This window comes from Piliocolobus tephrosceles, chromosome 3 (assembly GCF_002776525.5).
Source record: "Piliocolobus tephrosceles isolate RC106 chromosome 3, ASM277652v3, whole genome shotgun sequence".
Taxonomy (NCBI): Eukaryota; Metazoa; Chordata; class Mammalia; order Primates; family Cercopithecidae; genus Piliocolobus; species Piliocolobus tephrosceles.
In genome coordinates, this window is record NC_045436.1 from 107,481,024 (window position 1) to 107,553,112 (window position 72,089).

The window sequence follows — 72,089 nt, forward strand, 5'->3', positions numbered from 1 at the left end:
TGTTTTCATTTTGGTGTGATTTTTAACTCCAAGTAATACTGCAGCAAGGTTCAGAACGTTACCTCATCTGCTGTTTCTCTGCCCCTTAGTCACAATACTCCAGGCATCCTGGCTTTCTTGTTTCCAGTCTCAGTTTTTGAACTTGCTGTTTGCCTGAGAACTCTTTTACAACATGTCCGCATGACTCTGTCCCTCACTTCCTAAAAGTTTCTGCTCAAAGTTTAGCTTATGATTGAAGCCTTTTCTGACCATCTTTTGTTAAATGCTCCACTTATCTCAAACGCAAGGCCTGACACCGATCTCTTTTATTCTGCATTACTTTTTTCTGTAGCATTTATCACCCCCAGCGTGCTGTTTATCTGCTTGGTTACTTGCTTATTGCCTCCCTCACTGGACTATGAGCTCCATGAGAGCAAGAACTTTGTTGTGATCATTGCTCTCTCCCTAGTTCCTAGCACAGTGTTCCTCACAAAGGAGTCACTCAATAGTCTTAAAAATGAACTATAATGGCCGGGTGTGGTGGCTCATGCCTGTAATCCCAGCACTTTGGGAGGCCAAGGTGGGTGGATCACCTGAGATCAGGAGTTCGAGACTAGCCTGGCCAACAGGGTGAAACCCTGTCTCTATGAAAAATACAAAAATTAGTCAGGGGTGGTGGCACATGCCTGTAATCCCATCTACTCGGGAGGCTGAGGCAGGAGAATCACTTGAACCCAGGAAATGGAGGTTGCAGTGAGCCAAGGTTGCACCATTGCACTCCAGCCTGGGTGACAGAGTGAGACTCCATCTCAAACAAACAAACAAAAAAAGAATTACGCTGATAAATGGCTGATGAAGTCAAGGTCAAGTTCTAGACCTCTGTTAGTAGCATATTTCTACCAAAGGAGCTACTTTCCATGGAGTAGCTCTATCAAAAGCCCAAAATTAGTAATCCTTCTAGCCAAGTGTTTGCACAGGCCATTTTTCTTTGGATTTTGGGCTGATTTTTCTTAGGAAAGAGGAATTTGCAAGTGTTGGTCCTTACTAACAGACTATGTTGGACTGGGTCTCTGAATCCTTGTTCTTCAAAGTGTGGTCTATGGGAGCCATCTTATTGCCATTGCCTGGGAGCTTGTTAGAAATGCAGGATATCAAGGCCCACCCAACCTACTTAATCTGAAATTGCACTTTAATGTAGGCGATTCCTATGCATAACGTTTGAGAAGGACAGTGCTAAATCACCTGACTTTGACCTAGAAATCAGAAAAGATCTTCTTTTTCATTTAACTGTTTTGGAAATCATCATTAGTAAACGGGCTAACTTAAATACTTGATATTCTTATTTTTCTTTTCTTTTTAAGTTGAAAGCAAAATGGATTTTGAGTTCGTCACTTAATCTCTCCTTAAATTCCTTTTCTCTTTGAGGAGCAGTGATCTAAAGTATTTGTGTGTGTATATATGTGTGCAGTATGCCTTCCAGACCCAAGCCAGGGCAGATCTGTGGATATCTTCAGTCCCTCTTCCCCCTCTCCATTTCCTAACTAGAGTTTTCCAGGATGCTGTATAGCCACAGATGGAGAAATTGACTTTCTCAGGAAAATGGTGGTAGCATTCTATTTGAAGAGAGTCGTCCAATGCCCTCATTCCCAGAAAGAATCCCAACTGATGTATTAGTTGGATTGGAAAAAAGAATTAGTTATTTAAGCCCTTACTCTTGTGTCAGATACTATCATATGTGCTTATAAATTTATCTAACAATAACTTGGTAAGATGAAAGTGATGCTATTTTCATCCTCATTTAAAAGTCGTGGAAACCAACTCTTGAAAGGGATCAGACATTTGTCAAGTTCACACAGTTACTAAGTAAAGAAGCTGGGATTGCAACCCAGGTGGTCTGGTCCTAGGGCACGAGGCTTCACTATTTTTTGAGGGAAGATCTTGCAATTTTACTACTACCTGTTAGAGAGAAATATGGATTAAATGTTGGTAGAAGGCAATTGCAGGCACTTCAATGGGACTCATTTGAAAGGCAAAAGTATAAAATACTGAATTTTGATCTGAATCATCAAGCATTATTTATTCCCTTTGAGGCTCATAGTTTAACCTTTTGTTATGCAAAGCTGCCAGTGTGATTTTTCCAATGCAGAAACTGTCCAGAATGATTAACAAGTTGTATTTATTATTCACTGTAACTACATTAACAAGTAGAATAACTTGAGATTGTTAAAATTGCTCTCAAACCACCTTCAGGCAATCATTAGCATGCATGCAAGAGGAGGCTGCCCAAAATAGTAATTCCAGTGACTTGATGAGGGGAAGGGGAGGGGAGTGGGAGAAGGAACCAACGTGTGTTTAACACTTTTTATGTGTGAGGCCTGTGCTGGTGTCTTACATACATTATCTTATTTAATCTTCACAACACATGAATTAGGTAGTATTATTTCCTCTGCTTTACAAAAGAGGAAAGAACGAGGTTTGGAGCTAACTACTAACCGATGGAGGCAGGATTCCATACGGATTACCTAACCTCAAAGCTCATCTGTTTCCCAACTTAGCGTTTTGAAGAAAAACAAGGAAATATTTTAACAGAAACAGATCAACATATTTATTTTTAAAATAAACATTTCCCCACCCTAGTTAAAATAATGCTGTTCTCTTTCTCTCCCAGCGCAGGTTAGTTAACAATGGCAATAGAAGTAAATTTAAAAAAAGAAAAAAAAGATTAGTGGTTTCCAGAGATACCATTGACTGTCTAAAAAATACAAGAGTAGTGAAAAATGGATATATCTGTATTCAGATACATTATCTATTACATGTCCAGGTCTAACAAATTACCCGTTTGTTCACTTTATTTGAAGGAGGGGTCGGCTTTGCGTGGAAATATAAATATATACATGGCTTCAGCTACTTCCCCGGCATCGTACTCCATGGCTTGTGTGCGTTGATCTGTGTTGTAAACGCAGGCGGCAGGAAGTCTACCCGAAGTCTTCATTCTAGTGATTTCCTTTGCTGGATGCAGTTGCCATAATGCTGGTGAATTCTCCAAATTAAAAATCCACACTGATTTTACCTGTCCTTGTTCTGATTTCCTACAAAGACAAAACAGATTTTGATTCAAATAGCCTAACTGTCCCTATAAGGCAGAATTTCTCGACGTATTTCCAGGCGTGTTGAAAGTCTGCAAAGGAGAGGAGAATCTCTTTTCACTTCAAAATGCATACTGTTTTTCACATTCCAAAAGGAAGGCAGCTGGGGCTCTCAGTCACCGTGGAAGCAGGCTGGCTTTCTGCATTTTTGCAAAGTGGCTTTTATAGCCTTTAATGAGGCTGCAGCCCCAGAAATGGCTAGAGAATCAGCATATTGAATGTCTTTCCCCTATTCCCAGTTCAAGTGGCTTCTTCAGTTTAAAATTAAGGACTTCCTGGAAGTCCTCAAGATGACTCATTCTTATGCTGCATCTTCATGTGGCCTTCCTTATACAGGGATCTTACATTCTAGTAATTTGGGGCATCAATTTTGAATGTGGAGTTATCAAAGCGTACAGACTGATCATTTTAATTTGAATAACCCTTGCGGTGTCTGGTAAAGGATGAAAAGGGAGGGCAATCATGTCTCCTGTGCCTTTTCCCTATCCTGGGCTTCTTAAAATCCGTCCAGTTATTCTCTAGTGACAGTACTTTTCAGCTTCCTGAGGCAGCCAGCAAAACTCTGATGTAAAAGGATTTGTCATTTTGATTCTAGTCGAAATGAAGCATTTTGTACAGTACATGAAAAAATATAGAAGTCTTTTCAGTGGATGAACAGCCTATTATCCATAGCAAAACTACAGTGTTTTATGTCTGTCTGAGAATTACTGATTACAGCAACAGCCCAGGCAGGAAGCAACGAAGCTGCTGCTGAATTGTTGTGGCCTGAAAATAGATGGGAGCTTTATTGTTTATTTTTTTTAGAACACTTTCAATTGGTGCCATGGTCTCCATTTTCTAAAGTATAAATAAGATCTTTGGTTAGAAATCCTGAGGGTAAAAGGCAGCTACATAAATGCAGGAGAAATTCTATGACTGCCTGATCAATTTTGGAGTTGGAAGGGAATGATGGATAACTGATTCATTCCACTAATGACAAAGCTTGCCTCTTTTGAAACCTGTTTACCTTCATCGGATGGTCTATCAGCATTTCCCAGCTGTGTCTGTGACAACCAATTTGAAGGGAAGATCAGTACCATTTATGACTAATATGTCTTGATTTGGGGGAAGAAAACAAAAAAGTCTTTTATGGAGACTTACTACAGCTTCAGTATTCAAACATCATGACCACTAAGGTTCAGGCTTGTCTTTTTGTTACTTGGTACAAAAATGCTAAGTACGGGAGAGGAAGGCAAGAAAAAAGATTTTATCACGGAAAGCGTTGTTTGCTATTCTGAGAAATTTGTAGTAATCATAATTACATGGAGCGCTTCATATTCTTGCACTCAGAGACTGCTTCATGGGCTCACGACCTGTGTGGTCACACAGAGCTGGTTCTCAGAAGGTTGCGCTTGGTTTAATGCTCTGCTGTTGTCTTCTTAAAATAGTTGATCATTTTTGAACAAGAGATGCTCCATGTTTATTTTGCACTAAGCTCCGCAAATTATGTAGACAGTCTCGCTCGTAGTTTAGAATTAAAAGATGGATGATGTGAGGACTCTGACCAAATGTTTCAATCTCTAGTTGATTACCAGTTGAGATTGCTTTCCTTTTTCTTTCTTGTTCTGTTTTTCTCCTTTTGTTCTTTCCATACAGAGAGAAAATTTGTATAATGTATAGTTGAGATAGTTTGAGCTGAGTTCATTCCTCATTTACTTGCTGTGTGACCTTGAGCAAGTGACTTTATTTCCCTAAGCCTTCGTTTAATTACTAATAAAGTGGGAATGATAATAGCATCTAACACACAGAGTGGCTGTGAGGAGTAAATTAGATAATGCTTATAAAACATCTAGCATAGTACCTGACCATGGTAAGCACTCAGTAAATAAGAGCTGTAAATTTTCTTTTACTCCAATATTTCGAGACGTCCACATATCTATAACATTTTAATATAAAATTTTTCAAACATACAGAAAAATCGAATAATTTTATAGTGAACACTCATATCCATTTCCTAGGTTCTGCCATGAGCATTATACTATACTTGCTTTATTGTGTACTTAGGCATCTACTCACCTCCCTGTCCACACACCAATCCATCGTATTTTTTGATACATTTCAAGGTAAATTGCAGACACAAGTACATTTCCCCTCAACATTTAAGCATGAAAATCTTTAGAGTTCAGTATTTGTTACTTTTTTTTTGAGATGGAGTTTTGCTCCTGTTGCCCAGGCTGGAGTGCAATGGTGAGATCTTGGCTCACCACAACCTCTGCCTCCTGGGTTCAAGCGATACTCCTGCCTCAGCCTCCCGAGTAGCTGGGATTACAGGTACGTGCCACCATGCCTGGCTAATTTTGTATTTTTAGTAGAGACGGAGTTTCTCTATGTTGGTCGGGCTGGTCTTGAACTCCCGACCTCAGGTTATCGGCCCGCCTTGGCCTTCCAAAGTGCTGGGATTACAGGTGTGAGCCACTGTGCCCAGCAATATTTGTTACATTTTTTTCTTTCCTGGTAATGCAGTGAAATCCCCAAATCTTAAGTGTATTTTTGCTGAGCTTGGACAAATGCTTGTACTCATTTAACTCAAATTCCTATTAAGTTATAGTCTTAGCCTGGAGTGCTATAACAAAGTATCATAGACTAGGAGGCTTATAAAGGACAGAAATGTATTTCTCACAGTTGTGGAGACTGGTAATCTGAGATCAGGGTGCGAGCATGGTCAGATTCTGGTGAGGGCCCACTTCCTGGTTGCAGACTGCAGATTTCTGTTGCATCTTCAAATGATACAAAGAGAGAAAACTAGCTACCCTTCTTCTTATAAGGTCACTAATCCTATTCATGAGTGCTTCACCCTCATGACCTAATTACCTTCCAAATTACCACCTCCAAATACCATCTGTTAATGAAACCACTGAAAGGATTTTTTTTTTTTTTTTTTTAAAGAGTCTTTATTCCAGCAAGCAGTTTACAAACTGGGGAGAGGCAGCCTTTAGTACAAAACAACGACAGGTGAGAACAAAGAGAAGAGTTGTTCTTTATAGAAAAAGTTCCCGCCCAGTTTCTCACTCCGGTTGGCTATGCAAATGAGGGCTGCAAACTTGTTTAGTTCTCACTGGTTGGTGTTAAGATTGAATGCAGGTAACAGTTTCTGGTTGGTTGATAGTAAGATTGAAGGCAGGTAACAGTCTATTGGTTAAGTTCAGGTGGCCAAATGAGACTTTCCAAGGGGGAATGTCACAGGATCCTTAGGGTGTTTACTTTCCCAGTGGGAAACCTCTGTGGCTGGTGGTGCCTTTGCCAGAGTTTTTTTTTTTTTTTTTTTTTTTTTAGACAGGGTTTCACTCTGTTGCCCCAGCTGGAGTGCAGTGGTGCAATCTTGGCTCACTGCAACCTCTACTTCCCAGGTTCAAGCAAGTCTCATGCCTCAGCCTCCCAAGTAACTGGGATTACAGGTGCGCACCACCACACCCGGCTAATTTTTGTATTTTTAGTAGAGATGAGTTTCACCATATTGGCCAGGCTCGTCTTGGAACTCCTGAACTCAAGTGATCCACTTGCTTTGGCCTCCCAAAGTGCTGGGATCACAGGCATGACCCACCACACCTAGCCTGCCTCTGCCTGAGTTTTGCTTGGGCCTGCTGGGCTCATTCCACCCACTTAGCCCAATAGGCTGCACTTGGCTTGCACTGCTGTTCCAGATCCTATGCCTGCCAAGGGTGAGCCAGGCATGTAGTAGCAAGGGGTATATAACTGAGTGAGCATGGGGTCCAGCCACTATGCACAGCCAGGTGCACCAGCTAGATCTGGGATGGCAGCTCCAGGTGCCAGCACAGATGCTGGCTCTGTGCAATGCTGCAGTTGGACCAGATGTATTGCAAGTAGTTTCTGCTGCAGGCACCAACATCTGGACAAGGAGACTGTGGTGGCATCTGAAAGCTTGGAGACACCAGGAACTGCAGAGCCCCAAAGAGGGTGTTACGGAATGTCACAGCTCTGGTCTGGGGAGCTCCAAGGTCTGGGTTCCCAGAAGGGCCACAGCTCTTCTCTTCTTGTTGTTGCCTGCAACACGGCTAGTGGGGAGTGTTTTTCAGCCCTGTTCATGTTACAGCTCTTTCAGTCCTGCCATTTGGCAGGTCCTGAGTTCATGTCCCATGTCCAAGAAGAATGAGATATGTGGCTAACTGGAGGGTGAGAGAGGAGCTTCACTGAGCAACAGAACAGCTCTCAGGAGACCCAAAGTGGATAGCTTTTTTCTGCTGATAGGTTGTCCTGACAATTGTTCAGTTCTCAGCAGAGAGGAGACCCATGGTGGGTAGCTCCTTTCCATGGGCAGGTTGTCCTGAAGAGTTGAGGAGACCCAAAGTGGGTAGCTCCTTCCTGTAGCTGGTAGTCCCTACATCTGTCCAAGCCTGGCTGAGTCCAGGGTTTTTACGGGCTCACAAGGAGGAGATGCATGCTGATTAATCCATGGTCCTGGAAAAAGCACCGTACGTTTTCACTCCAGGCCATGGACTCCACTCAAAACTGGCAGCCTGGCCCCCAGGCTTCAGGCCATGCTTGGCTAGAAGGTGGAGTTTCATCAGGGACCCGTCCCTTTCTGCCCAGGAACCTGTATGCCTCCTCGCGTCAACTTGCTGCCTCCTCGTGTTAACATGCTGCCCATAGGGCTCTGGCTGTTTGTGCTGAGGGGTGCCTGCAGGCCTATACTGAGCTGCCCTTAGCATCCCTCATCTGGCTTCCCTCCCATGCTCATCGGTGCCCAAAGTCTGGAGGGGGCTAAGGTGGCAGGGAGCTGGCATGTCAGTGCTGCCCTGAGTGTATGGACATCTGGCTGGGTGTGACAGTGCTTGGTCCTGGCCATAACCTTGCTCCACACCAGAATGGGCACTGGGAGCAGGGAGAGGGCAGGGAGTGGGAGCAGGCACCTCTGAGCCTGCAGGATCTAGAGGCTTCCTGGGCCCCATGAGAGAGCAATTCAAAATGGGAATGCCAGGTCTGGAGCTGTGGCTGGGCAGCTGCAGCTGTGCCCAGGAGCACGGGGCTCCCACCCCACCAACTCAGTAGATGGTGGGGCTCCCACCTGTTCCTGGCCCCTGTCAGCTCCAGGGAGCGAACAGCCCTGGCTGTACCTCCCCAGCTGCAGCTGGCATCACTGCAGCAGCTGCTCCAGATGGGCCATCACCACCATCTATTGGTTTGGGTGGCATAAACAGGAACACACAGCTATGAAGGTCCCTAAGTTACACAAGTATGTGGTTTGCTCAGGAATGCAGAGTGTGTGTGTGACATCTAGTTAGCGGTTGGCCACTTGCTTCCATTTTGAATTTAGGACCAGTTAGCCACTCATCTTGAAGGATTGGCCGTTTCAGGATTCATACATCCCATTCGGGATTAGATTTCAACATATGAATGCTGAGGAGATAAAAACACACATTTCCTAACAATTACAGAACTTTATCATTACCCCTAGATACCCTCATGTTCCTTCTCAGTCAATCCCACCTCCACTCCTCACCCACAGAGGCAGCTACTCTTCTTTTTTGTTGGTTTGTTTTGTTTTTGTTTTTTAGGTTAGTTTTGCTTGCTCTATGACTTCATATAAATGTAATAAAATACTATATACTCTTTGTGCAGCTTGTTTTACTCAGCATGTTTTTGAGATTCATCCTTATTAGTGAGTGTTCAGCAGTACATTTGATTTTATGGCTGAAAACTACTTCATGCATAACTGTCCCACGGTATGTTTTACCATTCTCCTGTTGATGGACACCTGGGTTTTTTTCAGATTTGGGCTATTATGAATAAAGCTGCTATGAACATTCTTGCAAAATTCTTTCTGCAGAAATCCTGGATCAGAGAATAAGTAGTTTTATAGGAAATAATCATAAATTGTCCCAAAGTGGCTGTATCCAGTGATGTGTTGGTAAATGCTTATCAATAGACTACCTCCAAAAGAAGAAGACCAAGATGGTAGAGGAGGGGGAGGAGGAGGAGGAGGAGGCAGTGGTGTCAATGATGATCACCACCACCAATACCAGATGCTAAATTGCCAATTCCATCATGTAACTCCCACCATAGCCAATTTCAAGCTTCCAATGTGGAGTCATTGAGGGCTGAGATGGGAAGAGATGTATGTAATTTTATCTTGAGAGCCAGATGGATTCTGCACACCACTGCTTGTACTATTTTTATATTCCCATTGACAATATGTGAGAGTTCCAGTTGCTCTACGTTCTTGCCAACGCTTGGTTCTGTCAGTTCTTTTCATTTTAGCTATCTTGGTAGATGTTAGTGAATTTTAAATTTGGATTTCTATGGTTACTATGTTGAGCACTTTTTCATGCGCTTATTGGTCATTCATAGCTCTTCTATAGTGAAAAGATCTGTTGCAATCTTGCCTGTTTTTTATTGGGAAGGTTAGTTTAAGAAACATTTGTCTATCTCCAAGTATTGAAGATATTCTCCTACCTTTTCTTCTAAAAGCCTCGTTATTTAACTTTTATGATTAGTGTATAATCCATTTCAAATTAATATTTGTATTTGGTGTGAAGTAGAGGTCAAAGTTCATTTTCTGGCATATGAATGACCAGTTTTTATAACAACATTTGTTGTGACTTTTCTGCCCCCGTTAGCTTATCTTTGTCAAAAACTAAAGTCGTGGTTCTATTTTTTTTCTCTCTATTCTGTTGTATTAATTTGTTTGTTGATTATTATACTAGCAATACATTATCTTAGTTACTATAGCTTAATAGTTATTTTTGAAGTCAGGTTATGTAAGCCCTCGAGCTTAGTTCTTTTCCAAGAATGCTTTGAATATTCTAGGCCCTTTGCTTGCATTTTCCCATATTTTCTACTAATTTTGGTCTGAGAATGTAGCAGGTCATTTTGTTAATATAATGACCTGTCTACTTTTGAAAGTTAAAAGTTCTTTTTAGCATTTAGCATATTATGAATACTAAGAAATTTTCCAACATTGTGGCAAAATTTTATCATTATTATTTTATTTTATACGAAGACTAAGTGGATCAGAGGGATTAAATGGTAAATGCCATATGATTATTTGGTGAAGCGGAAGTCAGGTTTTCTGCTTTTAGGGACAGTGAATTCCATTAGACCACGCTGCCTGAGGCTATCAGTGTCAGTTCTTAATACAAGCAGGGTGCTAGATTTTCTAGTGGCCTGACACCAGGTGAAAGTCTCAGATTATTTCTGAAGTATAAATATGTGCCAATAATTACCAGCTGTTGTCAGTGACCTTTGTTGCTTTATCTAACTCATATCATAGATTGGGAAGAATGCTAGGGGGCTATCCAAACAACATTCCCATTCTAAACATGCTGTTTGGATTCCATGTTGGAATCCCTTCTGGGGAATGTTAGAGCCTAAGGAAGCCAGTTAATAACTATCTCTCTTCCTTTTAAATTGTAATCCACTTGAGGTATACATAGGAAAGTTAGATAAGAATCAAACATTGACTGTAATACAGGCAAATTTGATTCAGAATCTTATGTTCAAAGTGGGTTTCTGGTTTCTTATATCCTGGATTGAGCCCACTCACTTAGCTGTAGACTATACAGCTAAATAATGACAAGTCTTTCTACCCCTGTAAGAACAGGACCTGTTCTGGGGAGCATTCCCACAAAGAGGAGACAGAAATGGGGGAGAATGGATGTGATCCATGTGCAGGCAGCTCTGAAAAGGAAGGAAGGAGCCTTGAGAGAAACTTGCCTAAACATGACATGGAATTTCTCCCTCTCCCATAGGGTGGAGCATCTAAGGGTAAGAAGAGAAGGCAGAGCAAAAGGTTTCCTCCTAAAATAAGAGAGGTGGGCCCAAGGCAGAAGTGTTGGAGGAAGAATCTCTGTTTGTCTCTTTCAGTCATGGGGAACTGAGTACTCCTTGTCAGGGCAACCTACTTATTTTTAAACATCTCCTTTTGTGATAAAGTTATTCCTTATTTTAAGTTGAAGCTGTTTCTTTGATATTCTACCTTTGGTCCTAGTTCTATTTTCCTGACACTCATGGGATGAATCTACAAATTATTTTGGCAGAGTTGAAGTACTTGAGTATGTTGTTGTATCTTTATTCTCTGGCCTACATTTAGCAGTTTTTAACTTTCTTACATCTGAAATGTACACCTTGCATTTTTATCTGCCCAGTGTCCATTCCCCCATTTTTGAACTCCTGAGCTCAAGTAATCTGCTTGCCTCAGCCTCCCAAAGTGCTGGGATTACAGGTGTGAGCCACAATGCCCACCCCATTCCCCCATTCTCTTTTATTTTAACAGCATCCAATTTTTCTTTAGGGACTCTCTTCTTTCATTCCTGAACTGTTTAACTGACTGGTGCTGTGGTTTTAATGTTTGTATTCACTCCAACATTCACATTGAAGCTTAATCCTCAATGCAACAGTATTATGAGGTGAGGCCTTTAGGAGGTGGTTAGGCCATTGAGGGCTCCAACTCATGGATGGGATTAGCACTTGATAAAAGGATTGGAGAGACCTAGGTGAACCTCTTTTTTGTCTTTCCACCACTTCAGCTATGTGAGGATAAAGTGTTCAAGGCACCATCTTGGAAGTAAGGACTGGTCCCTCACCAGACACAAAACCTACAGTGCCTTGGACCTTAGACTTCCCAGCCTCCATACTGTGAGAGATTAATTTGTGTTGTTTATAAAATACCCAGTCTCAGGTATTTTTTATTATAGCAGCACAAAAAGACTAAGACAGATAGGACTAAACACTGCCTTTCTCATCTCCCTTTTCTCTGCCTCCAGGAGTAGGTACTTGATTTCATGGCCAGTCAGTAGATTTGAAACACCAGGGTCAGGAACTCACGTGAACTTTGACTTCCAGGAAATAGTTGCATTCTTAGAGTATTTATCTTCTGCCATACTGCAACATCAAAGCCTTATGGAAACTCCAAATATTTTATTGATACCAAGTTTGCATCCAGTCAATTTTCAGGAAGAATTAGACACTAGCCAAATAATTCTTCAGTTTCATCGACTTGCTATCATTGAAATGACCTCTAGAATGACTGGAGAGAAATTTCTTGGCAGTTTACATCTGGATCCTCTGCCCCTTGGTTGCACACATATTGCTATGAATAAACAGGCAAGGTCCTTTCTGCCTGATGTGATTGCCTCAGTGAAGCTGAACTGTTCTACTCAATAAAATAAAATGAAGCAATCTATACTTCCCTTTGGATTCCTTCAAATTACAATGAATGATGAAGTTTTTATTTTGCCATCCTTATTTTCTATAATTAAGAATGAAATTTATTTAGTGAACTGTGCTGGCTACTTAGCGTTTCTGCATTACCCAAAGTAGTTGTTACTTAGAGCCAATTCTTTATTGCCTGCATTTAAAGGTTTATTTTTCTTTTGTTGTGGTTTCTTGGCTTTGCTCCTGGCAGGGCTGACAAATTAATAAGCATAAGGTGCTAACAGTATTTGCAATTAAAGCAAAGTGGTAATAAAGGTCACCTGTTCCAAGAGAGCTTTTCTTTCAAAAATCCTGCTGAAATCAATGCACATTGTGTATGGATTGTTCTCTGTGCTGCAGCTCCTTTTCCAAAATCAGGTTTCAAACATGTTTCTGCTAATTCAAAACAAGTAATAATTGCAAGTGGTAATCTTTAGCTTTACCATATTTCCTTGATTGTTGTCAACTGTATTTTGAACAGCTCTCTCTCATATAAACAAAGAGAGACAGAAACAATTGCACTTATTTTAGCCCCCACCCCACTCATTTAGTTCAACAAATATTTATTAAGTATGTCTTATGTGGTCAAAGCTGGAAATGTAGAGATGCAAAGCTATAGACCACCCCCTTGAAGAGTCACATCTACTAGACAGAGATAGAGATAATTGCTGAGTGCTGTGATTTGTCTAACAGTAGAGCAATGTTGGAAATACAAGGGAAGCTGTGATTAATTTCATCCTGAAAGGTAGAATGGGTAGTCTTTGGGAAAGAGATATATTTTTAAAGGATGAATAGAAGTTCTTTCTGAAAACAAGTGGGAGAATAGTTTGTCAGGTGGAGGGAGGAACCTGTGCAAAGCAAGGCAGCGTCAAACAATCTTTCCTATTTTGGAAACTACAAGCAGTTTGGCGTTCCTGGAATATAAGGTATGAAGTGGAAGATCTGGAAGTCTAGGCTAAGTGATTATGTCATGAAAGAACCTGTGTTGGAATTTATCCACTGGGAATAAAAGGATTTTTAAAGCAGAGAAGTGACATGATTATCAATATATTTGGGAAGACTGCTCTGGAAGTAATCTATGATCAGATATTACTTGCTAATTTTCAGGGAATGGGAATATGTGGTCAGTAGCCAATTTATAAGTTGGTCTAGGAAAGCATAAATAATTAAAATCCTTAGATGAAGATTATTTGGCATAATAGGTAAAAAATTGGTATCAGGTTGGGTCCTTATTCCATTGTCACTAAGTAACTGTGACAAAAATAACTTCTCTGGATCTTCTTCCTTTTGTTTCCTTATCTGACCAAGGAGGCAGTTGAACAAATTCTCTGAAGTCTCTTACAATGCTAATATTTTATAGATGTCACCCAATGGATTCAATTTCCTTCCCCATCATATTTTTTAAGAGAGCTTGAGTGGCAAGCAGGATTTTCTCCTGTCAATAAAGGATACAACATATTATATTCCCTGAGAATAGGATAGTTTATTTACTCTGATTAATAAAGAATTGCTGGGCCTCTTTTAAGGAACTCCCTCCCCACTCCCCACCTCCCACTGATACTATATGTGCTTTGATAAATCTAAAATCTCTTATCTTGGCTTCCAAGTGAAAGTTTAAAAGTCTGAGAAGATTTAAGGCAGAAATCATACTTTATTTATCTATGCAGCTCCATTATCCTTAGTGGATTTTCTTTCTAAAGAGGTAACTAGCAGAAATCTTTTTAGGCCCTTTTAATTGGCTTTCTCCATGCTTACCATATTTTCTATGCATGTACTTTTCTACTTAATTTGAGGAATTGGAATTCTTTTTCATTTATCTCAAGGATTATAGACTCAACAGAAGTGGCAATGAAATAGCTGTTCTGTGTTACCAGAATAGGTTGAAGAGTGGGCTTTTTTCTATAATGGTTTTCATCTGAAGTGAGAATAATGTCGTGTTGAAATAGTTGTTCCTAAGTAAAGGAGTTAGCCTGTGCAAATTACCTCAGATAATCAAATACGTGGAACTGTTTTAATCCTGAGCATTAGAGTTTGTTATAAATCAGTTTCATTGGTACCTGGATTAGGATATATTCATGGTCGGATTGAGTCTTTTGAATTTAGTGATACCAATTCTGATGTAACATACTTGACTTTTGATGTAAATAATGCTTTTGGCTGTTAGCACCAATGCGAAAGAGCAATGGCATATTGTATAAGGGGTGGAGATCTGGAAGCAGAGAGTCCTAGAAGGCACATAAAAACCATTTTTAAATTACCATAGTGATAAAAGGATTACAAAGTTTTCTTTTTTAAAATTTGTTTTTCATTTTTATGGGTACATAGGTGTACATACTTATGTGGTACATGAGATATTTTGATGCAGGTATACAATATGTAATAATCACGTCAGGCTAAATGGGGTGTCCACCTCAAGCATTTCTCCTTTCCTTGTGTTACAAACAATTCAATTATACTCTTTTAGTTATCTTAAAATGTACATTAAGTTATTTACTGTAGTCATCCTATTGTGCTATCAGATAGTGGATCTTATTCATTCTATCTGTTTTCATACCCATTAACCATCTTTACTTCCCCTGCCCAGCTCCCATTATCCTTACCAGCCTCTGATAACTATCCTTCCACTTTCTATGTCCATGAGTTCAGTTGTTTTCATTTTTGCCTCCCACGGATGAGTGAGAATATGTGAAGTTTGTCTTTCTGTGTCTGGATTATTTCACTTAACATAATGTCCCCCAGGTCCATCCATGTTGTTGCAAATGACAGGATCTTATTATTATTATTATTTTTTTATGGCTAAGCAGTACTCCATTGTGTGCGTATGTGTGTGTGTGTGTGTGTGTGTATATATATATATATTCTTTTGACGAATACTTAGGTTGCTTCCCAATCTTGCTATTGTAAATAGTGCTACAATAAACATGGGAGTGCAGATATCTCTTCCATATACTGATTTCTTTTGGGTATATACCTAGAGGTGGGATTGCTGGATCATATGATAGCTCTATTTTTAGTTTTTTGACTAACCTCCAAACTCCTCTCCATAGTGCTTTTACTAATTTACATTCCCAACAACAGTGTACAAGGGTTCCCTTTTCTCCACATTCTCACCAGCATTCATTATATCCTGTCTTTTGGATAAAAGACATTTTAACGGGGGTGAGATGATACTTAATTGTAGTTTTGATTTGCATTTGTCTGATGATTCATGATGTTGAGCATTTTTTCATATACCTGTTGGCCATTCATATGTCTTCTTTTGAGAAATGTCTATTCAGGTCTTTTGTCCATTAAAAAAAATTGGATTATTAGATTTTTTTTCTATGGAGTTGTTTGAGCTCTTTATATATTCTGGTTATTAATCCCTTGTCAGATGGATGGTGTGCACATATTCTCTCCCATTCTGTGGGTTGTCTCTTTATTTATTGTTTCCTTTGCTGTACAGAAGCTTTTTAACTTGATATAATCCCATTTGTCTATTTGTGCTTTGGTTGCCTGTGCTTCTGGGGTATTACTCAAGAAATATTTGCCCAGACCAATGTCCTGGAGAGTTTCCCCAATGTTGTCTTGTAATCATTTCATAGTTTGAGGTCTTAGATTTAAATCTTTAATCCATTTTGATTTGATTTTTGTATGTGGTGAGAGATACTGGGTCTAGTTTCATTCTACATATGGCTATCCAGTTTTCCCAGCATCATTTATTAAAGACACTGTCCTTTTTCCAATGTATGTTCTTGGCACCTTTATCCAAAATAAGTTGACTGTAAATGTATGGATTTATTTCTGGGTTCTCTATTCTGTTTCATTGGTCTACATGTCTGTTTTTATGCCAGCCAGTACCATGCTGTTTTGTTACTGTAGTTCTGTAGTGTAATTTGAAGTCAGGTAATGCAATTCCTCCAGTTTTGTTCTTTTTACTCAGGATAGTTTTGATTATTGTGAGTGTTTGGTGGTTTCATATAAATTTTAAGATTGTCCTTCTATTTATTTGAAAAATGTCATTGGTATTTTGATAGTAATTGCATTGAATCTGTAGATTGCTTTGGGTACTATGGACATTTTAATAATACTATTTCTTCCAATCCATGAACATGGAATATCTTTCCCTTTATTTGGTATGTCCTCTTCAACTTCTTTTATCAATGTTTTATGGTTTTCATTGTAGAAACCTGTCACTTATTTAAGTTTATTCCTAGGTATTTTATTTTACTTGTAGCTATTGTAAATGGAATTACTTTATTGGTTTATTTTTCAGATTATTTGCTGCTGGCATATAGAAGTGCTACTGATTTTTGTACATTGATTTTGTATCCTGTAACTTTACTATTTTTTTTACTTGGTATAATAGTTTTTGGTGGAATCTTTAGTTTTTTCCAAAATGTAATATTATTCATCTGCAAAGAAGGATAATTTGACCTTTTCCTTTTCAATTTAAATGCCCTTTATTTCTTTTTCTTGTCTGACTGCTCTAGCTAGGGCTTCCACGACTATGGTGAATAACAGTGATACAAGTGAGGATCCTTGTCTTGTTCCAGATCTTAGAGGAAGGGCTTTCAGTTTTTCCCCATTCGTACTAGTATGATATACTAGTGTCATATATATATATACTAGTATATCATACTATATACTAGTATATATCATACTATCATATGCTAGTATATATCATACTAGTATGATATATACTAGTATATCACTAGTATGATACTAGTTAGGGGGTCGGTAAGATATGACTCTTAGTGCGTTAAGGTACGTTTCTTCTATACTCGGTTTTTTGAGGGTTTGTATCATGAAAGGGTGTTGAATTTTATCAAATGCTTTTTCAGCATCAATTGAAATGAATGTTTTTGTCCTTTATTCTGTCAATATGATATATCACGTTGATTTGCATTTGTTGAACAATCTTGGCATCCTTGGGATAAATCCCACTTGGTCATAATGAATAATCTTTCTAATGTGCTGCTGAATTCTGTCTGCTAGTATTTTGTTGAGGATTTTTTGCATCAGTGTTCAGCAGGGATATTAGCCGGTAGTTCTCCTTTTTTTGATTTTTTAAAAAAAATCAGGGTAATACTAGCCTTGTAGAATGAGTTTGGGAGTATTCGCTCCTATTCTATTTATTTTGGAATAGTTTGAGTAGGATTGGCATCAGTCCTTTAAATGTTGGCTGACATTCAGCCATGAAGTCACTGGGTCCCAGACTTTTCTTTGCTGGGAGACTTCTTTATTACAGCTTTGATATTGGTCTATTACTTGTTATTGGTCTATTCAGGTTTTGGATTTCTTCATGGTTCAATCTTAGTAGCTTGTATGTGTCTAGAAATTCACATGTTTCTTGTAGGTTTTCCACTTTATTGGCATGTAGTTGCTCATAGTAGCTTCTAATGATCCTTTGAATTTCTGTGGTTTCAGTTGTAATATTTCCGTTTTCATCTCTGATTTTATATTTTTGTATTGTTTCTCTCTCTCTCTCTCTCTCTTTTTTTTTTTGCTAGTCTGCCTAAAGGTTTGTCAGTTTTCCTTCTTAGGTGCCAAGCTTCTCGGGCTGAATATCAGCGTGGGACATCCCTATGTGTTGCTAATCTCTAGCTAATTTACCCATAGTCCAGAGATTCCACATTCAGTCAAAATGGCTCGTGTCTGTTCCCAACCAACAGAGAACCAATCCTGAGTTTCTCGCTTCAGGGAAGTGGGTTCCCCTTTAGCCGAGGGCAGTCAGAAATACTGTCCAGGAGCGAAGGCCTGGAATCAGGGACCCTAGGAGCCCACATGGTGCTCTCCTCCTCTGTGACTGAGCTGGTTCCCAAGCTGCAAAACAAAGTCTCTTTTACCCTTCCTTCTCCTTTTCTTAAGGTGAAGGGACCTCTCCCACAGCTGGGAGTGTGCCGGGACACACCTGAAGCCAGCACAGCTCTGAGTCTTACCCAAGGCCCATAACGAGTACTGTCTGGCTATTACTGCCGATTATTCAGAACTTAAGGACTTTTTAGTCAGCAGGTGATTGATTCTGCCAGAACTGAGTCCTTCCCTTCGAGGCAGTGGGTTCCCTTCTGAGCCAGGGTGTCTAGAAATATTGTCCAAGAGCTAGGGCCTGGAATGGGGGCCATAGGACTCTACCCTATTCTTTCTACTGTGGCTGAGCTGGTATCCAAGTTGCAAAACAAAGTCCCCTTTACTTTACCCTCTCTTCTCATCAAGCCAATGGAAAGAATTGCTCCCAGAGCTGTGTTTACATGAGGCTTAATGAAAGAAAACAACCACAGAGTCTTCCTGTCTTCATGCAGATTTGCATGGTTTGCATACGATTTGCATAATTTAATATCAAATGAAGAGAATCTTCAATCTTTGCAACTTTCTTACCAGTGTCTTTTAGTCTTTATTTTTTCCTCCAAATAAATGTAACTGTGTTTCTTGATTTACTTGCTCTTTAGTTTCTAGGACTATACAACAACTATAGTTGTAAAAAATCCAATCTTCACTTTGTCTAATAATATTCTTTTTATCTTTGCATGTTTCAATGATTAGTTGGCTTAAAAGTTGTTGTTTTTTTTATTATACTAGGCTTTTGGGTGTATATCTGCTTACGGAAGTATACAGCACAAAGTCATTGTCCAATTGACTTTATTTACATGGAAGAGTAATAAGTGGCTTCCTTTTATGGAAAACATGGTGTATTTTTAAAGTGTGAGGCAGTAGAATAAGGCAATTAAGAACATGGACACTAGATCCAGAATGACTGGATGTGAACCCCAGCTCTGCCACTTATTGGTTGTATAAGCGTGGGCAATTACTAAGCTTTCTATTTTCAATAGTGATAATAAACTCTATCTTCTTATAGAGTTGTTGTAAAAATTAAATGAGTTCATTCATTTTAAAAATCTTAAGTCAAGTGTTAAAAATATTAGATATTATTATTATCTGGGGTCCCCACTAATGCTTTTTTCGGGTTTATACCAGAAAGGGAGATGGGAAGAGACATCTGAAAAATCTGTATTTTTTAATGTTGAGGAAAGCTCTAGATAGTTAAATATAACTATGTAAAACGGAGCTGCCTTTAAGTTAATCTCTGCACTTAGTCACTTGAAAACAAGCAAAAAAACACGAAACAAAAGCCCAAAACACCTTTCTAATATCCCATTAAAAAGTGCTAAAAACAATTAAAAAAGTACAAGTTTCATAAAAATTCCTTTAAAATGCCTATAGCTTCTTTTGTACAGTACAAAGCAGGAAATAAAAATCTTTTCCCCATCTCTTTTTCTTTCAATTCAATATTTTATCAATAGATAAAATAATAATGTTCCTTATGAGAAATAGCATCCTAGATTCAATGAAATAGGATATCTCACGTGACACACTGAGGAGGACTTCTCACATGCTCTGCTCAAAGAAGGGCACTGAGGAATCACAAAACATCCACCTCAAAGGACTCCTCCATCACAAAACATCCCAATTGGCTCTTGTCTCTCACACTTCTCTGGATCTCTCCTCTCCGCTCCTCACCTACCTCCTATTCTTTTTTCTTCCCCTAGTACAGATTACGTTAGCTGTTACGATTCTTCTTGTATTTCAACTCATCCTGTACCTCAAATCAATGCAACAAAAGACCCAGGCCTGGTGACTGTCCTAGTCCCAAAGATCTGTTTCTCTGGCAAAGTAGAGAAAGGGGGAAAGTTGTGATTACATTAATTTTGGGGGTCACTGTTGTGCAAGGATAGCTGCAGAAATGTATTTCCAATCCAGTTCTCAGCTCTCTACCTTATTTATCTGAGCCTGTTACCACTGTCTTTGCTCTCATGTTTCCTAGGCCTCACCAAAATTAGAGACTGTATGCATACCTCAGTCTACTGTTGATGGGCAGTGTGACTCAAGAGGTTAACATGATGGCAGATCTAAGAGTTCCTGAGATTTCTTTTGGAGTTGAAAATGGCTTGTGGTTTTCTAAAGTCTTTTAACCCATATAGGTGTAATAATAATCTCTGCTTCATTGCAGAAGTGTTTGGAACATGTAGAAATCAGTGGGAACGCAAAAGAAAAGTGACCAGTCTACCTTGGTGTGGAAGGGATTGCTTGAAATGTAATCAAGAAGAGGTAGTAAGAGGTAATACTTGAAATGTGTCTTGAGAGCTGAGTAAGTGTTGAGTGGGCATGTTTCTGGAGGAGAACTGGGAAGGAATTGGGTAGAAATGTGGGATATAAGTTTAGGCAAAGATATTAGCAAATGCATAGGAGAGATTCAGAAGAACCCATTCAGTGGACAATAGTTTGGTCTATGTGAAGCATGGGGTTCAAGGAGAAGGCAGGGTTTGTAGAAAAATATAAAGTTAATTTAGACATACTGAGTTTGTATGTCTGTAAATCATTCAGGTGAAGAGGTCTAAGAGGATTGTGTATGGGTTTGGAGTAGTAGCAAGTTTAGGAATGGAAATATGGATTTGGGAGTTTAGAACACGTAACAGGAACAGTTAGAAGAAATGGAATACTAAAGCTGGAGGGGTAGATGGTTGTGGTAGTAGACTATTATATTATAGTTTAGGGTTTTAGAAGTAGAGCAGTCCTGACTTATAACGAAGTCTAGTATAAAAAATTCATATTAAGGTGGTGCAAAATTATATACATTGTAGCATTTATAATCACATTTAAAAATGACTTTGAGCTGGGTGTGGTAGCTCATGCCTGTAATCCTAGCACTTCAGGAAGACAAGGCAGGAGGATTGCTTAAGCCCAGGAGTTTGATATTAGCCTGGGCAAACTAGTGAGACCCCCCATCTCTGTAAAAAATATAAAAATTAGCCTAGCATGGTGGCATGTGCCTGTTCCAGCTCCTTGGTAGGCTGAGGCAGGAGGATCACTTGAGCCCAGGAGTTAAAGGTTGCAGTGAGCGGTAATTACACCACTGCACTCCAGCCTGGGCAACAGAGCAAGGCCCTGTCAAGAAAAGCAAGAAAGCAAGCAAGCAAGAAAGCAAGCAAGAAAGAAAATGACTTTACTGTTTGCAGAATTCTTTTCACATAAAGTAATAATGAGGTGCATCATGAGAACAGGATTAGGAGTTTGAATGTCTTCTTTTCCAACTGCCCTAATTTTATGTATAACTTAGTCTGTAGTGGAAAGGAACCACTCCTGGGCTCTATAAGCTTTGACTTTTCTTAGACTTCTCTAAAAGATGGAATAGAATTAAATAATTTGACAACTATAAAGCTTCTTTACATGCAACGTTTGTTGCCAGTAGGGATATAATGAAAATATTAGAGATTAGCTATTATAATAAATATTAATTTGTCCCCAGGAAAGAAGGGTAATAATGGACCAAGGCAGGTCTGGAAGGGGCTGTAGCCGTCGATGAGGTTGAAGCCTTTTGAGGACAGCCTGTAGGCTCTGCCCCTACTTGTAGGTGACTTGGATATGTCCTTGTCATTCTATTGAGGATGTGAATGAACTTTATGCTGTTGCTTGTTCAGAGGCTGTATGTGCTATTGTCTTATTCTCAGGCCTTTGAGAGGGACTAAATCCTTCCCTCTCCCCCATTTTACCCTGTGTAGTTTTACATTGATGCCCTATAGATATTATATTGTATTTACCACTCTGAAGTTTTTGGGGGAGGTTTTGGATTAATTCCATTTATTGAAGGCAGTTCTTGCTGATCTATTTATTTATGTGTTATTTCAAGATGATTTTTACCATGAGCAAGTTCTACTTTAACCAGCCATTTACCAAAAGTTAAGCTTTTTTCTAAAGAGAGATATATATATGTACAAAAGGCAAGGCCAGAAAAATCTATTCTCTTTATCACTATTTGGGGTTTTTGGTCGCAAACCATTCCGTGATTTGTGGCTGGGTCTCCTGGATGCTCCCATGTATGACACCTTTCCTCAAGGTAGGTTGGAGGCTCAGACTGAACTGCTTCCTTAGTCTTTTTCCTTGAATTTCACTCTGTTCTGTTGTGTTCATCCTGTGGTCACAGGAAGCAAGGAAAGATGGCTAAAGGAAAAGGAGGACATGTCTCTAGCCTAACACAGAAGGACAAAAGCTGTTTCTACAGGCCTTATTTATCCTGTGGCTAGCCCTGGTGATGTGGTTTGGCTGTGTCCCTACCCAAATCTCGTCCTGAATTCCCATGTTTTGTGGGAGGGACCTGGTGGGAGGTAATTGAATCATGGGGGCAGGTCTTTCCTGTGCTGTTCTTGTGATAGTGAATAAGTCTCACATGATCTGATGGTTTAAAAAACAGGAGTTTCAGCCAGGTGCGGTGGCTCACGCCTGTAATCCCAGCACTTTGAGAGGCCAAGGCAGGTGGATCACGAGGTCAAAAGATCGAGACTATCCTGGCCAACATGGTGAAACCCCATCTCTACTAAAAATACAAAATTTAGGTGGGCGTGGTGGCATGTGCCTGTAGTCCCAGCTGCTCAGGAAACTGAGGCAGGAGAATCGCTTGAACCTGAGAGGTGGAGGTTGCAGTGAGCCAGGATTGTGCCACTGCACTTCAGCCTGGCAACAGAGTGAGACTCTGTCTCAAAAACAAAAACAAAAACAAAGAAGAAACAACAAAACAACAACAACAACAACAAAAACCAATGGGAGCACAAGCTGTCTTTCTTCTCTTGTCTGCCCCCATGTGAGATGTGCCTTGCATCTTCTGCCGTGATTGTGAGGACTCCTCAGCCACGTAGAACTGTAAGTCCATTAAACCTCTTGTTTTGTAAATTGCCAGTCTTGGGTATGTCTTTATCAGCAGCATGACAATAGACTAATACAATAAATTGGTACTGGGAGTGCTGCTGAAAAGATACTCAACAATGTGGAGGCTACTTTGGAACTGAGTAATAGGCAGAGGTTGGAACAGTTTGGAGGGCTCAGAAGAAGACAGGAAAATGTGGGAGAGTTTGGAACTTCCTAGAGACTTGTTGAATGGCTTTGACCAAAATGCTAATAATGATATAGACAATGAAATTCAGGCTGAGGTGATCTCAGATAGAGATGAAGAACTTTTTGGGAACTGGAGCAAAGGTGACTCTTGTTACGTTTTAGCGAAAAGACTGGCAGCACTTTGCCCCTTCCCTAGAGAGTTGTGGACCTTTGAACTTGAGAGAGATGATTTAGGGTATCTGGTGGAATAAATGTCTAAGCAGCAAAGCATTCAAGGGTGACTTGGGTGCTGTTACAGGCATTCAGTTTTAAAAGGGAAAGACAGCATAAAAGTTTGAAAAATTGCAGCCTGACAATGTGACAGAAAAGAAAATCTCAATTATTGAGGAGAAATTCAAGCCTGCTACAGAAATTTGCATAACTAATGAGGAGCTCAATGTTGATCACCAAGACAGTGGAGAAAATGTCTCCAGGGCATGTCAGAGACCTTTGTGGCAACCCCTCCCTTCACAGGTCCAGAGGTTTAAGAGGAAACAATGGTTTTGAGGGCCAGGCCCAGGGTCCCTCTGCTGTGTGCAGTCCAGGGACTTGGTGCCCTGCATCCCAGCCATTCCGACTGTGTCTAAAAGGGGCCAAGGTACAGCTTGGGCTATTGCTTCAAAGGGTGGAAGCCCTAAGCCTTGGCAGCTTCTGTGTGATGTTGAGCCTGTGGGTGCCCAGAAGTCAAGAATTGAGGTTTGGGAACCTGTGCCTAGATTTCAGAAGATGTATGGAAACGCATGGATGCCCAGGCAGAAGTTTGCTGCAGGGGCAGGGCCCTCATGGAGAACCTCTGCTAGGGCAGTGTGGAAGGGAAATGTGGGATTGGAGCCCCCACAGAGAGTCCCTACTAGGGCACTGCCTAGTGGAGCTGTGAGAAGAGGGTCACCATCCTCCAGACCCCAGAATGGTAGATCCACCATGCTTGCACCGTGCTCCTGGAAAAGTGGCAGACACTCAACACCAGCCTGGGAAGGCAGCCAGGTGGGCAGCTATACCCTGCAAAGCCATGGGGGAGGAGCTTTCCAAGGCTGTGGGAGCCCACCTTTTAGATCAGCGTGACTTGGATGTGGGACATGGAGTCAAAGGAGGTCATTTTGGAGCTTTAAGATTTGACTGCCCCACTGGAGTTTGAGCTTGCATGGGGCCTGTATCCCCTTTGTTTTGGCTAATTTCTCCCATTTGGAATGGCTGTATTTATCCAATGCTTGTACTCCTACTGTGTCCAGGAAGTAACTAATTTGCTTTTGATTTTACAGGCTCATAGGTGGAAGGGACTTGCCTTGTCTCAGATGAGACTTTGGACTATGGACTTTTGAGTTAATGCTGAAAAGAGTTAAGATTTTGGGGGAGTGTTTGGAAGGCGTGATTGGTTTTGAAATGTGAGGACATGAGATTTGGGAAGGGCCAGGGCCAGAATGATGTGGTTTGGCTGTGTCCCCACCCAAATCTCATTTTGAATTCCCATATGTTATGGGAGGGACCTGGTGAGAGGTAACTGAATCATGGGGGCAGGTCATTCCCTTGCTGTTCTCGTGATAATGAATAAGTCTGCTAAGATCTGGTGGTTTTAAAAATGGGAGTTCCCCTACACAAGCTCTCTCTCTTTTCTTGTCTGCTGCCGTGTGAGATGTGCCTTTCACCTTCTGCCATGATTGGGAGGCCTCCCCAGCCACATGGTACTGTAAGTCCATTAACCTCTTTCTTTTGTAAATTGTCCAGTTTAGGATATATCTTTATCAGCAGCGTGAAGATGGACTAATATACCTGGTTTCTGCTTGCCTTTCTATAAAGGGAATGTGGAGGCAATGAAGGAAAGGAGAAAAAGGAGAAGGAGAATGACAGTGGTGTTTCCTCCTGCTGTGGGTAGGGCAGGAATTGGGGGAGCGGGGTACAGGAGAGAGAATTCAAAGGGAAGTCAGGATTCCAATGATCAAATCCAAAGGAAATGCTGTGGCTCCAGGTCTTTCACCTTTATCACACCAAAAATGTGACTCAATATTGTCCTTGCCCCCATCATACCCACCGTATATGTTCTCCTTAGGAGTAGGTGTAGGAGAATGGGGGAGAGAGCCTTGAGCTCTTTCTAGAGATTAACATTCTTTTGTTCATGTAATATATATTAATATCTATTGAATATTGTTCAGGTATTGTTCTAGGTACTGTGTACAAATATATGAAAAGTGCGAGGGAGAAATTGAGAAACTGAAATTTTGGTGGTTAGCTCTGGATTTAAACAAAATAAAAACACTATCACTCCGATATATTTAGTCTACCTTAAAAACAACTATCATATAGCATATGGGTGGGTAGTTTCTACACCATCACCTGTGAGATTTTTAAAGTTTTTCACTCCTTCTATATATTCGTAAAAAAAAAATGTGATATTGAATTACTGAAGATTGAGAAATTATCCAAGTCCACTTTCATCCTGAGTTAAGAAATTGCTTGGGAGATTTACCAATTTATTGTCTTGGCAGGTTACTTACCATGGCTCTATGGTTTTTGGTCTTCTGAAAGCCAGACTGAAGAGTGCCAGGTTATTTGGCAAGATTTCTGTCCCACTGTGCAGTCAGACAGACATATGCTGAAGTGTGGAATAAACCCAAACCTTTTTTTGAACTAGGGACCAGTCAACTTTCTGCAGATGTGGGTCACGGTTACTCAGGTAGAACTTTACATTGAAGACCTGCCTCTAGATAGAGAAGATAGTAAGTTTGTGGCTCTCTGTTGGGAACAGACATGAGCCTTTTTCACTGAATATGGAATCTCTGGCTACTGGTAAATTAGCTACAGATTACCAACACATAGGGATGTCCTCATGCTGATATTTGGCCCAAGAAACTTGGCACCTAAGAAGGCTTTCCTAGCCAACCCCTATGAACAAACTGGCCCAGAGTCTGGCAATGGGAGCTGAAAATAATCCCAAATCCAAGCCTAAGGTGCATCTTTTGGGGAAAGTATAAAGTCCCGTTTTTACCCATCTTGTTCTTATTTATTTTCATAATTAATTTCTCTATAGATAATACAATTGAAAGTTAACATTTTCTTTACAAATTTCTATAATTGGGCCAGGTGTAGTGGCTCACACCTGTAATCCCAGCACTTTGGGAGGCCCAGGTGGGAGGATCACAAGGTCAGGAGTTTGAGACCAGCCTGACCAACATGGTGAAACCCCATCTCTACTAAAAATACAAAAATTAGCCGGGCGTAGTGGTGCACACCTGTATCCCAGCTACTCAAGAGGCTGAGGCAGGAGAATTGCTTGAACCCGAGAGGCGGAAGTTGCAGTGAGCTGAGATCGCGCCACTGCACTTTAGCCTGGGTGACAGACCGAGGCTTTGTCTAAAAAAAAAAAAAACAAAAAAACAAAAAAACTCCAATTACATTTGAATTCAGCCAAAGTGCTCTTCTGTAGTACTTTCCAAGTGAAAATGTCAGTTCTTTCTTTCTTTCTTTTTTAGTTTTATTTATTATTATTATTTTTTGAGACAGGGTTTCACTCTTGTTGCCCAGGCTGGAGTGTAATGGTGTGATCTTGGCTCACTGGAAACTCCACCTCCCGAGTTCAAGTGATTTTCTTCTCTTAGCCTCCCAAGTAGCTGGGATTACAGGTGTGTGCCACCATGCTCAGCTAATTTTTGTATTTTTAGTAGAGACAATGTTTCACCATGTTGGTCAAGCTGGTCTCGAGCTCCTGACCTCAAGTGATCCACCCGCTTCAGCCTCCCAAAGTGCTGGGATTACAGGCGTGAGCCGGAGAAATGGTAGAGTCTCTCTCTGTTTTCAGTTAAGTTTAATAAGTTAAACTCTGTATTTTGGGGGCAGTTTAGAAGGTTCCACACATTTCTGATGATGGGGTTTGGAAATTTCTTCCTAAGTACTAGGAGTAAAGAGTCTGGTAGGAATAACTGAATGTGGAAATATAAAATTGATGACCAATTTATCATCTCATAGGTTTCTTAGTCCCAATGGTGAACCTCTCCGTAAAGTCAGAGAACTTGAACAGCAACAGGTTGTTCCCTTCTCTTGCACAATTAATTAAAAGCCCTTGATTCTTCCTTGATGAAAAATGAGGGAGATTTCCAACAGGAGAGCAAATTCTGTAATGTTGGCATGGAATGCTGGAAGCTGAATAGCTCTGTCATCAAACCAAACCTGGTCCAGTCTTTCTGCTACCTGCTTCATGTTTTGAATAGATTAGTATCCCTCTTGAGTGCATATATATTTAATCATTCACTTACATTTGACTTTCTTCAGGTCCTCGTTTTTGTCTTGCTTGTTTCAGGTTTTTATAGAACTGCATTATATGGAGGCATGACTCACATGTCTTATTTTTCCTCCAGTTATAAAATTCTGTTTTTCTTTAGCAGAGATTAATGAATCTGCTCTAAATTTCAAATAATGATAGCTTTTGTTTTTTGGTAACTAGCTGTGAGCTTTATAACATAGGTATTTTCTTATAAATAATGTCCTTATTTGAATACCTGTCTATACTGCTATGTTGAAATAAGATTAGCTCTGAATTAGTGTGTTTGACAATTTCCAGGCATAACACGTTCTTGAAAATGTGCATGAAAGATGAATGCATAAAAGATGATCAATGGACTTGAAAATTCAAGGTGCCGTGGGGTAGGATGGATAGCTAGTGCCAGAGAGCTAAAAATATATTCTAAAATCTTAATTACTCCTTTTAGATATCCTCTTCATTGATATATTTGTCTCATTTCATATACATTCTTTATTTTTTTTTCTTTCCCATTAAAGACTTGATTGACAAGTTTAAGTTCCATCATGTCTTGATTGAAAGTTAGGAGTTTCCACTTTGGGGAGAGCTAAGAATTTGCTTCTTTGTCTCTCTTGTATGATTTTGATGACATCTTCATTTATTATCATTAATTTTAGCATATGAATTTATTTTTGTCTCATTTTGGTTTTACAAAAAAGGGACAAAAGAAAATGAAATATCCAGAAAATTGCCCACAAAAGATACTGTGGCACAGGCAAAGAAGGTGTCACTGCTGAAACTGAACTGTTAGCCAGTTGGTAGCATCACTATGCAATGGTCTGAAATGGTCACTGGGTAGTTTATGTTCGGAAGTTTAGGATGGAAAAGTTCTGTTTTGGGGTATGCTTATGCAAATGTGAATGTATAAAAGCCTAAAATTATAAAAACATGACATCTTCGTATAATAAATATGACTGTGACTTAAAAAATTGTCAGATATTTAAGAAAAACACAGAACACTGATCTATTGCTAATTAGACCACTAATTATCAGGAAGGGAAGAGAGTTTGACTCTCCCCTCCCCGCTGCCTTGTAAATAAGAGGTGGAACATGGTTTTCCAAGTCAGTAGATTTGGGCTGAAGTTGGTAGAAATGTAAAATTAAAAGGAGGGCACTGAATAAAAAAAAATTCATTCATAGTGAATTAAACAGCTTTTGTTCAGTTAAATTATGGAGATCTTTACAAAAGAGCACATTTAGACAAATAGATAATTAAAATATTCTATGAGAAAATTATGATAGCAAATACTAAAAGATACTTTGTAGAAATTTGAAATTTGGCTGATGAAAAAGTTAAACTTTTTTATATTTTTTTTCCTGGAGAGGTGTTGTGTTAAACAACTATTAACCTCAACAGGAAAGGCACCAGGTTCAAGAGGCTGAAGAGACCTAGAACCAGCAAATGAGACATGGGGTTTTATTAGGGGATTACATGCAGGGGAGAGAGTTCAGTGGTGATGGGCTGTCCAGGAGAACCCCCCTTACGTACAGAAACAGTCCAGTGGTGGTGGACCGGACAACACATCCACCTGACCCAGTGGTGGCAGGCTGGGTAGGAAAACACTTGCAAACAGCATGCAGTTGATAGAGCATTTTCACTGAACACTCCCGCTAACGATTTCCACCTCGCAACCTTCATCAAGCCCAAAACTTGGGCCTCAATTCTCTGTATGGTCTGTGTTCTGTGGAATGGGACTTGGGGGCTCCTGTGTTTCTCATAGACAGGGAACCAATGTCCAGGTTGGCCACTCCCTAATTGCCTATCTTGGAACACACATTCAGGTGCATCTGCCATGCAGGGTCATTCTAAAAGTATGCTTCAGTTTTTGCTGTCACGTGCATTTATCCTACAAGAGGCCATGGCTTTTAAATTATAATGTAATAGTGTATTAAAAGCAATTCTTTGGAAAATGTTTGAATGAGAATCCCTCTGGGACTTTGGCAGTGGCTCAATGGAAAAGCAAATGCATCTGTAGGGGGCAGGAGTCCCACGGCTGCCCAGATGGCCTGGAACCCGGGGGGCAGTCCCAGCCTTCCTAATGACACATTGAAAGGTGATGATCTGTGGCTTGGTCAAAGCCACTGTTCCTGTCCTAGAATGTCTGATTGGGTGGGTATGACAGAAGATGATTTGCCTGATTTGGTGGTTGTAACAGAAGAAGAGGATGCATTTCTACACAGATTCCCCCTTCTAGCATGTTCACTTTGCTTGTCTGTTTTGTACCTATAGTGCTGCAGTTAAACTCTGTTAGTATAATAGTTATTCCCCAAACACCACCACCCTTTATACCTCTGAGCCTTTACTCTTGTCTGTTACATCTGTCTTAAATCACTTTTCTACCTTTTTCATCCACTGAACTCCAATCCAGTGTTGAAAGGCTGGCTGATGTGAAGTAGATTAAGAAGGGAAAATGTGACAACCCTTCACTTCTCCCACCCCAACCAAATACAAAACCAACAAGATTATCTTCTCTCTGAACTTCTGTAGCACTTTTTACTTCTTTGTTACATTCCAGTGATTACAGTAATTAGTGTACATTTTTATCTCTTCTACCAAATTATAAACTCATCAAGGAGGGAAAAAACCTCATTTGATTCATTTGCTTACTCATTGTGGATTCCCTTCTGCCCTCCCCTCCTCACCTTTCACTGTACTTTGTATATAGTAGACATTCAAACAGTAAATTATATTAAATATTAAATAAGTTTAATATTTATCTTCAACATTAAAGATAAATTTCACTCTGCTATGTAAGATTAATGCACATGGCATGCACCATTTAAAACTCTCCGAAAAATAAGTTAAAGGAAGGCAAAGAGTCAAGAGACTTTGTCTTTAATATCACTTAAACTAAAATAATGATATTATTGTACCTAGTAGAACTGTAAAAAGGCTCTTACTGGACTATCTTACTTCAGATTCCCTGGAAACACACACTGACATGGGGATTTGTGTGCAAGAAGTTTGTTGGGGAGTGCTCTGAGGATGGGATCAACACCTGTAGAAAAGAGGGAGCAGGAAGCAGGCTGAGCAGCTCCAACAGAGGCCCCAGCTGATCTGTGGGAGGGTTCTGAAGCTGGACAGCACCTCAGAGTTGCTCTGCCTTAGGTCAAGAGGACTGAGTCTTTATACCACCACATTGACTGTTATTGGAAAGGCCTGGTGACCTTGGGCTAGGCAGCACTCTGGCTAAAGGCAATCACTGGAAATTAACTCAGCTGAGAGCCATCTGCTGCTAACAGTCCCAGCAGCTGGAGGAGTGAGTGCTCCAGTCCTGTGGAGGAGATGTGGGCAGGGCATCGCAGCAGCCAAGGCTACACTAATGCCACTGGGGTGTTAGTAGGTGAATCCAAAAAAGTCAGTCAAAGAGGAGAATCATAAAAAATGATACATACACCCACAAATATTCCATTTCAACTTAAAATATAGGAATGTGAGTTGATTTGCCTTTTACTTATAGGAACAAGGCCTTTGAGTATGGGCCACTGGTTGATGTTTTACATCTTGTGCAGATAACATAAATAGATCATTGTGTAAAATGTTCTTTCTCAGCTTAGAGATGCTTGTGAAACATCGTTGTCTTTTTTACACATAATTTGAAAGCAATATTTTTAGTGATTTGCCTGTATTATGTTTTAGTTTTTAAATTTGATTTTATATTTTCTTATATTTTTAATGTATTTTTTATATATAAAAATATATTTTTATATTTTCTTCTATAAAAGAAAAATTTATATTTTCTTATATAAAGTACATATTTTAAAGCACCAAACAGTCCTACAAACCTTATAATTAAAAACAGTAGTATTCCATTCCACCTCTCCCTGCTCTTAATACCTACTATTCTCTGTAGGCAATCACTTCAACTCCCTTTTCCGTTTTTCATTTGGATTTACCTCTGTACAAACATCTCTATGCTTATGTTATTTTTTGTGTCAATTTTTCAATTTTGGATATTTTCTTTTTTTGAGACAGGATCTTGCCCTGTCACACAGACGGGAGTGCAGTGGCACGATCATGGCTCACTGCAGCCTCAACCTCTTGGGATCAAGCAATCCTCCCACCTTAGCCTCCTGAGTAATTGTGATTACACCTGTGCCACCATGCCTGGCTTATTTTTTAGTTTTTTGTTGAGTTTAGGTTCTTGCTGTGTGGCTCAGGCTGGTTTCAAACTCCTGGGCTCAAGCGATTCTCCTGCCTTTGCCTCCCAAAGTGCCGGAATTACAGGCATGAGCCACCACGTCCAGCTAGTTTTAGATGTCTGTTCATGCCTTCTACAGAAACTAATGAGTTTTCTTACATCCCCTATCTCTCTCTCCCTCACCCTGTTCTTCAACACATACTTCCCCTCCTGTCTTCCCCTCTGATTGTTCAAAGGCTGCGGCTTCTATCATTGAGCCTGTGTTATTATCACAGCTGAACCATGTATTACAGTACGATTGCATTTACTTTTCTATGTAACTCTTATAGTTTTTTTGCTTTTTTGGATTTAGTAGTTATCAATAATTCTTTGTCTCAATTTCTTGAACTGTAAAATGGTCGTAATAACTGTACCTATCTCATAGAGTTGTCAAAACTATGTAAGTTTAATTATTAGTTTTCATGGACTTTGTTTTTTATGTACCAATCCCTAATTCATCTCAAACTTTCTAACAGAGCTGTAAATATCTTTTTAATATACTTGATTTTATATCGAGTGCTTAATGAATAAGTGTTGAAAACTATAGCCAATACTCTAATCTGTGCTGTATGAATGACAAAGCCATTTAATTGCAAGAGCAATGCGTTTAGAATTCTTGGCAAGGCCTGGAACTGCCCCTTCCTAGCTGGGTGACCTTGGGCTTGCATATTTGAGTCACAGCTTTATCATCTGCAAATGGGAGAATTGGATTAGATAGTCCCCAGGGTCTCTTCCAGCGCTATGATTCTATCATGGAGAAAAGCATATGCAGAAAATTCCAAACTATGTAAAATATGTCAACAAAAAGAGTCAAACTCTAAAATATTTTGAAGGAATTTATTCTGAGCCAGATATCAAAGACCAATGATGTATGACACAGCCCTCAGGAGATCCTGAGAACATGTGCCCAAGGTGGTCAGGATACAGTTTGGTTTTATACATTTTAGGGAGACACAAGGTGTCAGCCAATACATGTAAGAGATACATTGGTTTGGTCCGGAAAAGCAGGGCAACTGGAATCAAGGGCTTCCAGGTCATAGGTAGAGTCAAGGATTTTCTGATTGGCAGTTGGTTTAAAGAGTTAAATTAAAGAGTTTAAAGATGTTGACTTAATAGAAAGAATGTCTGGGTTAAGATAAGGGGTTGTGGAGACCAACCAACCCCTTATATTATGCAGAGGAGGTCTCCAGATAGCTGACTTTAGAGATAATACATTGTAAATGTTGCTTATCGGAGTTGATTTCTTTCTCCTAGACCAGGAAAAAGGAAGGAAAAGGAAGGGGATTCTCTTCAGAATGTAGATTTCCCCCAAAACAGTCAGCTTTGCAGGACTATTTCAGGACGTGGCAAATAAACCATATTTGGGCTTAAACTACTTTGATTTCCTTCTTTATCTGTCACGTGATGTTATGCCAGAGTCAGGTTGGAAAGTGAGCCACATTATATAGGGTTAAATAAAACCCCTTTGATGAGACATTTTGGATTGTAGGGTGTAACCCCCCAGGCCCCTTAGATATAAATTTGGCCAAGAGAAGAAAAAAGTCAGAGTTTAGTTCTCAAATGTAAGATTGCAATGACATTAGCTTCTACCACCTCTAACACCACCTCGAAAAGACCTCTTAATAACCTCTTCGGCAGGATTATGTGACATCACTCATACTATGATGAAGGAGAATTTTGCTGAGTCGTTTTATCCAAACAATTGTCCTACCCCTTTGGGACACCTAGTTGTAATTTGCGGGCACCACCACTAAATGTCGCTGTAGGTTACATAACTAAGTGGTCAGGAGTGCTCTATGTGAGTGTTGTTCTACAAGCTTTGAAAACTACCATTTAATCTCCTTATAGATTTAGAACTACATACCTTAAGTATTTAAACCCAAGAATTAAAAAGCCTTAAAATCGAAATTAAGATTTTTAAACAAGGCTGTAAAACACAAAATGCTCTTGATTTCTTCCTTCCATATGCCTTTTCCCTCAAATGCTGTTTCTGCCTATCTAGTCACTGGTACAAACCAGGTAAACTGGTATTTAAAGGAACTCTTAACTGAGCAATTGCTTGACTCTCAGGCTTGCACCTTGATGGTTTTTCTTTCCTCCAAAGGTAAGAGATTAAGCAACAGGAGGAAATATGGGTCTCTTTGTTTTCTGTTTCTTGTGTCTATTATATTTCCAAGCTTATCTAAAATCCTAGACACTTCAATGTATTTTATTGATTTTATGAAAATATGCACATATTTTCATATGTTAACATTTCTGAAATTATGATGCTTTACATAATTAGTAGCAACATACAATTATAATTGGTAGCACTTCTCTTTCTCAGTGATATCTCATAATCAACTTTTGATTTGATAAAATATTATATCTGGTATTATAATATATCCATCTGGATTTATTAGAGTTCAGGGCTGTCTTAAAGAGTTGTTTGACACAGGAACTTCGTTTTCTAATCAATTTTTAAAATTTTTTCATTTTATTTTATTGTATTTTTAGATAGAGTCTTGCTGTATTGCCCAGGCTGGAGTTCAATGGTGTGATCTCGGCTCACTGCAACCTCCACCTCCCAGGTTCAAGCGATTCTTGTGCCTCAGCCTCCTGAGCAGCTGTGATTACAGCCATGTGTCATCACACCTGGCTAATTTTTGTATTTTTTAGTAGAAATGGAATTTCACCATGTTGGCCAGGCTGGTCTTGAACTCCTGGCCTCAAGTGATCCACCTGCCTTGGGCTTCCAAAGTGCTGGGATAACAGGCATCAGCTAACGCGCCAAGCATCTAATAAAATTTTGTAGGGAGTTAAGAGTGGAAGAGATAATAACATTTATTGAATGTCCAGTAGATGTCTGACCTATGCACTTTGGGAATATGATGTATTTAATACTCATATGCTGGAAAATGGGCTTTTTTTGGTTGCTATTTTGTGGGTGAGAAAATCGCTGCCTAGAAAGGTCGGTAACTTGTACATCTTATAACTTGTCATACTACCAGTATGGGTCACCATTTGAAATGGTGTATTTCTGATTATAGATCTTACACTTTTCCTACCCTGTTACATTGATATTTTAGGATATACCACTTCCCTTTGACACCAGAACATTTTTCTAACATATAGAACTCAGCCCTCTTTGAATAATGTAGTTTTCTGACAGCCCTTTAAAAATGTTGATTAAAAATCTTTGATTAAACAACCTAAGAATGATTTTTCTGAACTCTAGTCTCAATCTTTGTGATCAAAAGGTTAGAACCAGACTCGATGTCTCTGAGAGGTGAATTGCTTCTCCAGAGAGTAAATGGTGCTCTGCAAGACACAGCATGGGGTGTGTCAAACTCATCTAGAGCGTTTGGATCCCCTTAGTCTTCTAGCAGACCACTTTAGGAGACGGTTTTCAAAATGCCTTGAATTGAAACAAACACCTCCCATCCCCCAACCAAAAAAAAAAAAGTATTTCCTCCAAGTCTCTTTCTTACAGAAAGCGAGTTTATCAGCTCTATGTTATGGTTTCTATTAGAGTCCATAAGTGTCCTGAAGATCCAGGCTGTAGGCAAGATGCAGTTGATAGGAAACACTTAGTCAATGTCCCTTTACTTGCCAAGGGGCAAGGCTGAGAAATGAAAGCAACTTCCTTTCGTACTTCTTCTTTGCTTTGACAGTCCTCTGCATGCAAATGGCACTCACTGGTAAAGACAAGAAGGGCAGAGAGAGAAGAAAATAGCTTGCTGATTATCACTGTGTTTGCACAGGCCAGAGGTACCTAAATTTCAATTCCCAGCAACTCTCAGAAACTGCTGAAATGCATTGCCTTTTAATTCCCTACCTTATATCCTGAAGGGCATTTCTTGTCTACAGGATGTACTTATGTTTTCCATTTTCAATTCTTCTTTTACAAGTTCCCCTCATTTGTAAATCTAAAAACAAAACATTAGCAATCTGTCAGAGGTTCTGTTCCATTCATTTGTCTAGGGATTTATTATCGAAATACTTTTTATATCAGCAACTTAGAATCTTATGATGATAATAAATATTCTGTTGTCCCATTTCACAATGATTTCTCAAATAGTGGGCGTATGATTACAACATGTACAGGAAAGAATAGCTAAAAATTCGAGATCACTAAGGCGTGAGTTGATTACCATTGTTTAAAATTTCTTCGTCTTAAAGATGATACTGAAATATGCTGAAGCAATTTTGACATGATATATTTAACTTTCAATCTCTTAAGGGACATAATGACTCTATTATGTGTTATCTGGTTGAAAAGCATTGAATGAAAACTATTTGCACCTATTCAGAGCCATCCATCCATCGTCAAAGTGATCACTCTGGGAAGGAAGGCCAAGTGACAAGCCATGAGGCTTTTTATTTTATTTCAAATTCTTGGACATTCCAATGTGAAACCAATGAGAGTATGGGTGTATGGGGCAAAATGTAAGACCAAAGTCACCCGATATCTTTCTAAATACTAAAATTAGGGACCTCTTTCAGTTCTTATGTGGTTTCTTAGTTGCATCTCACTCATTTGTTTAATTATTTATCCCTTCAATCATTCTACAAATATGTATTGAACACTGGGTATGTGTCATGTACTATGCCAAGTACAGAGGATATGCTGTCAATATGACAGAGTCCCTGTCTTTGAGGAACTAATATTCTATGAGAGTTACAGGTAAGTAGACAGATAAGTGTATGGTGATAAGCACTATGATAGGGATAAGTATGATGTGGTGGGAGGAGATAGAAGATTTTAGTCCTGATTTGGGAGACTGGGAGGGATTGTTTCTGCAAGTACTCTCCTAGGCTTGTTCTTTGACAACATTCTCGTCTGGCAGTTCCTACTCCTCCGACTACCTTTTCTCAATTTCCTTGGCTGGCTCTTTCTCTTCATCTTAATAAATATCAGTGTTTTCTCGGGCTTCCTTCAGTTCCTTATTTCTTATCATTAAACACTTTCCTAGGCATTCTCAGTCATATCTGTGGCTTTGACTATCCTTATACACGGTGCCTAACCATATCTCTAATCAGCCTTACACTGTTAAAGTAGTGATTCATTCATTATTTTATCAAACAGCCATTGGCTATATATTATGCATCTGGAGTGTCAGAGATAAATAAAGTTGCCTTCATTAGCACTCACTGAGTTTTCAGTCTAGCTAGCAAGAACTGCGTAAGATATTACAAAATACATGAGAACAAAGGACTTTAGGAACACAGACAGAAACCACTAACTAACTACCCTTGGGGAAAATGAGAGAAATATTTTCAGAGGGAAGTGGCCCTTGACCAGTTGATTAGGGGAAGGGATTTTTAGGCAGAGGAAATACAATAGTATGTGCAAGGACTTGGCAGTCTCCTTGGCTTGTCCAGATAACAATCTATGGGTTTGTGGCTAGTTTATAGGATTCTTACACTGTAAGGATCTAGTGTAAGAATATAGCCTGACAAAATAAGATGTAGTCAGATTGTCAACAGATACCATCCTTGGATGCAAGTACAGTTGGCACTGCGGAGGCGGCAGAGATCATTAAACTGGCAAATTGCAGAATCCCATTTGGTTTAGGTAGACATTGTGGTAGGAATGTAGAGGATGGGCTGGTAGCATGGAAATCTGGTAGAAAATGAAATAGGAGGTGACTAGGGTCTGAACTAAGGCAGTGGCAAGGGCAATGAGAAAAGGAAGCTTTATGATTTGAGAGTCTTCTATAGTAGCATCAATAGGATGTGATTTGAGAGAAAGGTAAGGAAGGGAGAAGAGTCAAAAAAGATCCTGTGATTGAAAGAGTGAATACATAGTCTCACCATTAACCAAGATATGAGCAATTGGAGACAGATTTGGAGTAGAGAACTATGATATGTTCAGTTCTGGACAAGTCGACTTATAGATACTTATGGGACATTTGAATGGAGATATGTAATAGGCAATTAGAAATAATGAATTTGAAGCTTGGGAGGGGGACCAGGAATGGACAAACACATTTAAAATGAATATCATTTAGTTAGTAGTTGAAGCCATAAAAGTGGTGGGTTATGTTTATATTCAACAAATCTTTAGAAATATCTACTATTTAAATATCTTTTAAAACTTTCAATACATTTTAAAAAATCTATAGCTATTGGATCATTTAGAGTAGCAAAGTATGGCCCAGTGTGGTGGCTCACGCTTGTAATCCTGGCACTTAGGGAGGCTGAGGTGGGCAGATCACTTGAGTACAGGAATTCCAGACTAGCCTGGGCAACATGGCAAAACCCAATCTCTACAAAAAATACAAACAAATTAGCTGGATGCGGTGGTGTACGCCTATAGTCCAACTACTTGGGAGGCTGTGGTGGGAGGATCACCTGAGCCCGGGGAGGCCGAGGCTGCAGTGAGCTGGAATCGTGCCACTGGACTCCATCCTGAATGACAGAGTGAGACCCAGTCTCAAAAATAATAAAACAAAAAGTAGAATAGGAGAAGCATGGCTTATGGCACGGTCACTGCTTCCAAAGAGTTCTCCTGAGGCAAGGAACATAATAAATGCAATATAAAATGAAAAAGGTTATTATAGAAGTGTGTACAAATATAGAATTGGCACAAAGAGAAATGAGATCACAGGAAGGATGGGGTAGACAGGGCAGAGAAAAGAGAAGAAAACCAAAACAGAACTTAGTCAAACTTCTCAAAGAATTAGCCTCACCGCTTGCAGAGAAAAGAGAAGAAAACCAAAACAGAACTTAGTCAAACTTCTCAAAGAATTAGCCTCACCGCTTCATCATCTCTTGAAGGCACACATATATCTCATTCTTCTCTATCCTCCCAGCAGTACTCGGCCTAACCCTGGAACGTGAATGCTCAGTATTGTTTGTTTAATAAATGGGCCCAGAGCAGTTGGTAAAGAATGAAAGACAAAAAGAAGCATGGGATTTCCCCAAGCCCCGGGGAACATGTGAATCATTTCTTGTTAGCCATTAACTTGGAGAGCTTGTGCAGGTGGAACTCAAAATAAACCCCGAAGAAATGAAGATGCAGCAATTTAGAACGAGTGTAAGGACTCCATCTGTCAGTGCTCTAATTATGAAATGTGTTTATGGCAAACCAGACCTTTTTATTTTTATTTCTGGTGTGCAGTAAAATTGTGTAGCCATCGATTTTCTGTCAAACCATCACTTAGAGAGTCTGAGATAATGCCACATCATTGTTCATTTACTAATGACAGTGCTGAGCTTTTCAACAGGAACCCATCATACTGGGCCTGGCAACCTCCATTCTTGTTGTTTAAATGATTTGTAATAGCTAGTAATTATGAAAATGTTTTTCTTCCTTGACCTTCTCCCTCCTTTCTTCCCCACCTGCCGAATTTGCAGCTTAGTATTTCATCAACTTGGATTACAAATGAACATAGTTTGGTGGGTTGTTTTTTTAGAGATGAATCTGTTTAGGTGTATGTTAATATGCAGAATTACTATGAAAAAGGAAAAGGAAGAAAACGTTGTGGTAAAAGGCTTATAATAAAATATATTCCCCTATCCCACTCCCCCACTCCAACAGGAAGGATCTTTCTTGGGGTTCAGCACTTTTAGCTTCATTGCCTGTCTGGTCATCTGTTTCATTCTCATCTTTTCTGAGAATTTTGAAGGAAGGAATCTTATCATCAAGCACACACAGCTAAGTTTGGGACTAATGCACATTTTAACCCTACTCACACCCATCCCCACAAATAATTGCAATTATGGTATAATGTTTTTCATTGTTTTATCTAGTTGACATTTAGTTTTTCGAGTTAAAAATGTTTTTTTCCTGATTATATTCTATCTCTTGCTGCAGAAAAGATAATGGTTTCTGGAGGGTGAGCTTTTGGGAGCTCCTTGAGTGTTTTTCTCAATAATTCAAACTTGCAAGCATAACCACATGTGCATGTGTGTGCGTGTATGTGTATGTGTGTGTATGTGTGGGTGTGAGTTGAAAATGATCATCCACAGCACTTGTCTTTCCTCTCAGGCACTGCATGGTATTCACTGTATAAGTTATTCAGGTAGTTTAACCAGGAGCATGAGAATTACTAATTCAAAGATCAGGCCAGGCAAGGTGGTTTACACTTGCAGTCCCAGCACTTTGGGAGGGCAGGTCACTTGAGGTCAGGAGTTCAAAACCAGCCTAGTCAACATGGTGAAACCCCTTCTCTACTAAAAATACAAAAGTTAGCCTGGCGTGGTAGCAAATACCTGTAATCCCAGCTACTTGAGAGGTTGGGGCATGAGAACCGCTTGAATCTGGCAGGTCAAAGTTGCAGTGAGCCAAGATCGCTCCACGGCACTCCTGCCTGGGAGATAGAGTGAGACCTTGTCTCACAAACAAAAAAACCACCCCCCAAAAACCCCACAAAGATCATTTGAGGAAGAGAAGGCCAATCCCTCCTCCCTGCTGTCATCCAGTTGCTCTAGAGCCTGGGCCTGAGCTTTAAGTAAGTATGTAGCTGTTTCCTTGCTTCCCAAGCCACCGCTGTGTGCTTTAGTGGCACAGATATATCCCTATAAATAGGCATTTGTGACCTCTGTAGGGTAAGTGTGGTTGGAGACAGAGATTCTCAGAATTCTCAGAAATTCTTATTATAAGAAACAGTATTATTTATACAATACACATCACCTTAAATTCTTACAAAATACTCTAACGTAGATGCTCTTGTTCCCGTTTTACAGATAGGGAGTTCAGCCTCAGAGAATTTCAATGGTAAGCCCCAGTCCATATAACAAGGGGCAGAGCTGGGGTTGATCCATTTCCCTTCCATTAGGTTACCCTGTTTCCTAGAGGGAGTCCTTTGACTCACCCTCACTTTTATGTGAGCATCTTTGAGGATGATGTCAAGTTGCTAAGAGACATTCGGTAACCATGGCTTTCTTCTCAGTTCTTTTGAAAGTAGGTGGTGATGATGTGCCAGGGTGGAGGGAATGGGGAAGGAGGTGACAGAGGATGAGACTCTGGAGAGAGTAGCAGCCAAGAGCTGGCTAAGGCTATGTATTTTCTCTGTTCACTTCAAACTTGAGTATGAAGAGTCAGGAACTGAGAATCAGGTTAATGCAACACTTCTGTGTACATCAAGGAAACACACAGTATTAAGGATGAAGGGGAATTGGGATAATTAATTTGGAGAAAAATCCTTACTGTCTAAGAACTTATGACTGTGGTGGGTTACACCAGTAATTTGGAAGGAGCTACTCTCCTCAAGGGCATTAACTTTAGTTCCAGGGGGTCTGTAACCCCATGTAGTGTTAGCAAATGGTATTTCTTCCTGTGAACTATTTTCTTTATTCCTTGCTGCTTTCTTTGGCTTTGCCTTGTGCCAGACCTGAAAATCTGGAGCCGTCCGCCCAAGTCCAGCCCCCTCCAGAGCACAGTGGCAGGGTTCCAATTCCTTATGGCAGTGAGTGTGAAGACATTTCTGCATGCAGGGTAATATTTATGGCTTTGTCAGCTGTTGGCACCAAAGACATGAGCTCGAGATGGTCAAAGAAACTTTAGTGGAAGATGAATGTTTCTTTAGAATGATGATCTAAGGACCCAAGTTATAGTGTAGCCTCTGGGAAGTAGTCCCCTTCTAGTCCAGAACATTGCCTGAGAGAAGGAATTTTTGGTTCAGCAGTATCCAAGGGTCAAATGTGACCGAAGATACTGACCATTTGCCTTTAGAGTTGCTGTTCACCTCAGAAGGCCTTGTGGCTGCTCACACTTTTGTGTGTGGTCTGCATCTTCTCCTCTTTACTGATTCCATCTGAAGATGTGGTGATTGACAGGCTTATGTGTTTGTTTCCACCCCCACGCTGACTCCATGACTCAGAATCGATTGATCATCACCCTGGCCTTAGTGTTAATATTTATTTCTGGAAGAGTAAGAGCTAGATCTTTCAAGTTTTCAATACTGTTACTTTATACAATGTATTTAAAACTTATGATGTTTGTCTCATCCTCATAATAAACTTCCAGGTGGGCAGAAAAAAATATTATGCTCCTTTGAAGACCAAGTGTGGTGATTCAATCAAATTTGTGAGAATAATTGGTGGAACCAGGACTATACCAAGGTTTTTCTGATTCCTAAATCTGTATCCAGGGGCAGATAAATTATAACTTGCAGGTCAAATCTGGCTGATTGCCTGTTTTTTTTTTTTTTTTTTTTTTTTTAATGGTCTGTGAGCTAAGAGTGGTTTTCTCATTTTTAAATAGTTGTAAAAAAAACCCAAAAAAGTGCATAATATTTCATGACACATGAAAATTATGTGAAATTCAAATTTCAATGTCTGTAAGGCTTTATCGGAACATGGCCAAGCTTATTCATTCACGTATTGTCTATCCCCTCTTTCAAGTTACAGTGACAGAGTTGAGTAGTTGTCATAGAGACCTTATGGACCTCAAAACCTAGAATATTTACTATCTGGCCCTTTACAGTGAAAGTTTACCAACCACTCAAATAGAAGATCAATAGAGGCCATTGAGGACAGAAGTAGAGATTGGACGGATGCACCTACAAACAAACAGTATATACTCCCTGTATTACTTTGCTAGGATGACTGGAAAATGTTTTTTGTTTGTTGTTTGTTTGTTTCTGTTTGGTTTTTGAGATGGAGTCTTGCTCTGTCACCCAGGCTGGAGTGCAGTGGTGCGATCGCAGCTCACTGCAACGTCTGCCTTCCGAATTCAAGCAATCCTCCTTCCTCAGCCTCCCAAGTAGCTGGAATTACAGACCTGTGCCACCACACCCAACTAATTTTTGTATTTTTAGTAGAGATAGGGTTTCACCATGTTGCCCAGGCTGCTCTTGAACTCTTGATCTCAGGTGATCCACCCGTTCTGGCCTACCAAATTGCTAGAATTACAGGCGTGTGCCACTGTGCCTGGCTATTTTGTTTTGTTTTTGATTGACTCTTGCCCTGTTGCCCAGGCTGGAGTACAGTGGCATGATCTTGGCTCACTGCAACCTCTGTTTCCCAGATTCAAGCAATTCTCCTACTTCAGCCTCCTGAGTAGCTGGGATTACAAGTGCCCACCACCATGGCTGGCTAATTTTTGTATTTTTAGTAGAGACAGGGTTTCACCATGTTGGCCGGGCTGGTCTTGAACTCCTGACGTCAGGTAATCGGCCCGCCTCAGCCTCCCAAAGTGCTGGGATTACAGGCGTGAGCCACTGTACCCAGCCTGGAACGCTGGAAAATGTACTGCAAACTGGGTGGCTTAAAATACCAGAAACTTACCATCTCATGGTTCTGGGGTCTAAATGTCCAAAATCAAGGTTCCAGCAGGGATGGGCTTTCTCTGAGACCCTGGGCAGAATTCTTCCATACCTTGTGCTGGCTCCTGGTGGTGGCCACAATCCTTGGCCTTCTTTGTTTGTAGGTGCATCTGTCCAATCTCTACTTCTGTCCTCACATGGTTCTCTTCACCTCATTTGCCCTCTGTGTGTGTGTCTGTCTTCAAATTCCCCCTTTGTGTAAGGATGCCAGTGTTATTGGATTAGTACTCACTCTAATTACTTCATCTTAACTGGGTCCTCTGCCAAGATCCTATTTCTAAATGAGGTCACATTCACAGGTACCAAGGGTTAGGACATCAACATCTCTTTTTTAGGGGACACAGTTCAACTCATAAGACTCTTTCCACAGTAGCGCGTTGTCCCCTTGTTATTATTTATCATTTGTCTTTTCCTGCCTTCCTCCCTCTGTTCCTCCTTTCACCTTCTCACTTTCTCCTTCCTCTTGCCTCCCTTGCCCTATTCACTGTATATTTGACAAATATTTATGACATCCCTACTGTGTTCTCATTCTTATGCCCAACACTGTGCTCACGTATAGGGTAGAAAGATGACTAACAGTTGGTCTCTGGGCCTGGTGAGCTTACAGTGCAATGCACAAGATAAATCACCTGTGGTGAGTTTTGTAACAGGGGTTTGTATAAAGTACAGTGGAAATTTGAAGGTTTAAAGGATTTAATTTAAATTTGAAGGAATAAAGATTTAAATTCCTAAATATTGAAAAATAATATTTTGAAATCATTGACAGTTCCGATTATTTAATGTACCACACCTGTGACTTAAAAATTATAGATGCTAATATACATTGAATTTTAATTTTTATAGATTTAGGGAGTATAAGTGCAGTTTTCTTAAGTGGACATATTGCACAGTGGTGAAGTATGGGGTTTTATTGTGTACCCATCACCCAAATAGTGTACATTCTACCAATAGGTAGTATTTCATCCTAGTATTTCACCCCCTCCCTACCTCCCCACACTCCCTCGCACCTTTTGGAGTCTCCAGTGCCTATTGTTTCACTCTGTATGTCTGTGTGTATGTCTGTGTGTACACATTGTTTAGCTCCCACTTATAAGTGAGAACATGTAGTTTTTGACTTTCTGTTTCTGAGTCATTTCACTTAGGATAATGGCTTCCAGTTCCAGTATAGAGTTGCCTTACCATTCTTTTTTTTTTTTTTTTTTTTTTAGATGGAGTCTTGCCCTGTCACTCAGTCTGGAGTGCAGTGACATAATCTCAGCTCACTACAACCTCTGTCTCCTAGGTTCAAGCGATTCTCCTGCCTCAGCCCCCTGAGTAGCTGGGATTACAGGAGCCCACCACCATGCCCGGCTAATTTTTGTATTTTTAGTAGAGACGGGGTTTCACCATATTGGCCAGGGTGGGCTCGAACTCCAGACCTCATGACCTGCCTGCCTCGGCCTCCCAAAGTGCTAGGATTATAGGCATGAGCCACCTCGCCCAGCCCCTTACTATTCTTTTAAAGTCAAAATGTATAGAAATGTTCCACTTCTCTGCTTCAATTCTTTCAACCCTTCTCCTTATAGCATTTACAATGTCAGATTAGGATACCCAGCAAGCCTGAGTAGAGGCCTTGTGCCTTGTTTGTTGTATTAATGTTGATGGCTTTAGAGAGACTTGGTCTGCAGCTTTGCGGGATGGAGCCGGTCACCATTCAGTGCTTTTTGTCCAAATATGTTGCTTTTTGTTGTGTCTCCTTTGAGACTCTTTGTTGCTCTGCTCTCTGCTCCTGGCACTAAGTGGCCACATTCAAACACTGTTGTGAAGTGAGTGAAATGTGTTTTGACAGCTTCTCGTCCCCTAGCCCCAGAGCTTAGTGTCCTGCTGGTCTTTCAGGAACCTCCTTGCCAGGGTCAGAGGCACATATTAGTTAAGAAAATTTGGGCAAGTCACTTAATCTCTCTGTTTCTTAGTGTCCTAAAATGAGATTAATAACTACTTCATAGGATTGTTTGGAAGTTCAAGTTTAACAACATGTGTCTGGCTGGGCGCGGTGGCTCACGTCTGTAATCCCAGCACTTTGGGAGGCCGAGGTGGGCTGATCACTTGAGGTCAGGAGTTTGAGATCAGCCTGGGCAACATGGTGAAACCCTTTCTCTACTAAAAATACAAAAATTAGCCTGGCATGGTAGTGGGTGCTTGTAATCCCAGCTACTCAGGATGCTGAGGCAGGATAATCACTTGAACCCGGGAGGCGGAGGTTGCAGTGAACCAAGATCGCACCATTGCACTCCAGCCTGGGTGACGAGAGCAAGACTCCATCTCGAAAAACAAAACAAAACAAAACAAACAAACAAAAAAAACCAACAAAAACAAACAAAAAAACGGAAACAAGCAAACAAAAAAAACTGTGTGTCAAGGGACTTTAGAAATGGAAAGTATATAAATGATAAATGTCAGGAGGTATCATTAGGATTGTTACTAATTAAAATTATGCTCTGGAAATTCCAGAGATATCTTCTTCTTTTGTGAGGCATAGTTATCATTGGTGTTAACTTGCTTTGGGTATAGCTTAGACTACTGGTTCTCAAAGTAAGGTTCCAGGACTGGGAGCATCAGCTGTACCTAGAAATGTGTTAGAAATGCAAATCCCTTGGCTTCACACCATCCCTTCTAAGTTGGAACCTCTGGGGGAGGGGCTTAGCAGTCTGTGGTTTAAGAAGCTCTCCAGGTGATTCTTATGCCTCTGAAGTTTGAGCTCCTTTGGCTTTAAGCTGTGCCCAGCTGGATATAGGTAGGCTCTGATGTGCTGATGTTTTTCCATCTGAGCTTTCTTTAGCATATGGAAGGGGTTCTGTAGGCATAAATATGTGCCCCGAAGATTGAGCTGTCACAACATGCCTGCCACTGATGTTTGCCATTTTTCAGCATAGGAACAGATCCTAGGATTGCAGGTTCTTGAAGCACCACCTTTGCTAAACACAAATGAATCAGGGATTTTGGTAGGGGTCCAGAGAGGGGGTTTTAAAGTGCTCCCTGAGTGAGAAAATACCAGTTGGATGAGATGACTGGTAAACTATTCTGTGAAATTCTGTAGAGCTGCTCTGAGCTTGGTTCCTGTTCTGGCTACTTCTGAATACCAGGTTTCTGTCTTTTTTCTAACATCCTTAGTCTTCCTCACATGAACACCCATCTGTTAATCAGACTGGGGCCTGCTCCTGCTCTGCCAGGTCTGAGAAAAAGCCGGGTGTTCACTGAGCACCCTGTATTTGCCATCATGGCCCTGGATTGCAGCCATGCCATGTCTGTTATGATAGGAGGACAATAGTTACATGGGTAAAGTGAAAACCAGAGCGGTACATTTAATGAAGGTGGAAAAGGGGAAGTCGTGGGAAAATCATTGGGGGGATCATGGTACTGTCATGTTGATTCACAAGGGAAGAGGCACGTGGTAGGTATTCAATAGATGGGTATTGAATGAATGAATGAGGAATGAATTTGGAGTTTGGGGAGCTAACCAAGCTACTTAACTTCTGAGCATCTATCTTATCCCAGATGAACAGACATTATGCCTTGATTGAGTGAACTATTAGATATGTTTAGTTTTAAATGCAGACATAAATAGATTTGATCTTTCAGTAGTCTGAATTTCCTCCCATCAGCTTTCCCTTAATTATCCACAAGTGTTGCAAGCCTTCATTAGCTAAATAGGATGCAGATGATGGTCATTAGTCTGGGATATAAATCCTGTTGGCACATTCAATGGCTTTTCACTTGGTTAATGGAAATTTTCAGTATTCATGGACTACAAGAAAACACTGTAATTTTATCATTTATTTGGTGGTATATTTTTTCCTTTGGCTGATGTTTTATAATTATGCAGTTTTTAAAGAAGAATGTGAATGCCATACTTTGCCTGGAGGGAACACCACTGTATCCAGTGTATATTTATCAATACTAGTCTACTAAAGCAATGAAGACCTAATGGAAATTCATACTTTGTCTAGAAATCCTAGAATTGGCTGGCTGAACTATCTAAGAAAGCATCCAAGTGGTGTGCACTTTGGGGACTCATTGATTCAAGTGTAAGAGACTTCCAAATTGTTAGTAATGTGATGGGTCTAGTCTTGACATCTACCAATGAGTAAGAAATCATCCATTGTGTCTGTGAGGTGCAAGTTGCAGGTATCAAATGGAGATGCTTTATGGAGACATCTTTCCTTTAAATGGCTCTTAGCTTTCAACTGTATTTGACCATTCATCAAACCTACCTGGCCTCTGTCTGGTGGTATCTGGCTGAGAGTGAAAACCACACCCAAACACAGATACATACGTATATAAAGGAACAAATAGTACCTGAAATAAAATTTCATAATATTGCTATCTTAGAGATTCAGTTTCTGAATTTCTTAATTTTATAATTCGGTACTTAAGCAATTCTCTTGCACGTGACTGTTCCAATTCAATGAAGTCAGTGTCAGATGTTTGCTGTTTTAAAAATGTAAATCTTAGTTACAAGCATTACATAACAGAAATGGACACAGTAGAGATAGAACAGGTTTATTTCTGTTTCTCTAAATTAAATTTAATGGGAATTGACAGCATTGTAAAAACTTTCAGAGGTAAACTCTCCCTTAAAAAAACGAGTATAGGACATACGGATTTGGCTGGTTGTGGTGGCTCACACCTGCAGTCAAAAGTGCTCAGCACTTTGGCAGACTGAGGTGAGAGGATCACTTGGCCCAGGAGTTGGAGACCAGCCTGGGCAACATAGTGAGACACCATTTCTACAAAAAATTAAAAAAAAATTAGCCAGGCATAGTGGTGCATTCCTCTGGTCCCAGCTACTTGGGAGGCTAAGGTGGGAGGATTGCTTGAGCTCGAGAGATCAAGGCTGCAGTGAGTCATGATTGAGCCACAGCACTTCATTCTGGGTGACAGAATGAGATTCTATCTCAAAATAAACAGATACATTAATTTTTAGAAAGAATATATGAGATCTCTTTTCAGTGCTCAATCACTTTGCAAAAACATTTCTGCCAGTGAGAATTGGGTAAGCAACACACCTTCTGGAAGTGTCTTTTTGTAGGCTGGACTAAATGAGCCATCAATTACTGATCTCCTATGTGTGGGGCTTTCTGTCCAAGGACTTATTAGGGACTTTTTTTTTTTTTTTTTTTTTAATCCCAGTTCACTTTTTCTTTTAGGTCAGTTTTCCCTTTCTGCCCACTTGGAATATTTCTACAAACAGTTATTAATGTTAATTTACGGAAGATATGTTGAAGTACCTGTCTTCTAAATTAACCACTAATGTGTCTCAAAGTCAAATGTATAGGCATTTTATAAGTTATGCTTTTGTGAATCACCCATTGTGATGGTTAACTTTACATGTCAACTTAACTGGGCTAAGGGATGCCCTGGTAGCTGGTAAAACAGTATTTCTAGCTATATCTGTGAAGTTGTTTCTGGAAGAGATGAACATTTGAATCAGAAGATTGAGTGAAGATCTGCCCTCACCAAGATAGGTGGGCATCATCCAATCCATTGAAGGCCCAAATAGAACACAAATGCAGAGGAAGGTGGAATTGGTTTCTGTTTGGGCTTGGGCATCCATCTTCTCCAGCCCTCAGACATTGGAACTCTTGATTCTTGGGCCTTCAGACTTATGCTGGTGGCCTCCCTCACCCTGCCTCTGGGTTCTCAGGCCTCCAGGCGGGGGCTGAGTTACACCACTGGCTTCCCTGTGTCTCCAGCCTGCAGATAGCACATTGTGGGACTTCTCAGCTGCCATGATCACATAAACTGATTCTCATAAGAAATCTCTTGTATATCTCTATATATCCTATTGGTTCTGTTTCTCTGGAGAACCCAAATTCATCTGTGAAATTCTCTCTCCTTCTGTAGATAATCAGGAGCTGACCATGTTATTTAGTCAGATATGCTCTTTCATCAGAGGATGAAGAAAAGGACTAAGCAGTATGCTCACTGATTTCCAAACAATGTGTCTGATAAAATCAGGTCAATTTTCTTCAAATTGGCCAAGGCTCTCATGACCTAAAAGGAAATGAATATGGGTTTCTTCATTTCATAGCAAAGAATTCAAGACCCCAAGGCCAGTGATCCACTTTAAGCTCACAAGGAGGTCTGTTAAGAAGGGACAAGAATTAGGCCCTAGACTCCTAAGCAAATTTGCTTTTCTGTTCAAAGGCTGTATCATAAAAGACCAGCAAACTTTTGACTATAATATGGGCTCATGTTCAACTACAGTCAATCAGCCACAGCCAGGATCTGCCCTTGGTAAAAGTGTGTCAAAGTAAAGTAGATTGTAGTAGACTTGGCAATGCTGTGCACAGAGCTCCCTGCTGCCAGGAGTCCTGCCAGCTGACTGCCCTCAGCTATCAGTCCTCCCAGGAAATTGCCCTTGGCTGGAAACAGTCATGTTGCCCAGGATCATGCTGCCTTCCCAGGGCAGACCTCTGTCTTACTCCAGCTTGGGATGAGTTTACCCCGCTTCTGAGCTCTCCATTTTGTTGGATGAGATCTTTCTTGAGTCTGCACCATGGTCCAACTTCTTTATCTTCTCCATCCCACATCCTTCCCTATCTTCCTATAAGCGGTGATCTCAGGAACACTTCCTAATAAAGCTTCTGCTTGCTAATTTCCAACTCACAGTCTGCTTTTTAGGGAACCTAGCCAGTGACCTGTGTCTTTAGATTGCTTACCAAATCACTATGAATGTCCGATATCCTCATGACTTAAGTCTTCATTTCTCTCCTATCAAAATCTGCTTTTGAAATTATTTAAAAAAACAGGCCGGGTGTGGTGGCTCATACCTGTAATCCCAGCACTTGGGGAGGCCTAGGTCAGGAGTTCGAGACCAGCCTGTCCAACATGGCGAAACCCATCTCTACTAAAAATACAAAAACTAGCCGGGTGTGGTGGTGGGCTCCTGTAGTCCCAGCTACTCAGGAGGCTGAGGCAGGAGAATCACTTGAACCCAGGAGGCGGAGGTTGCAGTGAGCCAAGATCATGGCACTGCACTCCAGCCTGGGCGACAGAGTGAGACTCTGTCTGAAAAAAAAAAAAAAAAAAAAGAAATTATTAAAAAAAAAAAAAACCCAAAACTCCAAGGTATAACAATATGCTTTTGGAAGGCATCTGATAAACTCATTCCCTATCAGGTGTAATAGACCAATGAACTATAATACGTGAAGTGTCCAATTTTCCCTTCTGCAGTGACCGCCCCCCCCAGTACCCTAACATCCCTCATTAGTTTGTCTATTATGAGTCAAAGCCTTATGCTAAAAACAGAGCTCTAATAAGTGAAATTTCAGGCATTAGTATATAAATGGTCAAAAGAGAGGTCTTACCTATCTAAATTCTTTTTGGGAAATTGCTAAAACTGTCCATGTATAATACTGTTCACTTCATGCTGGTCATCCCACTAACAAGATTAGGAGTCTATGCTCTAACAAAGTCACTGTGCTTTATTGTGCATGTGCTCCTATGACAAACCCAGCATCATGCCAACTTTGGTGGAGGTGACTCATTAGGAATTTCCTCTTTAGTAGAAAAATATTGATACAATCATCAAGAAAGTCACAGCATGGTCAAGTCACTGTGTTTTGAGTCTTTCATTTTCAGTAATTAAAGTGAACATGTTATCAGAAGGTTTAGAAAGCCCACCCAAAGTCACAATAGCTGCAATTAGTAAACTGAAATGCCAGTTAAAGTCTTTTGAAGCAGAGAATGAAATGAGACTGACCAAGCGTATAAGTAAACTCCCCTTAGAAAATGGCTAAAGTAAGGAGATGGACTCTCATTGACCCATGTCACCCCTCTTTCACACTCATTCCAAGTCTTGAGATTTTGGATACGTTTGCCCTTTGGCTAAAGTGTTTCCTTTCTACAAATACAACATTTAAAATTACTTATGTGTGTATGTGTGTGTGTGTGTGTATATATATATGTGTGTGTGTGTGGGTATATATGTTATACTGAAGCTAATTTCACCCATCTCTGACTCTAAATTTTCCTCCAAACATGTTTCTTAGGTCACCTGAGACTGTTCTCAAAGGTTGAATGGTATTGTTTAATTGAAGATCATCTCCCCAGGGGCTATGGCACTAATGTCCATATTCTTAGAGTTGTTACTTAATTTACTGTCCCCAGGGTGGCAGTGCTCATGTATCTTAAGCTTACTTAAAAATGCAGTTATGGTCTCTTGAGTTGCCCCTACATGGACTCTTCAGTAGCTGGAGATTGTGTCTTCCCTATGTTCTGAGTCCCATTTCAGACAGAGAATGAAACTTGAATTCAGGGTTGGGAAGAGAAATTTTCACCACCGGACTTGCATTTCCTGGAAAAAATTTTTAGTTGCATTAGCCAGGGAATCAGGGTCATTTCTGTAGCCCCTTTAGGGTTTAGTCCAGTTTTCTCAAATGTGGGCAGTTTTTCCCCCTAGAGAACATTTAGCCACGTCTGGGGACATTTTTGTTTGTCATGACTGAGGTAAGTGGACATTGTCAGTAGCATCTGGTGGGTAGAGGCCACACATGCTACACAGCCCCCTCCAGTGCACAACCGTGTGTCCCCACATGCCCTCAAAACAAAGAGTTATCTAGTACAAAAACATTCACAGGACCATCACTGAAAAAGCCTGGCTTAGGCAAACCAAGCAGATCATAGACAACAGCTTTATGCTAAGTAGAAGATGTGTTTTACCATTATTTAGAAGTCTTTTATCTCTCTTCTTTCCTCTGTCCCTGAGCTTCACTTTATAATGGTGTTTCGTGTGAGGCTGCTTTTCCAGCACGGTGCTTTCAAAGAAGTGGTTTGGGATAAGGACTGCAGTTTTGCCAGATGTTATTTTCTGTTGCATCTACTCAGTACATATTTATTGGTTATCTTCTTTGTGTCAGGCACTGGGCTAGGTAATGGGACTACTGCAATGACCAAGTTTCAGTGTGTCTTTACCTTCTTGGAGCAGAAATCTGGGAATCAACACTGAGGCCTCCCTTATGACACAGCGGTCACGTGTACAAATGAGTAAAGATGATGAAAAGTCATGAGGAAGAGATCTGATGGGAAGATTGTTGGTGGGGTGGTTCACGATAGCATGTGGAGAGCTGCCTGGTTCTTTGGCTTTTCTCTCTGTCCTGCCCTAATCTTTGAACAGCCAGCAATAATGCTATTTCTTACATCCCCATGCAATACAGAAATGAGAGAAACTAAGATATACCTGGCAGCACAAAGAGCAAAAGGACATGATATTTGCAGGGCTATACCTGTCCTTTCATCACCTGCTACAGTGTTTCAGGGCTGAAATTAGGTCAACAGGATAGATCATGGTAACAGGAATGCATCACGTGACCTCATTCTCTTTGAGCAAAGATGACTGCTTCTCTGTGGAAACCATTTTCTTCTTTTTTAATTTTTTGACAGTTCTGCTATTTGTGCCTGTTGTTTGTGAACTTTTCATTTTGTCCTTTCTGTCTTTTGCCTTTCCTCTTTCCTTCTGCCACCAGATTCATCCCTTCTTTCTGTTTTCCCTTTTTAATTTAAACTTCCCCAGTAACATTTATCCCTTCCCTCTCAAATGAAATAAAAATGGCCAGCAAGCCAAACTTGGAGATTCCATCTAACCTCAACCTTGAACTAATTTTTTTTTTATTAAAGATGCATTTTTGTATGTGTATTCACATTCTGTCTGTTCTGTCCTTTAATACTGCATGTTGTTTTGACCCAGAATATGTGCTGACTTAGATCCTTAGCTTTCTTACATGCTTATTGCAAAACAAACAAACAAAAACCAAAGCAAACCAAAACCTTAGGTAAGGAGTTGAATATTTTTATGATGTTATATGAGCAGAGAGTAGGAGACAGAGATATACACTAGATTTTCCAGCCATATACAAGCATGTTTATTGTAGCATACTTTGTAATGGCAAACAAAACAAGAAACAGCAACAATGAAAGAGCCAAAACCAATAAAGGAAAGCATAAAAGTATGATTTATTCATATTATGAAATGTTATATAGATATTAAGAAGAATAAGTTAATCTACATGGGCTGACCTGGAAAGATGTTGATTATATATTCTTAATTAAGATGGTATAATCATAAGAACAAGACTTCTATATAGTATGTGCAGACTTATTTGCATGGGAGTAGAGAAAGTGTGGAAGGATGAATACAAATTTGTATTCTTGATGACCTCAGGACGATAGGGTATAAAAGAGACTAACTCATTAAGAATAAATATTAGTTTTATAATTAAAAATATAGAAAAGGTTTACTGAAAAAAATCTCAATACTGTTTGTATGGCTGACCATAGCTGTGTGTTTATTCATAGGATTGTCCAAAGGGAACAGGCTTGCATGTAAATCCCAATATAGCCTTGAATGTTGCAGTGCCTTTTGAGTGGTTCATCAGGTCAAGCAAGTATACATACAAATGTGTGAGAAGTCAACCACAGGGAGAGTGAGTGCATTAAAGAAAGTAGAAAGGAGATAGCAAGCCCTGGTATTGTTCAGACTCACAAATCTCTTATATAGGCAGAAGCTCCACTCTCCCACTTGGGCTCGTAACAGCTGTCATTTGAAAGATTGGGCATAGCTGTCTCTATCATTATGTACATATCTCTTCAAGATAGAAGATCATGTGTGGTTGGAGGTGGGTTCTGGAGTCAGATGCCTTTGCTTCCTGACCTAACTATGTCCAATGTATATAGCAATTAACCCAATTGTGCTTTCGTTACCTTGTTTGTAAAATGAAGATAACTTAGAGTCCTTACCTCACTGAATGGTTCTTGGCCCATAATGAATGTTCTAGCTTGGGTAGAGTAGCTTTGGGAATAGTGAAGGGCAAACACATTTTAAAATTCAGAGAAATCAGTGGGGGACACAGAAGGTAGTGCCTACCTTGGATTGGAAATGAACAGGGAAGGGTCAATATCATTATATGTTAACAGTTCTAAAGTGTTTTCCATCCTCCTATTTTGTAGACCACCATTTTCAGCACATTGGCCAGTGAGAAGTCCTTATCTGACTGCAAAAAGGTAAGTCAGCATCCGAGAATTCTAGCATGCTGTCAGAGTAATAAAGCCTTCAGAGTTGGTGATATTCGAATGAAAAGCCGTGGTATCAGTGGGGATGTTCTGATGGAATATTATGGCTCTCTTTCTTTAGAGATGGAAATGTGAATGGTTTACTTTAAGGATGTGGGAAACTCCATTATTTGACAGCATTTTGTTATAGAGAAGCTCTGGTTCCATATATTTACATCTCACTATTATCTGATACTTGATCCTGCCAGATGAGCATCAGGGGAGTTCAGGGAATGCTGTATAAATTGCATTGCAGGCTTCTATGTCTTTGTTTGCAAATTTAAATCTAATAAATGTAAACCTAATATAATATAAAAATAATTTTGTTTTTTGAAAGCTGATCATATAGCATAAAAATCTGGTTTGGATTCACCACAGTCAAGCTTGAAAGCTGCCATGCTTTGCAAAAGGATTAGCTTCACTAACATCTGAGGGAAGACATCCCTGTAATAGATCAAGTTTGAAGACTCCCTGCTATAGCCTCGTGTCTAATTCCTGGCTTTTGTAGGCCAGGGGTCACATTTATCCACCTCTTTAATCTCAGATTTAGCTAGATATTCTCCTTTGAGGGGGAAGAGAAGTGGCTTCATAGCCCAAACAGCTCAAATTCTTTGACACTATCTATTGATACAGAAAACCAGGTGCATGTAGAGTTGACCTGTGCATAATATATAATTCCTTGGCATTTCTTAGGATTTTATATTATGGCATTGTCTGCTATGCTGTTTCTGTTTCTAATGTTGCTTGATATGGAAGTAGGTAGCAGGGTTACTTACCTTTAAAGGTGGCATGAGGGCCTACTGCTCTAAGTACCATTCATTTCATTATTTTGATAATTTTAAAATGTTTTATTACATCTGCATCTTCATTGAATTATGCTATATTTGTCTTGTTCTCTGCATTGAGTTGTGTGCTGCCTGAAAATGAAGACTATGTGTTATTTTTAGAATTATAGATCTTGGCCTGGAGTGATGGCTCACCCCTGTAATCCTAGCACTTTGGGAGGCTGAAGTGGGCAGATCACCAGGTCAGGAGTTCAAGACCAGCCTGACCAACATGGTGAAACCCTGTCTCTATTAAAAAAAATACAAACATTAGCCAGGTGTGGTAGTGCATGCCTGTAATCCCAGCTACTCGGGAGGCTGAGGCAGGAGAATTGCTTGAACCCAGGTGGTGGAGGTTGCAGTGAGCTGAGATCGTGCCATTGCACTCCAGCGTGGATGACAGAGTGAGTGATACTCCGTCTCAAAAAAAAATAAAAATAAAAATAAAAAAAGAAGAATTATAGATCTTAGAGAATGAGAAGGAATTCTGTGGGATCTCTAGTCTCACCTTTTTACTGGGATGGGACTGCCACTGACATCATTTACGGATGGACCTCTACCCCTTAACTGAATATTCTATTGACAGGGAACCCAATGAGCCTGACTATGTGTCAGGCTCACTAATGTGCACTAGTGAGACAACCCAAAGTGTTAGCAAGTTCTTTATTCTACTGAGCCAATAGCTGCCTCCTTTAGATTCCTTCCTATATATTTAAATATGAAGCCAGTTAATACGTTTTTCTGAATCTCCTTTCTATCCCATCTCCAGGCTAACAATTTTCCTTTTTCATTTCAATGGGACATTGATATGATTGATTTCTAAGAGCATGGACTATGAGATTATGTTGTCGGGTTTTGAAACCTGGCTCTGCCCCTCAGTACTTATGTGATTTTGGGTTGGTTGTTTAACCTACTGCTTCCTTACTTTTATCATCTGTAAAATGTGCATAATAATTGTGCCTATCTCAAAAAGTACATGAATTCATACATATAAAATGATTACAAAATTATCCAACATATAGCGAATGCTGTATTAGCTATTATTGTTATTGCTTCTAGACAAGGTTACGCCCCCCTCTTTTTTTTTTTTTGTGGCTCACACAATCATTGTTACTGATGTCAAGAATTGTATGTTGTCTCCAGATGTGGTCTGTCTGGCATAAAGCATCATGGGACTTCTCACTCCACATTCAACAAGCTTTGTTTACACACCTGGTGTATGCCAGGTACATTGTAAGGTGTGGGCTATGATGTGAAGGCAAACTATAGGTTTTCTTAAGTGTAGCACCACTACAGTGTAAGATGTCATCAGTTTCTACTTATGAGCCCTATCTTTCTGTTGGCTGTGTGAAGTTTGAAGTCCTTGTACGTGGCCTTAAGGCATTTTCACATGAGCTGCTGTTAAACCAGGACTTTCTTTTATATTTAGCTAAATGATTCCTTGAATACAAAGATAGGACATTTAGCTATTCCTGTTGCTTTTTAAAATTTTGATTAATTAATTTTCTGAATTATCCAATTCTGTTATTGGGCTTATTCACTATTTCTCCCAGTTTGATGTCATGCACAAATCAACATAGCATAGTCAGTTTCTATGACTTCAATTTTTTCCATCTAATCAGTTAACGGGTGTTCACAGAACATATGCTATGTGACATGCGTCTGACTATCATGATGAACAAATCACGTATGCATGATCTTTTCCCTCATAGAACTTACAGATATTTGTTAATAAAGTAATTAGCAAAATTGTGACGGATGATATAATTTTTTTTTAAGTTGAGAGTTCATGGGATCCCATGCCAGGAGAACCTAACCTACTCAAGGGGTCAGGGAAAATTTCCCTGAAGAAATGATGTTCAGGCAGAGATCCAAGGAATGATGGAGGTTTAGCTCCATGAGCACAAAATGGTGGCAGAACAGCAGGTGTGAATGTCTATAGGTGAGGAGGAGAGCTATACAAAATTCAGAGTGCCTGAAAAATGACAACTTGAATTGGAAAAGATGAGCATTGAGGTCCTGATACAACTATATTAAGAGTTTAAATTATTCTAAGGGTAATGAGAAATGTTTAAAGGGCTTGAATTTGGGAAAGTAGGTGTATGTGCCATGATATGATTTTTAAGATCACTTGGTTACTGAAGGACAGAAAGAAGCAGGATTTAAATGTGAAGTCTAATTATAAGGCTACTGCTATAATCTAGGCAAGAGATGATAGTGGCCAGGACCAGAATAATGGCAGAGGGGAATCAAGAAACATTTGAATGTTTCTCAAAATCAACAGTATATGATAATTTGGATATGGGAGAGGAAGTAGCTAAGGGGAATTCTTAGATTTCTGATATTGGCCAGTGTCAGAATATTGGTTCTATTTTCTGTGACAGGAACAACTAGCAGAGGACCATATTTAGGGAAGAAGTTGATGAGTTCACAATGGTATGTGTCAATTTGGTGGTATGTGTGAGATCCAAGGATGACTAGCAGACAGCTGGACATTTTGATTTATAATTGAGGAAAGCATTCTGAGCTTGGATATATGGATATGAGAGGAATATGCATAGAGAGAATGATTGAAAGAGTGGGACTGAATGAGATTACCCAGAGAGGGTGTGTAAAGTGAAAAGGAGGAGGGTTTTCAAGAGTCTTGAGGAAAGTTAACATGTAAGAGCTGGGAGAAGACTATGGATTTTGGAGGGAAGAAGGAAACTGAGAAGCCACAGAGGTTGGAAGACACCAGAAGAATGTGATGTCTGAGAAATCAAGTCAATAAAAACATTATCTATAAAAATCAAAACTGTTGCTAAGTGATTAAGTAAAATAAAGACTGAAAAGTATCCATTGACTTTCTTAATACCATAGTCTGGTTAGTTTTATTGAGATTGAAGTGATGGACACAGAAGCCAGATTGTAGTGGGACTAGGACTTAGCCAGGATAAAGAAAAATGTCTCCCTGCTTCGACAACTCTTACTCACATGAATTCTATCCCTTCTTCCTTCCTTCCTATTGTAGGGCAAGATGGACTTAGTAGGGATAATGAAATAAAAAATGGTAAAATAGAGTCTTCTAAAAGCAATTTGTTGCAAGAGGGAGGAGAGGATTGAGTGGTTGGGTAGGGTTATGGGTTGAGGTACGGTATCTTACAATAATGAGACATTTGAAGGTGTTTAAATGCTGTAAGAAAGAAAACAATAGGAAGGGAAAGGGGTAAGGATCCATAAGGAAGGAGGGGAATATTCTCTGAGTGAGATCACTGAGAGGATTGAAGACTTTGGATCCTAAAGCACAGAATTATCCCTTGGATGGAGGGACATATCTTGCCCTGCAATAGGAAGGGAGGAAGAAGGGATAGATTTCATGTGTTAATGTGGAAGGCCGGGCGCGGTGGCTCATGCCTGTAATCCCAGCACTTTGGGAGGCCGAGGTGGGTAGATCACGAGGTCAGGAGATTGAGCCCATCCTGGCTAACATGGTGAAACCATGTCTCTACTAAAAATGCAAAATATTAGCTGGGTGTGGTGGCACGTGCCTGTAGTCCCAGCTACTCAGGAGGCTGAGGCAGGAGAATCGCTTGAACCCGGGAGGCGGAGGTTGCAGTGAGCCAAGATTGGGGTGCTGCAGTCCAGCCTGGGTGACAGAATGAGACACTGTCTCAAAAAAGAAAGAAAGAAAAAAAAAAAGAGTTATGGAAGCAGGGAGCCAAAATGTGGGCATACCATCAGATGACTCTGATCAATTTAATTAATTAATTAATTAATTAATTACTTTTTTTTTTTTTTTGCAGAAAAGTGGGATTATTGTTCAACTTCTTTGACTCTGCACAACTATATTATCCATCCACTAGGTAGAACATTTAAGAAAGAAACATTTAAAGTTGTTTACACAAATCTATTTTTTCTATTTTATAGGCAGAAAAATCAAGAGGGACTTTGGTAAATACATTATTAATGTCAAGTTATACTATTTTCACAGTATTTATTTAGTCTACAGTTACTCCCCCGTAATATTTTACATAGATAGCACCATTTACATGATCAGCAATCTCTGGGCAATCTAGTTTGTTCAAATGAGATCTATCTTAAGAAAATTATTCTGGAATCTGTGTCACAGACACAGAGGCACAGGCCTCTGCTGAGGCAAGGAACCATGCTGCTGACTAACTAGAGGTCTTTTCCACCTTGATATCCCACAGACTGTGTCCCATGTACATGAAGTTTTACAACATTCTGAACATTCTTCTCTTATATTCACCACCTTGGTTAATGGATTCACCATACTTTAATATCATCCCTGGTTTCTCCCTTTCCTTTACTTCTCACATCCAACTAACTGTCAAATCCTGTAAATTCTATTTTGAAATGCCCCTGGAATCTTCCTGTCATCTCTTCCCTTTCCTCCTCATCCCTCCTTTAGAAGGTTCCAGCAACTCCCTTCTCACTCTTTTCTTATACCAAGTTTCCCATTGCATTTTCCAAAACACTATGAAAGTTACTTTCTGGAAAACAAATAAACAACAAACACATCTGTTTATGTCAAACCTGTAAACCAAAAACAAAATTCTAAGGTCCCCCAACCATCTAAAGGGACTTCCTCCTCAGCCAGCGCTCTTAAAACTTAACCTGAAAGAAGTGTCTGTTCATATCCTTCACCCACTTTTTGATGGGGTTGTTTGATTTTTTTCTTGTAAATTTGTTTAAGTTCTTTGTAGATTCTGGATATTAGCCCTTTGTGAGATGGGTAGACTGCAAAAATTTTCTCCCATTCTGTACGTTGCCTGTTCACTCTGATGGTAGTTTCTTTTGCTGTGCAGAAGCTCTTTAGTTTAATTAGATCCCATTTGTCAATTTTGGCTTCTGTTGCCATTGCTTTTGGTGTTTTAGTCCTAAAGTCCTTGCCCATGCCTATGTCCTGAATGGTTTTGCCTAGGTTTTCTCCTAAGGTTTTTTATGGTTTTAGGTCTAACATTTAAGTCTTTAATCCATCTTGAATTAATTTTTGTATAAGGTGTAAGGAAAGGATCCAGTTTCAGCTTTCTGCATATGGCTAGCCAGTTTTCCCAGCACCATTCATTAAATAGGGAATCCTTTCCTCATTTCCTTTTTTTGTCAGTTTTGTCAAAGATCAGGTGGTTGTAGATGTGTGGTATTATTTCTGAGGGCTCTGTTCTGTTCCATTGGTCTATGTCTCTGTTTTGGTACCAGTACCAGACACTTCTCAAAAGAAGACATTTATGCAGCCAACAGACACATGAAAAAATGCTCATCATCACTGGCCATCAGAGGAATCCAAATCAAAACCACAATGAGATACAATCTCATACCAGTTAGAATGGTGATCATTAAAAAGTCAGGAACCAACAGGTGCTGGAGAGGATGTGGAGAAATAGAAACACTTTTACACTGTTGGTGGGACTGTAAACTAGTTCAACCATTGCAGAAGACAGTGTGGCGATTCCTCAAGGATCTAGAACTAGAAATACCATTTGACCCAGCCATCCCGTTACTGGGTATATACCCAAAGGATTATAAATCATGCTGCTATAAAGACACATGCGCACGTATGTTTATTGCAGCACTATTCACAATAGCAAAGACTTGTAACCAACCCAAATGCCCATCAGTGATAGACTGGATTAAGAAAATGTGGCACACATACACCATGGAATACTATACAACCATAAAAAGGAGGAGTTCATGTCCTTTGTAGGGACATGGATGCAGCTGGAAACCATCATTCTGAGCAAACTATTGCAAGGACAGAAAACCAAACACCACATGTACTCACTCATAGGTGGGAATTGAACAATGAGAACACTTGGACACAGGAAGGGGAACGTCACACACCAGGGCCTGTGGCAGGGTGGGAGGAGTGGGGAGGGATAGCATTAGGAGGTATACCTAATATAAATGACGAGTTAATGGGTGCAGCACACCAACATGGCACGTGTATATATATGTAACAAACCTGCACGTTGTGCTCATGTACCCTAGAACTTAAAGTATAGTAAAAAACAAAACAAAACAAAAAAACTTAACCTGAAAGACTGGTTCAGGCCATGAAGGGAACTGGGGTGGGACACACCTCATTATAAGTCTCCAGCATTAACATCAACACAGACTTTAAGTCTGATAAGAAACATTTTACAGCCTGTTCCTTCTGAAGCCTGTTAGCTAAAAGCTTCATCTGCGTGATAAAGCTTTGGTCTCCCCCACCTCTTATCGCAACCCAAACATTCCTTTCTATTGATCCTAGGTCTTTAGGCAAACTCAACCAACTGTCCGTCAGAAAATGTTTACATTTATCTATAGCCTAGAAGCCCTGCCACCCCTTGAGCTGTCCCGCCTTTCAAACCAATGTGTTTCTTAAATGTACTTGATTGATGTTTCATGTCTCCCTGACGTGTGTAAAACCAGGTTGCATCCCAACCACGTTGGGCACAGGTCCTTAGGACTTCCTGAGACTGGGTCACAGGCATGCATTCTCAACCTTAGGAAAGTAAACTTTCTAAGTTAACTGAGACGTGTCTCAGATTTTCTGGGTTCACAAACCTGTACTTAAGAAACATCTGAGGGATTTCAATTTTATTCAAAATAAATCCCAACTCTTCTTGAGAAGTCACCATTCCCGTTGTCTCCAGTCTCAACTCAACTTGAGAAGTCATTCCCATTCTCTCCACCCTCATCTCCTGCTACTGCCCCGGAAGCTGGAGTCTAAAGGCCTTAAGCAGACTGCTCCAGAATGTGAAAATCTTGGATAACTGTGCCTGGTGTACAAACTTTTTCTTCTTTCTGGAATGCTTTCCTCTCCCTCTGGTCTGTCTGGAAAACTTTTACTCTTTCCTGGAGAGGTTCCTTATATTGTCTCTTTCTTTTCAAAGACTATCTCGATTTCTCCAGTAAAGATGAGATATTTTACCTACTGGATTCATAATATTTTGTACTTAATATAACATCTAACAACAATCACACACCTTGTCTATAGTTTACCATGTCCCCAGCCCTGTGAGAAGTGCTTTACATGGACTATTTCATTTGATTTTTATAACAACACTCTAAGGTAGGCAATTACTATTACCATTTTACAAATAAAGCAATTGGGACCTCGAAACCTTAAGGAACTTACTTAAGGACACTCCAGTAGTAAGTGTTGGAGCCACGATGTGAATCCAGGCAGTCTGATGCCAGAAACGTTGCTTTTAGTGTTTTGCTACCTCCTTTCCCCACTGGATTTTAAATATTTATGGGTCTGGCTTCCCCTTAAACTATCAGCTCTTAGAGGAAAGGAACAATGACTGATTCTGTTAGGTATATTAAAACAATACCTCACAGGTAGTAAGAACTCAGCAAACATTTATTTAATGAATGGATTTGCTGTACACATGATTATCAATTGGTGTGAGATTATTCTAATATCATTTTGTTTGTTATTAGAAACAATCTTGCTATACACATGATTATCAATTGGTATGAGATTATTCTAATGTCATTTTGTTTGTTATTAGAAAAATCTTTTTTTCTCTTTTCATAGGAGTTGAGAAAATAATATTTATACTCAGAATTTACTCATGAAGGGAATTTCCACACTAAAATAAGGTGTTAATGGATAGCTGGGGAGATTGAAGTGTTTTGTTTGGCCTGAGATAGCAAATCCCCAAGGCCTGCCTCTAAACACCACTTTATAGAGTTATAAGAACCCTTGTTGTTATTTTCAGTCAAAGACCAGTTTATTCCTTAATTTGGAAAACCTAGGAACATCTAGGGCACATACATGAATTCACTCATTCATTAATAATTATTTATTGAGTTTCTCCCATTGCAAGACAGTTGTTATTGTTAACATGTTGCAGAGGAAAAAACTAATGTGCTGAAACATGAAATGACTTATTCCAGGGCACATATTAAGCTTTAGTCAGACTCTTAGAGGATAGGCCTAATTCGTATTTTCTCATTTATTCCCTGTACAACCTCTGCATCCTGTGCTATTTAACTAAAGCTCACATCTAGAAGATGTGTGTTGCATTGATGAGCACCAGAGATTGCTCCTCAAGCCTGCTCTATAGTGTCTCATGATGCCTGTTTTATGGTATTGATGTTTATATCTTTGTATCTTGATACTTTTACATCTCTTGGTGCGGGACATTTGGACCCAGTTATTTTGACTCAGCAATTTTTGTGCAGGGACATTCTGACATAGCACTGTTGAACCTCCAACATTTTAATTATTTGAAAGTACAGGGAAGGTGCAAAAGGGATTTCCTCACCCCTTCTTCAAGGTCTTGTGACTCCCACCCTAGGGCATGTTTTAGAGGCAGGATAGGAGTGATAGACAGGTAAGTGTGATAGATGTGATAGATGTGGTGAGGGTCATGGAAAGGATGAATCCCAGGGATGGATTGAAGTTTAGGGATGTCTGTTTCACAAATTACTTGAAATGAAAAAAATAGTGGTGTTTCCAGTTTGGCATCAAAATGCAGTGCTTCATCCTGCTGTAATTTCTGTCTGCATATGGTAACCTAGAATTCCATCTGGAGTCCCTGTATGTAGTCATAGAAATAGGTTCCTGAGGTTGGAAGCTTATTTTTAAACTTCAGCTACCATTTTGATGGTTTATTATACCTTTTTGAGGGGGAGGGGGCTCTGTTTCTCTCTCTGTATGTCTTCCCCGGCTCTCTCTCCCTGAACTTCTGATATCTTAATGCATATAAATGACAACTTTTAAAAAATAGCTTAAAAATTTCATTTAAAAGACGATTTTAAAAAATAGTTTAAAGACACTCTTTAGGAAATGTATTCCTATCGTGTAAAAGAGTATTGGTTTTAGAATATCTGGGATTTCCTAAAGGAAATCTGTCTGTTGGCCACTGTAATTTTGTGGGATTATTGGTGGCTGTGTTGTCTCTTCCTTTCCACTGTTGGCTTTGACTTGGGTTCCCTTTGCGTTACTAATGATGTGAGTGTGTAAGTGTGCAGAGAGTGTGCCCGTGTGGTCCGTTGGCCCACTGGATGAAGTTTTCATTTTTACTAGACATCAGTAATGCTTCGTTCACATAGACAAAGTAATTTTCCTTCAGGAAGAGGTCACTAAGAATAGAGAATGGAATGGGCTATTGGTAGACAACCTTTTCATCAGTGTTGATGAATAGGTCTCTAGGTAATCACAACTCAAGATAATCATATCAGTGGTTAAGACATTTACTATCACCGTCCTTTGAAACTATATTGTGTCTGGCTTCCTCTTTTAATGTCTAGATGGTGTTCAGTGACCTCCACAAAGCTGGTTGGGCAGATTCCCATGACTCTCAGCCTCTTGGCAGAATTTTCAGGCTGGTCGGTCACAGAGGCTTCTTCCCATGCCCTGAGAAAAGGCACGAAGACAAAGTCAGCCCTGTCAGCGGGAGGAAATTCCTCAGTTCTCCTCTAGAATGACAGAATGCCTTGTTCTGGAGCAGTCACAGCAAAGAATATCATTTCCAGCAAATTTAAACACTGTTTACTTCTAAAATAGATTTTTGGAAGCAGTGAAGGTTCATTTTTGGCAGAGTGCTGTTTTTGCTGACTTGCGATAGGGCTCTCTGCTGGATGCAGGATGTTATATACACATTGCAAAGTTCCTATCTTTTTTCATATGTGCCAACACAGGCCACTAATTTATGGGAAGGGAAGTTGCATCACTATTAAGAGAAGGGAGTTGCTACAGTTTTCTCCCCTACCTTCACCCCCACCACGTCCCTCCTTTCCTCCCTCTTCTCCTGTCACTCTCCCTGCAAAGAAGGAGCTCCTAGCAGTGTTTGGGAGAGGGATTTGTGGTTCTGGATTCCATGTCCTCTCCTTTCAGGCCTTATTGCCTGGCTTTGGTTTTTATCATTGCATTTTTCTATCCTGCTCTCCTGAGAGGCAGTATGGTGTGGGGGTTAAGAGCGCAGGCTTGAGGGCTTTATTTCTGAGACTGTACTACCCAGGAGCACTACAACTCTGCCCATGTTACTTAGCTTCTCTGTTCCTCACTTGTTTCATCTGTAAAATGAGACAAAGAATGATATTGACCTATAGAACTGTTGTAAGGATTTAATTTCTTTTTGGATCCTCGTAAAACTCTTAGAACAGTGTCTCAGTAGGTGTTGGTCGTTATTATTTCATCCCTGCACTCGCAGAAAATGATTTGAGCTTTGGTAGCTTTGAGTCCAACTTTATTTTTTTATTATTATTATTTTTTATTTATTTATTTTTATTTATTTATTTATTTATTTATTATTTTATTTGAGTCCAACTTTATCTTTTTGCTCTAACAGAACAACAATATCAAGGAAAGTACATCAGTAGACTTGGGCCAACATTAGCATTTGGAGAAAACTTGGACTGTAGTTGCACTGGAGAAATACCTTCAGATGGTTCTTTAAATCTTAAGATAATTCTTAATAATTGAAATAGACTCAAGTTCAGTTTTAAGTTCCAGTTCTATAGAAGCAGTGTATTTCTTAATAAATGAAGCATAAAACCTTCCAAACAGTACTGTACAATGAATGTACTTTGCTGTGTCTCCAACACCTAACACAATTATGAGCACATAGTAGACATTCAATAATGCTTGTTAATTCCTAACTTTGGCATGATATTATTTCCCCAAAGGCCTCCAGAGTAAGGCTTGAGGTAGAAAAGAAAGGAAGGGGAAGAGTCCCCTCATGGTATGTCTTCATATGCCAGCACCTGGAACATTCACAGGTAGGAAAAAAGTACTTTATTACCTGTTTAGAGGTATAGAATAAAATACAAAAGATTCCTGTCCCTCAAATAAATGTCCATGGCTTGTTCTAAATGTTAATCTCTTTTGACCATTAGCATTATAATATGTTAGAGGAGGTATCATTTATTAATGTGATATGGGCCAGGTAGAGTCAAAACTGTGGGTGCAGTGGATTTGTGAGCTTTTCTTTGGATTGAAAGGAAGCATTTCAACATATGGATGATTTGGGCTGATGTATATGAAGTGCTATGGAAATGTGCACTTTTTTTGCTTGCAGTGTAGTAGCCATGGAGATAATTGAGTGGAGTGAATACTGGTGAGTTCTTCCATGTTATAGTGTTACATCCCTAGGCTAGGAATTTTTTATTCTTAGGCTTATGGCAATGAAATTTTCATATGGAAAGTCACATTTACCCAAGGTCAAACCAGGTAGTCATACTTTATAGGATTAAAATTCGTTGTGGAAAATAGTCTCATGGCCAGAAGACATGCATTGCCCTTTTATGTGTAACAATTACCCTAAGCCAGAATCAAGAATAAATAATAATCATATTTTTGTTAAGGTATAATTTGCATTGAGTAAAATGTAGTGATCTTAAGTGTATAGTTTAATGACTTCAATTTTTACATTTTAGCAATAGAATCACGTAAGTAGCATTACCTGCTGCCTTTTGGGGTGTGGGATTTTTTGTGAATTGGCATTACTGGTAACCATACCACTGCCAATGTTAGAGTATACCCATTATTCTTTCCTGGCAGCTGCTATAATTGTCACTGTCACTTCAGAATAAACAGCACATTTAGATCCATGGATGTATAATATAGTCATTGTCTGTAGCAGGATCGTTGCTAATAAGAAGAAAGGTAGTTAAGGGCAAATGTCATGGAATATGTTGCTCTGATCCTCTTTGAGCTGTAATTATTGTGGCTGCATCTGCGTGAAAACAAGTTTCAAGAATGACCTTTGTAGTCTCTGGTTCAGGGATATATTGGAAACAGTAATAATTAGCAGTACAACTCCCCCTTCCCCACACATACACCTTAAAAAAGCTATTTTGAGCTACGAATAAAACACGGATTTTTTCTCATAGCAATTCTAGACAGCCAAATAGTTTAAAGGGGGAGCAGAAATAAAGGAGTGTTGCTAATCTTGCAAACTGTACGTGCAAAGGGCATTTAATAATAGCACTTTCTCTTGCATTTTGTGTGTGTGTGTGTGTGTGTGTGAGCAAATGCCACACACTACCAAGTTCAGCTGCGTAATCACTAATTTGATTTCGCTCATTTCTTTGTGAAGTGCTAAAGATATTATGGCGCGCTTTTGGTTGTAGATTGTGTTCCCTTGGGATTCTAGAGTTTTCCTGCTTGGTTGCTCTATTATTGAGCTTCAAGGGCACTGTAGCAAACTTTTCTCCTTCCTGTTACCTATTTTCCTTTCAGATTTTCCAGAATCTTACATAATCAGGACTGGGCAGTAGTTATTAACGTGTACATATACACATGCAAGCATTTAATTTTACATAATGTATTCTGGAGGATGAGCTTTCATAGAGATACAGCTATCCCTCAGTATTGGTTCCAGGACCTCTGTAGATACCAACATTCACCGAGGCTGAAGTTCCACAGTCCACCCTGAGGAAACCATGGCTATGAAAAACTGACCCTTAGAATCCAGGGGTTCTACATCCCTCAGATACTGTGCTTTCAATCCACTGTTGGTGGATCTGTGGATGCAGAACCCTTATTTTCTTAGTCTACAGCAAAATGTGCTAGATGTGAAAAGAAGCAGAAAAAAACTTAAAAGATGAGTCAGTATGAGAAATGGAGCAGAGTTCATGAAAACTGGATCTCTGTAATGGCTGGCAACTCTTTTTCATAAAAGTGGAGTAATCAGAATACTTAATTTACCTAATTAAGAGCGATCACTCTGGCTATTGTTGCTCCAAATGGCACCAAGTCACTCTACAATTGAGCTAATTGCAACCTCTGATTTAGTGGCTTAGCTCTGTGATTTTTCTTTTGTTTACATAAATGATCTGTGGAGCAAAAGCAATCCCTCCTTCTTTCCTCCTGTTTATTGTTTTTCTTTGTTATTTTAATTCCACCCTTTGATGATTGCTGTAATCTCCTAAATCGTTGCTCATGTTAACCACTAGATAGAACAGCTATGTAATGGTGACCTCAGAGCTGCTAGAATAAGGAACCAGTGCGGTGGGTGCACCATGTGACCCAGACTTACCTGCCACGGACTGTGCACCTGGGCCTGTGAATTCTTCTGCAGGCTCAGGCAAGGCAGAGTCAACAGGAGGCAGTGTCTCAGGGAGATGGCTATTTCTGTGTTTACAAAAGGAGTTGACCTAGAGATGACCTCTGTGGTCATGTCTAGTTCTAAAACTCTATGGTTTCATTACTTGCTATGATGGAAAATGGTGTTGGTAACGGTAGCGCCAGTAATTCCTTAACAGGGTGTGTGTGTGTGTCTGTTTAAGAGATGGAGTATGTTGCCCAGGCTGACCTCAAACTCCTTGGCTCAAGTCATCCTCTAGTCTCAGTCTCCTGAGTAGCTGAGTCTGCAAGCATGCCACCGAGTTGGCTTTCAGTGTATATTTTTTGAGGAGCTACTGTTCAAGTACCAGTTCACATCAGTGACTAAAAGAGATACGACAATAATCCTGTCACCTCAGAATATATTCTGTTGGCAGGAGAGACATAATATACAAAACACAAATTAATTAATTACATAGTATCTTAGAATGTGAAGCGAAAGAAATAGAAGACTTGGAGGCTCTTGGGGAGGCACATGTTACAGTTTTAAATAGGGTGGTCATTGGGAAGGTATCATTTGGTCAAACGGGATGCGGGATGCGAGAGTTAGTGACACAGATCTTTGAAGAAAGAGCACTCCAGGCAGTGGGAACAACCAGTGCAAAACACTAAGACCAGAATGTGCCTGGGGCATATACAGAAGAGTAAGGAGGCCAGTGTGGCTGGGTGGATAAAAATAATAAAGGCTAACATTTATTGAAGGTTTATTGTGTGCCAGTGACTGTAATAAACGCTTTTTAGGGATTAATATATTTAATAATCACAACAGCCTTTTGAGGCATATTCTCTTCCCATCTTTATTTTCAGATAATGGAATGGAGGCACAAAGAGGTTAACCTGTTAAAGGTCACCCGGTAGTCAGATGCAGACTGCCCAGGTTCAAATCTAGTCTGTCTGACTCCAGAGTTCACGTTATTTTTTTAACCACTTGTAAAGAACACAAGAGGGTAACAAAAGTAGTTTTCACTTATGGTTAATAGCATTCCAGGTCAATGTGAGAGATCTTTGTTATTTATTGATCAACTCATTAGTGAATACTCATAAATGATATTAATATTACTTATTGATTCATTTTGAAATATATGTTGTGTGGCAGGAATTGAATCAAACACCACCTGGCGGAGGTTTGCTCAGGTTAGTCCCTTCTCTTTTTTCTTTTGCTCAGGCAAATTAAAGGAAGTGCCTGGTATTGCGAGACGGGATTTGCTTATTAGAAACCAAATGTCCAACTTCATGGCTGAATCTGGTGAAAGTGGTGAGGGCTGAGATTTTTGCCTATCATGGCATTATTTTATTTTGTTAGGTCATGTGCTTTGCGTGGAGTTTTTTTTTTTTGTTTGTTTTTTTGAGACAGAGTCTTGCTCTGTCACCAGGCTGGAGTGCAATGGCATGATCTCAGCTTCTGCAACCTCTACTCCTGGGTTCAAGCGATTCATCTGCCTCAGCCTCCTGACTAGCTGGGATTACAGACGTGTGTCACCACACCTGGCTAATTTTTTGTGTTTTTGGTAGAGACGGCGTTTCACCATATTGGCCAGGCTGGTCTCCAGCTCCTGGTCTCTAATGACCCACCTCCCAAAGTGTTGGGATTACAGGTGTAAGCCACCGCACCAGGCATGAAAACAAGTACAGTATTTTATAGAGCTCCATGTGTGCCATTTCAATATATTGTCTTACAAAGCTCCCATAGAGACTGGGCCTTTGTTATGGAAAAGCATGCAAAGTATTTCACATATATCACATTTTGCATACTGTTGGTCTTCAGATATTGACAATAAGCTGGGTAAGGGGCAATCGCAAAGTGCTCTGAGAATATGGGATTGCTGAAATATGTGTGGAAAATGGGCGGGCCCTGTTAGATTAAGTAATGATATTTTAAGTGTTACCTGATTCCAGTAAAATGCATTGGCAAAAGTATACTCTGAACTGTGTATATGTGATGTTTCCTGCTTGGGCTATATTTCATGTTGCCTTTTCTTAATTCTGTCAGTAACAATAACAGTATCAAAAAGGTGGAGGATTTCAAGACATACCCTAAAATCACAAAAGCATTGCTAATTTTACTATTTTATTTTAAAAGTCTGGGCAACTAGAGGTATATTTTGTGACATTTTATGACGTTTGAAACCTCCAGAGATCCTGAAGTTCTACCCTCATTTTGGACAAACTCTGAACCTATTACCAAATTCTTATGCAAACTGTTTTTGATAGTTTACGTTTTATATTTCTACTTAACTCAAGCAAAAGTAAGTGTCGGATTAGGCAAAGTTAGTGTGACGCCAGAAGCCTGCTTATATTCTTGAAGATTTTAGTTGCTTAAAAACATTAATTTCAAGTATTAACAAAAAGATTTAGCATTTTATCATTTCACTATTACTGTGGCTTTGACCACAAAGTGTTCATTGTGTTGGGGAAAGAGCCTGCATTTGGCTTTTTAAAATAGATACAGCCTATTACAAGGTATTCTTGCAATTACAGTTTCTAGGTTGTGCATCTCAATAACTTCAATCTCTTTTTTTCTCTTTTCTTTCTTACTTTTTCTTCATTTCTCTATTGAGCTTTTTCTACTCGTCCCTTCCTTTCTTCCTTTGTTTTTGATTTCATACATGAAGTAATAAGGTATAAGTTGTTTTCATGTCCCCACCTGACCTCTCACAAATACACAAAATTTATTCAAATCTTCTTTAGGCCCTGGCTGAGAGGATGGTTTGGATTCACCTAGACTCCATTAATTAATTAATTAATTAATAATCCGTGGCCTCTCATGGATTATTTGGAAGATAAAAGACAAATGACTCCCTGTCATAAATGAGCTCATGGTTTAGTTTGGGGGAGATAAAGCTACTTGGATCAATGAATCACAATAGGGTAAATGCTATAATAAATGTATAAATAAAATGCTTTGATAGCAGAGAAAAGGTTGTGAATAACCCTCCCTGGGAGAGCCACTAACTTGTTCTATCTGTTTCATTTTAAACTCTTACAAGGGCATCTAAATGCATTCCTGGGTTACTGGGTAGGTTTTGGCTGCTTGGCAGACTATATTCTGAGTCAGGGGCTTAAGGGAGGTCTTCTTAAAGACTTGCCTGCCCCATGGAAATGAGTGGAATAATTCACCAAGTTGCTAGTGCTTTAAATATTGTCACAAAAGTTCTTGAGCTCTGTCCTGCTCTGTTTGAGGTTGAGCCTAAATTTAATGCTGTCTTTTAAAACCGCAGACCATGCAGACTTGCAGAACTGCCTACATATGTTGAAAAAAAAATGGTGCTGCTGGTGTAGAATTGCAAGACAAACAGAGAACCCAGTAAATGGCTCAGTGGGAGTTTTCCTCAAGGGAAGGATAAAGAAAAGAGTGCACTGTTTTTCTGGCAAAGGAACCTGGTACTTAACATGATTATTGCAACTCTGGGCACTTAGCTTTTCCCACTGGGGAGAGCAGACGTGATAAAGGCAGAGCTGCTCTTCCGAAGCTGAACCTTCATGAGCTCAAGTGTCCAACTGAGATGTCAAAATGGCCAATATCTCTAGCACAGAGAGCCCTTCAATTAATTAGCCCTTTGGGCTGGCAGCTTGCCATGAAAGCACCTGAACCCAGTTGCCTGTGGAAAGAACTGCAGAGGGCCCTTGCCAGCGACCTACTGATTCCCCAAATCCTGCCGCAAGCATCCACCTGTCTCCATGGGAAAGACAGGTGCCATGTCCTTTTGATGCGGAATCTGTTTCCACTTGGTGTTCTTTGCAAAGATGTTCCTGGCAAAGTCTTTTCTTCCATGCAATCCTAGAGGTGGAACAAGGATGAAAAGGAAAGTACTGTTTTACATTTCTTTTGGAGAGCCACGAAAGTCAGCACCTAGAGCAAGCAGAGGTGTCTAACAAAGGCAGCACTCCTTGCTAAATCAGAGCTTGTCATTGTGCCTTAACGCTGGAAATCTCAAGATTGTTCAAGTAGGAAGAGATCTTGAGACTCTCTAGTGTTATCAAGGTGATCTGGTGTTTTGAGGGAGGTCTCCTCTTGTTACCTCTTAAAGTGATTTGGGACCCAGTTGTTACAAGCATTGTTGCCAGGTGTCTCAGAGGAAGCATCCTGTAGGTTTACAAATGTTTTGCACACCCTCATTGTGCTTCCATGAAGCACCTTCTGCTCATGTTGCTGCAAGGGATGCCCTTTGGAAGA